Raw genomic sequence first — 72,089 nt, forward strand, 5'->3', positions numbered from 1 at the left:
GGTTAGCAAGATCCCCAACAAGAAAGTTGAGAAGTAACTAAGGATGGCAAAACCCATTACATCTCACTTATTATATATAGTAACTAGAATACTATGCCCGTGCGATGCACGGGGTCCAACATGATTAATCACCATATTTAGCCAATTTAATTATTTGAAGAGACTTAGTCAGAAATTTTTTTAAAATGATTTAGGATATATCCTAACTAATCATTGACTAAATGGTAGAAGTTTAAGTTAAAAAAATGGATGTAATATGGTAAATCACATAATTTTAATCCCTAAGTAAAATTCTAAAATTGCTAAATGAAAATATAAAATAATAATTTTTAAAAAGGTGAAGAAACAATAACCAGATAATTGCAAAAAAGAATAAAATAGGCAACAAAATGGAAAACTAAATATCAAAGCAAAGAGGAGCAATGAAAAAATTAGGAGGAGAAGCGATTAAGCGAAGAAGAAGCAATCCACAAATGAAACTCCTTAGTGAGTCTCCATAATTTGTTTCTTTTCCTCTTATTTTTCCCCTTAATTTCTCAATTGTTGTTAAAATTTGTCTTATCTTGGTTATGTCCATCTCTTTTTATATTTAGTAAGTTGAAAATTCAAATATCCTACATGTCAATTTTATTATATTATACACATATTTATTTTAGAACCACAAGATTCAAAAGTCTATTTTATTGTCTAGTCAAACTTAGACAAGTAAATTGAGACCGAGGGAGTATATGCCAAATGAAGGAAATGAAATTATATTATACACATTTTTAATTTAGAACCACAAGATTCAAAAGTCTATTTTTATTATCTAGTCAAACTTAGACACTTAAATTGAGACAGAGGGAGTATATGCCAAATGAATAAAATAAAAGGACAATTGAAACACTGCGGACACGTGGGAACCTAAAAAGTAAACACAGAAGAGGTAGAATTAATGTTAAATTTCTTAAATGTACACATGTTAATCCCTGCTTAGAGTACAATTTCATGTGCTTTCTATAATAGAGTAATAAAATGAAGGTAAAAGTGGAATACACGTGTATAAGTGGCAAACTAAATAGTAGTACTTGTTAAATGAAGTGGACCCACAACTAGGGAAAAAAGAAGAAAAGAAACCAAGTACAATTGAAATAAGTCCAAATTTAGTATACAACTCAGACAACTTTTGGTACAATTTGTTGTTGTTGTGTTCGTCCCTCTTTGACACTTATATATATTAGAAATTTTCTGCCGACTCTCTCTCTCTCTCTCTCTTTTTTTTTTCTTTTTTTTTTTTGTTTTGTTTTTGACTTTTTAAATTTAATTACTTCTTTGCTTTTGTTTTTTAGTTCATGAGGTAGTGTTTACTAAGTTTTTGTTTTTTGAGTATCTAAATATACATCTACAATGGATTCTAGCTCTAGTTTTCATTAGCTATTCTACATTGAGTCAGACGATAGTTATAGAATATGAAAATTCGTCGAGGAGAATTATAAATAAATAATACTCCATCCATCCCAAAAAGATTGTCTTACTTTCCTTATTAGTTTTTCCCAAAAAGATTGGCACATTTCTATATTTCAAAACAATTTAACTTTATGAGATGATTTACAGTCACACAAATATCTAAGGCTTATTTTGAACCACACATTTTAAAAGTCTTTCTTTATTTCTAAAACTCTGTGCCAAGTCAAACTAAGACAAATTTTATGGGACGGAAGGAGTATATTTTTTGTTGAGATAGTAATACTATTGAAGTTTTATGCTTTATTCAAAATTGTCATAACTATTAAATTATTTCGTTCAGTCGACTTATCTATATAAATCGAAATACGAATAACCCGAACCAAAGCTATAAAAGAATCAAGTCAAAGAACAAAACAGTGTGGTAATCGGTATATACAGAAAAAAATGAATAATCCGAAATCGAAAAAACAAATAATCCGAATCGAAGCTCAAAATAAATCAATACGAAGTCTAAAATAATGCGGCATCCGAAATCTTAAAATTCTGAATCCACCTCTGAATATGGAGTCATAATCATAGTTTGCGAGTATAAAGTACACTTTACCTTCAAAATCAAGTACATTATAAAAACATTTGGACAACTGGGCGTCCACCACATTTACGGTAATTAATGAGATAACAAGACTTTACGGTTTATCAAAGTAATAAGAGTCATTGACTCATTGTACTAACTATTTGAAATAGACCTCGTTTGAAGAAACAAAGCACCCAAATCGCAAGAAGTTAAAAGAGAGAACTTTTTCTTTTAAAACATAACTTGAATATCTTCTTTCTAATAATTCAATAAATTACACTTGTATGAATTGATTCTTTATGAGGTCTGAGATAAATGGCACGTCTCTTTTGTGTCACATAATGTAAGGAAGGGAATTCAAGTAGGGTAAAAGTTAGAAAAAAAATATAAACATTCTTAAGAAAAGCTATAATTAGTGTAATGACAAAAAGGGTTCTAAAATACTAGATGCCGCACTTTTACATTTTTCTTAATCCCATTGTTAGAAGTTTTGACTCGACAGTCATATCGTATAGGACAATAACAACAACAATAATGACTATGCTTCTATAATCTCAAACTAGTGTAGATCGGCTATATGAATCCTCATCGATCATGTTTCTTTATTTAAACTCATCTCACGTCATATCATACCAAATATAAGTGAAAGTGAAAAAACAAAAGTTAATAATATAGTAAATAAAATAATATTAAGCTCTCTATACTTTTACTGGCATAAGGGCTAGAATACTCCTAGAAATGCATTAGACCTAAATAAATGTCCTAACATGTCTAAAACATATCCCTAACTAATTACTAATATCATCAATATACGTCTTTTTCTTCTATGTACTATATATATTTAGCATACAAAGAACAAATATCTGTCAAAAAAGGACTAATATTTCTTGTATTACTAGTGATGGTTAAACATTGTTATAACCTCTTTTCTAGCTCACCCTCTTTCTGGGAAGGTGTTGGGAGCGTATTTTGTGTGGAGGACATGACATCCATATAACAAGTAAGAATAAGAAGTTGGAGTTATAAATTTCCAGCTTGGCCAAAATTGGAAAGAAGGAAAAGAGACGTTGGCTTTATTAATGTTGTATCCAATGCATCCAACTCCCTGTCTTGTCGAAGTAAATGATATTAGAATCGTGATGACAAAATCATTAGTCACCTTTTCCTTTATTTCTTTCCCTCTAAAATATGTCTCCTCTTTTATCTTTTTATTACTCCCTCCGTCCAATAATAGATAGGCGTTTGGCCATGCGATTTCATCTCATGAGATGAAATCAACTTTTGGACATGCAATTTCATCTCTGATTTCATCTCATGAGATGAAATCCCAAATCATCCAAAAGGGCATAATTTGAAATTTGAAATCATGATTTCAAAAAATATAAATGTAAAATTTGACCCATACGTTTATATTTTGTAAAAAAAAAGACCCATAAGTTGGTAGATATATTTACCAATCATGTTTACCAACCATTTGTATTAAATATTAATCTGCAAGTTGGTAAAATATATTTATCAATCATGTTTACCATGTGGGTGTTGTGAAAATATTGAATTTAATATCTCAAAAAGAAGTTTTTAATTTATTATTTTAGCATTTATTAATGAGTCATTATTTTACAATATTAATGTGTTTTATCCAAATTGATTATTGTGGTTGAATGATTTCATAATGGTCTAAACGTTATACAATGTCTCTTTGTCAAACTTTGTGTTGGTCAAAGTTATGTCTAAACGCATACTATTAATATCGTATTAATTGGTTTTTAATATATTACTTAATTAGCCATATTTGATTATTGAAAGGCACTCACAGTCATTGTCCGTTTGCTGATTTATGTTAAATGAGTATTATTCATTTATCAATTTAATACATTGAATGGCTATTATTATTATTATATTACCGTTACTTGGGAATCATCTTTGGGGAATTTATTTGGCTGCAACCATTTGAGTTCTTCTACGATATATATCAGTAGTCCTTTTCTTTAGTGTAGTAGATATAAAAAAAAAAAACATGTTCTTGCTATCTTATGTTATGCTGGGTTTTCTACTTTTGTAAAATCTTTGTTAGATTCTGGCTCCTAGTTTTGTACTGGAAGAGCTTGTTGAATCCTGGGGGATACACCCATACCGGGTGAAATATCATGGAACGTGCCATTGGCATGCCTCAAGCTACGAAGAATTCTCTACAATTGTTCGTGATCAAGCATTTTCCTCAAGTGTAAAAGAAGTTCCTACAAGTGTTCGTGATGAAGAAAAGTCCCTACACGTGTTCGTGATGAAGTATTTTCCGTAACATTTCCAATAATCTTAAGGATATTTTTATACTCTATTCTTACGGAGAATACGGTTTATAATATTTTTCGCATCTAGCGATAAATATTACTTGAACTACTTGGGGGACAATGGGATGCACTTGGTGGAATCGGTTGGTCCACGACAAGTTTGGTTGGGATGTCAAGTATGTTGCTGCTGGCCAGCCTCTTGCTGCTAAGTTCCTAAGGCAAGGGAAATGTCAGTAACCATGCACCCGTGTTTGGGAAGTACCAAGAAGAGGCTAAGAACTTTATATGTGCATGTCTTGGAAAGGCTAATAAGGTATGACAATATTTTATGTTTATGTTTGGAGAAAAGAAAACGTGGTTAGTTGACACAAAGACAATAAGAAAATCTTCTGTGAAAATAACTATAATTACATGTGTGGCAAACTAAGCCATTATATCTCTCAATGTAAAAGAAGATTCGGAGAAATGATAACCCCGCTAAGTAAAATAAGTGTGGCTAAGCGGATGATATAATTGTTGTGGTCATTTCTCAAGCGAATCTTGTGGCTAGTATGAGAGATTGGGTGTTAGACTTTGGTGCTACTAAGCATATTTGTGCTAAAATAATTTTGTGTTCTACACCCAAGTTGAAGAAAAAGAATGATTGATTTATGTTGGTGATTCTAGAACTACTCCAGTTCTTGGAATGGAAAATTCTCTTCTTGAACACATATTTGGAAAAACATTGACATTAACTGAGGTGGTACATGCATGTTCCTAAGATTTTTAAACCAATTTAGTTTCTATGAGATTATTAGGAAAAGTGGGGGTGAAAGTTTATTTTGAGCCGATAATTGTGTTAACCAAAAACAATATTTTTATTGGCAAAGAATTTTGTAATCATGATTTGTTTGTGCCTAATATCTTCAAGGTGAAAATGCTAGTACTTGTGTTTACATGATTATTTCATTTAGTTTATGGTAAGTTAGACTTGGATATATTAGTTTTTCTTATATAAGAAAATACAAGTTCAAGTTTCTCTTGTTGAAATAGATAAAGTTGATATTGTAGAGTTTTTGTCTAGATTTATTACTTTAATATTATATTAATGGAGCATTATTTTACAATTCAAATGTAGCTTTAAAAGCTTATCAAACCAGTTGAATGGTCTCTCTATTCAAATTGTGCAAAGTTATAACAGAATATTTAATATATTAAATCGCCTTGAATAATCTTTATGTGGTGTTAATGATGAGATCATTACTTGTTATATGCCTAATTGTATACGTTATTTGGATATTATATTAGTCTGCAATCATTTGAATGGTTTTTAAATGTAATAGTTGTGACAGTTTTACATTTGAATTTAAAGATAAGAATTTGATGGTCATCATCCGACTTCTTTTGTGTTGAATGATTAGTTTTATTGGCGTTAATGGCTCTTATTAAACATGAGAAAAAAGGTGACTGTTGAATTTTAGTTTGACAAATTAAATCACCATTTGATGAGTTTTTATGGTCTTCATTATATTCAAATATTACCAGACATTTTGAGATGATAAGATGTTCGCAAATTTTCAATCTATATATATTTATGTTTAGATGAAATATTTGAAAGTGTGGGGGTGTCTTATAATGTTATGCTCCTCGGTTTTGGAAAAATATATATTTGAGAGGTACTATAATTATGGTACTAAATATAGTGAATTTTTGAAGTTGGTTGGTGATGAGGCTAAATGTTGAAGAGACCTCTTAGTGAGTATTCCAAATGGAATAAAGCCAACATCTTTTGTGTCTATATATTGTGGTCGTCAAGCGACAATAGCGTAGTGAAATATAAATTTTTGATGGCAAAAATAGACATATGTATTTGAGACATAATGTGTTAAAGCAGTTGCTATGAAATGAAATTAATTATGTAAATTATGTGAAGTCGGAGGTGAATCTGATCAATTCACAGACTATAAGAAACATCGAGGGAATGGATTTTTAAGTCAATTTGAGAAGATCAACAATGATGGTAACCCAACCTATGTGATTGGAGATCCCATGAATTAGGTTCATATGGGTAATAACAAGTCATTAGTTGATCAAGTGTGCACTATAAAATTATATCCCTTCCTATGGTGTGTGAATATAGTGCAATTCTGCAAGGCAAAGTGGTGAGTTATAAACTCTTAATCCATTACCATATCCTTTATAGGTGGTATTATTTCACAGAGTACACTTGATGGGTGGACCTATGAGTGTGGAGTGGTGCCGCTTCTATGAAATTGTGAGAGATTTCTAGAGCACTCATGAATACCAGGACACGCGCATGGCCTCTTAGCGCAAAACCGCGATAACGACAAAGATTGTGCGAGTATAATGTGATAGAATAAGACCCTAGACTTACAAAAGAATTTTTGGTTCATAGAAGTTCTAAACTTCACCAATTATTCAGCCGTAAGTTTAATCTTATTTTATCTAGGTCTGGTTCATAGTCTACGAGACACCAGATTCGACGCATTGTACTCTTATGTGAAAACCCAAGAAACTTCTTATTTCTTTCTATTACTTAATATTCTTTTTGAGATATGTGGGGGATTGTTGTGAAAATATTGAATTTAATATCTCAAAAGAAGTTTTTAATTTATTATTTTAGCATTTATTAATGAGTCATTATTTTACAATATTAATGTGTTTTATCCAAATTGATTATTGTGGTTGAATGATTTCATAATGGTCTAAACGTTATACAATGTCTCTTTGTCAAACTTTGTGTTGGTCAAAGTTATGTCTAAACGCATACTATTAATATCGTATTAATTGGTTTTTAATATATTACTTAATTAGCCATATTTGATTATTGAAAGGCACTCACAGTCATTGTCCGTTTGCTGATTTATGTTAAATGAGTATTATTCATTTATCAATTTAATACATTGAATGGCTATTATTATTATTATATTACCGTTACTTGGGAATCATCTTTGGGGAATTTATTTGGCTGCAACCATTTGAGTTCTTCTACGATATATATCAGTAGTCCTTTTCTTTAGTGTAGTAGATATAAAAAAAAAAAACATGTTCTTGCTATCTTATGTTATGTTGGGTTTTCTACTTTTGTAAAATCTTTGTTAGATTCTGGCTCCTAGTTTTGTACTGGAAGAGCTTGTTGAATCCTGGGGGATACACCCATACCGGGTGAAATATCCTTAAGGACAGTGCCATTGGCATGCCTCAAGCTACGAAGAATTCTCTACAATTGTTCGTGATCAAGCATTTTCCTCAAGTGTAAAAGAAGTTCCTACAAGTGTTCGTGATGAAGAAAAGTCCCTACACGTGTTCGTGATGAAGTATTTTCCGTAACATTTCCAATAGTGGGAGGATTATATTAAAGAGTAGTTACATTACTATTCATGTTAAATTTTCCTTTTTATTGAACTAAAGTTTGATCAATTGATGTTATATTTTTTAGAAAGGCCTTCTAATAGCGTATTAATTTTATTATGAACTATGATACTCATTTGTTAAGCTTGTATAAGAATTGAGAAAAATTTGATGGTTTTCACAACTTGTGGGTTTTTATGTTTATAAAAAAAAAACTGCTACTTAAGAAATCTAAATTACATGTCTAAACATGATTTCATCTCATGATTTCATCTCATGAGATGCAATCATGTCCAAACGGCTCCTAAGTATCACCTTAGCCAAAAACACGCATATTAAGAAACCAATAATGCAATGTGAAGTTTACCAAATTACCCTTATATAATAAAAATAAATTACTTTTACCTCTTGATTGAAGCATGCACAAGAAGTAAACCTTTTGACATTGGGAATCCAACAATACCAAGTTACTGAGTTCGAAACTTTTTTAACCCAAAAAAATAACTTTTGGAACCAAACTAACCCTTTAAAAAAAAAAAAAATCAAACTAGGCTTCACGCACAGAATCTGTGGGTGAAAGGGCCAAAGTGTACATTGTCCTCTTTCCCCCGACCCCAACCTTTATTCTTTGGAAATCAAACTCAAAATTAAGCTTTTCTCCGTACTTTGACCGAAGACCAGTCACGTTTCAAAACACCGGAATATAAATATTTTATATAGAACTTAATATTTTTTTAGCGTAAAATACTGTCAGCTCATTACATCAAGTATACATATATGTTTGGATCGTCGTTTTAGGGGTTGTAAAGTGCCTCAAAGTAAGTTTGGAAACTTGTTATCTTTAAGTTTTTTTTTCGTACTTTGACTGAAGATTAGTCACGTTTCAAAACGTCGGAATACAAATATTTTATATAGAACTTAATATTTTTTTTAGCGTACAATAATATCGGCTCATTACATCAAGTATATATATATATTTGGATCGTCGTTTTAGGGGTTGTAAAGTGCTCCGAAATAAGTTTGAAAACTTGTTATATTTAGGTTTAAGTGTCATATTTTATAGGGTTTTGATTAATCTCTTTTGTTTTACTCCCAAAGCTATGAAAGTACTTTTCTGGTTCAATAAAGATAGAAAAGAAAAAATTAATCTGCTTTATATTAAGTTGTTTTTTTCTTTTATGTCTTTTTTATTTTGTTATTGTATTGTGTAATCTGCACCTTTTGAATGTGCAAAAATAAATATAATATTTAAAAATAATTCATCTAATACGAGAGGTTCATAATAATTGAAAAACATTTCATTCCATTAGCAACGAAATTCATCATTAAATTACAATATACTTAAAAAAAATCAAGTTCTAGACACTCTTCTAGTTCCAGATGTGCTGCAACCACGGGAGTTTTGCCCACATGAACGCTTATCATGCCCAAATTGCTTACATGTCGAGCACTTGCGAGAGTAATTCTTTTCTCTAAAATCCATTTGATTGGGATAATGGGTTAGCTTGTTTTTTCCCAATTTACGGATATGCTCCTTGTTCGCAACCATAGAAAACGGCGCGGCTGGCCAATAAGCTTGATTACCAAGGGGATGGAAGTGGCCGGAATATGCTTTAAGGTAATTTACGACCTTATATTCCCCCGCCACATAATCAGTTACATTTATGACCATTCTCTTAAAGCACTTGACTGCATGAGAACATGGCATGTGGTACGTTTGCCACTTACTACAAGTGCATGATCTTGTACGCTCAGTAACGATATGTTTGTTTCCTCCTTTACCATCGTAATAACCTGTTCTAACTTCATACACTCGTTGAACGACGTCATACTTGGTCATGCGGTGACGCTCTGCTTTTCTTCTATGGTGCTTCATCTTTTTGTAGGGCTTTGGCATCCATGTTCCATCCTCGGCTAATATGGCTCTGGCCTGCCTTGTCCTATCGGCAAACCGCTCCACGACCTACTTGAAAGTTAGTCTTACCATTGCGTCGACAGGTAGTCCCTAAGCAGATTTGAGAAGTCCATTGAAAGACTCCGAGTTGTTCGTTGTGAGCATACCCCATCTCTTTCCTCCATCAGCATAAAGCGTCCAATTTTCAACTTTTAATTTCATCAACCAAACATATGCCTCTTCACTCACTTCCCTTAGCAGCTCTATTTTTGCAGCCCATTTTCTTTGTTGATGTTGCATCGCAGCCCCCCACATCAATTTGTTTACAGTGCCATTTCCAAACTTTGTTTGCAAATTAGCCTTTAAGTGCCTTAAACAATATCGATGGTAAGCATGTGGAGGCTGCCACCCTTCCAGAGTACGCATATTGTGCAATATGCCTTTATGATGATCTGATAGGACACATATGCCGTGACGACCCCTAATAACATGAGTCTTCAGATGAGTCAAAAACACCCCCCGTGTCTCGTTGCTCTCGTTGGCGGCAATTGCGAAAGCAAGAGGGAATATTGACCCATTGGCCTCAATACCTAATGCAATTAGGAGCTTGATGTCATATCTGCCGTGTGCATGCGTCCCATCTATCGATATCACATTCCGGCAGTGAGCAAAACCATCAATACTTGGTTTGAATGCCCAAAAGACGAAGTCAAAAATTCTGCCTTCTAAAAGCCGCCACTGTACAATAGTGCTAGGATTAGCATATTGTAGAGCTGCCATATACCCCGGCAATGCCCGAAAAGAGGATTCTCAAGTTCCAAAGATCATCTCAAAAGTACGTCTACACCCGAGAAATCCCTTTCTCTTGCTTATGGTTTTACCATATTTGGAGTGGACCATGCTAATACAAGTTTTGATGGGCATCCTGCATAAGTTTAAAAAAACAACATTTAGCAATGATAGTTTAATGGCTATAAGATAGATAATGTACTAGGTCAAATAAGTTACTTTGGAGTTTCCTCAATGTATTTAAGTAACACATGAGCAATCAGGTTTATATCTAAATTAAAATGATCTGCTCGATTTTGTCTCATATCACAAGTGTGCTTTGGGTGGAATTTTGTGATTTCCCACAGACCATCAGGCTTAACAAATCCCCGAAGCAACCACCGACAGCCTTGAGTCTTTCGCTTACAAACCAGCCTCCATACCGATTTGTTTGAGTCATCAACCTTAAACTCCCTCACATCCTTTATACAATAAATTTTGAAACATCATTCCCTTTGCAAGGACGCATTCATCAGTCATGAGATTTTTTGGTTTAATCCACATTTTTTGGTGACTTTAATCATCATCTCTTGTGAAGACAAATGCATCCTCACGACCTTGTAGACTGTCAAGATATGGAATATAGTCAGAATGTCACTGCATTGGGCTGTCAGGAATAGGGTTTTCCGCCATCGGAGGTGGTACGTGGTGGTGAGTTGGTTCTGGTTGGTTCGGGAGACTAAAATGCGTATCTTCTTCATCTCCTTCACTATCTTCATCATCGGTTACCTCTGCATTATTAGTTGGTTCATCGTCATCACTCTCTAATGTATCCACATAACTTGGACAATCAGCGCCACCTTAGAAAGGCCTCCTCTTACACGATAAAAAGCATATGTTAAATTCCAAATTCAAATATGTATATTAATTATGTAACATCAAGGTGATAAACCTACACATATTGAGAATGAGCATGGTGTGGAGAATGATCAACTCCACCAAACTGAGAGGACTACCCAATATTCACAGTTGGTACCACTGGCGAGTTTTGATAATAATCAGCTGCACCGAACCGAGAATTATTATAATAATCGGCTCCATCGAACTGAGAGTTTTGATAATAATGAGCTGCTCCACTAAATTGAGATGATTGCCCAATATTACTCGTATCAGGTCTATAACCCCTACAAAAATTTAAAAATGATTGTTTACCAATACATACAATAAACACGTGCTACTACACAAAATAATAAAATAAGAATGCATATTTACCAAGTTTGATTAAATTGATGGGTTAGATTTTCCAGGGGCACCTGGCCACTCAAAATGCCCCGTAAAAACTAATATCCCCATAAGTGTTAACTTGACTGGGCTGTTCTTAAGGGAGCTCTCGGGGTATCTTTTCAACATACATCTCAAGAACATTAATGGAAACTAAATGTTTATATTCTTCTGGCGCATTCAAATAATTCCTCAAAGAATCATCATCATTGATAAAATGTATACCATAAAGCACTATACCATGGGAAACTGATTTTTCTGCCTGTTATAGAGATTTCATACTCATCTGGACTAATGTTCATTTTTTCATGTATGTAAGTGACTAGTGATTCATAAGACATTTCAAGTGGACATTTAACATGAACTTTTGGTCTTTTATTGTAACGAACTGTACTATTGTCATCAAGGATAATATCATCCCAATATAGTGAAACCCTAACTGATGGAATATCTTGAGCCATTTTTTGTATGAAGTTTGATTTTTTTAATTTTTTTTGAATGACTTAAGAGAGGTTTTTTTGAATGACTTAAGAGACCTAAACTTATGAAATTGATGAGTTTTTACTTCGTCCAACATTCTTCTTAAATAGATTCTTATTGACCCCTATTGCGCATTGAAATGTTGCGCAACAGTCACTATTTTCGTCATTTTATGCATTGTATTGTCAAATCGGCCCTTTATGTGTGATAAAAAAGCTGAAATTGACATGCATGACATGTGGTCAAATCAAGCATGGGGTATAAATACACTTGTATTGCGCATTGAAATATTGCGCAATATGAATTAATGTCTAATAAAACGGTCAAATAATGCATGATGTATTGCCAAATCAGTCCTTTATGTGTCATAAAAAAACTGAAATTGGCATGCATGATGTATTGTCAAATCGATCCTTTATGTGTCATTAAAAAGCTGAAATTGGCATGCATGATGTATTGTCAAATCGGTCCTTTATGTGAGATAAAAGAGCTGAAATTGGCATGCATGGTGTGTAGTCAAATCAAGCATGGGGTGTAAATACAAGTTTACAACCCCTAAAACTTAAAGACAACAAGTTTCCAAACTTACTTCGAGGCACTTTACAACCCCTAAAACGACGATCCAAACATATATGTATACTTGATGTAATGAGCCGACATTATTTTATGCTAAAAAAATATTAAGTTCTATATAAAATATTTATATTCCGGTATTTTGAAACGTGACTAATCTTCGGTCAAAGTACGGAAAAAAGCTTAATTTTGAGTTTGATTTCCAAAGAACAAAGGTTGGGGTCGGGGAAAAGAGGATTTCACGCACAGATTCTGTGCGTGAAAGGACCAAAGTGTAAATGTACACTTTAGCCCTTTCACGCACAGATTCTGTGCGTGAAGCCTAGTTTGGTTTTTTTTTTTAAAAGGGTTAGTTTGGTTCCAAACGTTATTTTTTGGTTTAAAAAAGTTCCGGGCTCCCAAGTTACTATGTGACTTTTACAATCATCATTTAGATGTTACTCTATTGTCCAAGGGTAGAATTGAAAAAAAAAACTAGCCAATTTATGTCTTAATTTTCTAAGGTAACACTTATTATGGGACAAATTTTTTTTGGCTAAGATGATGCTTATTACGGGACGGAGGGAGTATTGGTAATTTAAAGTCAACACTGCCTACACTAGTCACCGTGTATTTTTAGGTGATGAATGAGTCCAGTATTTTTTTTTTTTTTGATTGGTTGTCTACTATTTAATTATAGTTTAAGCCACAATCATCACTAATAAAGAAATGAACATCGGGTATAACTTAATCACAAAAGCTAGCTTAATAGGTAAGAATTGTCCAAGGCCATATAAAGAAGTCCAATTTCCTAGCTTTATCTCACCTGATATGGGACTCAACAACAAACACACTCCCCCCCACCCCACCCACGGCCACACACCCAGGAATGAACATTTAGACCGTGGACAATATAAAATGAGGGCCTGACATCGGGTAAATAATAAGTTGGGATGAGCCTGACTTTGATGTTATGTTAAAGAAATGAACATCAAGCCTAACTCAACCCCACAAGCTAGCTCAAGAGGTGAGGATTGACTGAGACCATATAAAGGAGCTCAATTTCCTCATCCCACCGAATGCGGACTCAACTGTAAGAATTTGTTACACTATTAGGTCACCCTCAAATGATATTTACAAACAACATATAAATCTCCTGAAAATGTGTGATTTAATTTGTGATATGATCTTGAATGTAATATAAATAATCTGCTATAATAAGTAAAGGTGGTATGACCTGATAATATGAAAACTTCTTATACTGACGCGTGTTTATTGTTGACACTGATATATCACTTAAATTGTTGTAATTATAACGACCTACCATTAGAAAAAGGTAGAGGAAGAAACCAATTAATGTCATTGAATCCACTTAACCCTATTTAAAAAGTATGAATGAGCCTAGAGACACACGCGCGCACAAGTTAATGGGGTTTCAGAGTGAATTGATTTTTCTGTGAATATTGTACTTGCGATAAAATGTATACTCTCTCATTTTCTTTTAGTTTAGAGAATAATATGTACTTTCCTGTAAGATGAAAGTTTTACAATATGTGCTATGATTTATGAACTAGTACAATTGTAGGTAATTTTTTTATGAGGTAGAACATAAATATTTATGAGTCCGTACCTTTTTCACCAAAATATTTTGGTAGATGAATACACACAAGTTAAATGGGTTTCGGAGGGGATTCCTTTTAATTTGCTGGTATGTCTGAGGATAAGTAAAAAATATTTTAGCTTGACAACTAGACATAAAGTTTTGAGTTTGGGGATAGGTTCAAAATGGTTTCTTAAATATACTACTGGACATATTTCATCCTTTAAGTTAGTTAAAAGTGAGCACTTTTAATCTTCATTGAATATTAACACACTTCGATTGTTGGATTTAACAAAATTAATCGTGAAAAAAAGATGTAACCAGAAATAATAGGAAAGTCCTATTAAATCACAGAAACCCCGACACCAAAATAGACAAAAAGTATAAATAAAAACTTGTTAAATCACCATACTTAAAATGTTGAAGCACCATACTTAAGTAGAAACTACAAAACTACCTCCAAATGTGAGTTCATATTAAATCCTTTCTTCACAGTTTTTGGTAAATCAAATGATCAAAGTTTATAAAATATTTGACGGAGACGACAAGTATTCGCTTTTGACAAATTTAAAAGACCAAAACTGCTCAGGAGTATGTTTAAGAGAACATTTTGAACGAATCCTCAAATATAAGCAACCATTTTTTCATTTTCTCACACCATTACTATTGGTTCAATTCTCACTGTTCCCCTTCTTTTCCTGCGTCTCTTCCACTATCTCATATGTGATGCATTTTCTTTAAAAGAAAGTCTTTTAAGGGGGAAAAAAAATTAATGATACTTAGATAAAATGCACTCTCATTTCTTTTTTGTGAGATAAAAGTTTTACAGTATACTTTAATTTATATCTGTACTAAAATTTACACCAAAGTCCAGGCCCCTTTGTTAAAAAGTACAATATGAACATTAAATGAGTCCATATCTTCATCCTCCCTTGAACATTCATACTGCAAACTGTCAAATGTGTCGAACGATAACTTTTGGTTTCTTCCTTTAGGTTGTACGTACCTATAGAGAGGACCAGAGGTGAAATTAATGACCCTAAATTTTTTAGTTTCTTTGGTGTAATTGGTGCACATTTTATTCAGTCCCTCAATAAATGATATTATGATTAATTCCAAACAGCCCCAAGGGACACTCTCTCCATTAGGTATCTTCTCCATCTTCAATTTCCCCCATCAAATTTTTCTCTATATATACCTATTAAAACCTCACTCTCCATACAGTTTAATCAGTTGAGTTTACCCCAAACCCCAAGAAAATAGAGGCAAAAAAAAAAAAATGTCACTTCTGAAAAGAGAAAAAATGACAAGACCAACAAGGTGGAGTCCAACTCCAGAACAACTTATGTTCTTGGAAGAAATGTATAGGAAAGGTTTAAGGAACCCAAAGGCTACACAAATACAAAGTATTACTGCCCATTTGTCTTCTTTTGGGAAAATTGAGGGGAAAAATGTGTTTTATTGGTTTCAAAACCACAAAGCTAGGGACAGGCAGAAGCTTAAGAAACACCTCCTTGCCCAAATGAACCAACAACAAATTTTAGCTCAATATCCCATTGATGCTTATAGCACTACTACTACTAATAATTCCAATAACACAAACACAAATGGCCTCTTTTACTGCCCTACTGATCAGTACTGTCAATATTCTTCATATGGTGTTAACCAAATATTCCCTTTTACATCTTCTGGGCTTCTTCAAGAGGTAGGGAAATACACAAAAATATTACTACTTTTAGTATTATAATTTTTTTGGGTTTCATTCTGCATGAGGAAACTATTTCAGAAGCTAGTCAACTTATCTACTTAGTTTTAGGACTGTATGCTTTTTATCTTTAGAAAGTGACCCAACATGGAGGAGCTAAAAATAAACACAAGAAAGCTTGCCCCCACCCCCACATACACAAAGAAAAAAGTAATACTACTCCCTCAGTCTCATATTACTTGGCCACTTTTCCTTTTGCATGCCCCTTAAGAAATCATAAATAAAATATGTATTTTACTACCTTACCCTATCTCTCTTCAATAAATACATTTGAATCAATATTGACTATTTTCAAGAACATTTAATACTAAGGGTAAGATGAGAAAGATTTAATTAATTTTATCTTGGTTTTGTAAGTGAAGAAGTAATTTGGGACATATAATTTTAGTAATGTGACCAAATAATATGGGACGGAGGGAATATTTGATTCTGTTAGGGAATACACTCGTCCCTCTTTGATTGTGTAAATTTTTAAACAGGGTTTATGATATCTTGGTCACTCTATTAATAAAGTGTTGAGATTTTAGGCTAGATGGTTAGATTCTTTCATAGGATATTAGAATCAAGTTTTGATAAACTCGTTTTCACAATCATTTCTCTATAGGATTCTATCGCTCTGTAGTTCTCTCTCTGTTAATTATCTCTATATTCAGCTTAGCGAGTCACTTACTAATCCACCTCATTGAGCTATTTACTTTGCCCTAGACTCACCATTAACTTGTTGAGCCTACTCTCTATATCTCTTTTCTTATGTTCCTATCTCACTCTTTAGCTTGTTGAGTCTGCTCGCTCCTTCTGCTCCAAGCCTTCTCTCTCTCTCTTTCCACTTCAAGTCCACTTCTCAATCTTTCAAAAAGAATGTTTCCAATCATGTGAACAATTATAATTGAGTTATACGTACGAGATGATGTTAGAAAGCATTTCAGTCTCTCATTGGTTATGAAAGGGTTTTCAAAGAGGTCATATGTATTGTCGTGGGTCTTTTCACTCATTGTTTTATTGTTTGGAATTATATACTCAGGTTCTTTTGTAAATTCTTAGAATCCTGCTCAAAATTTTTAAACAAATGAACATGAGGTTGCTTTGACTTAAAAACTGAAAACTCTAGCATTCCATCAAATAAAAAAGAGAGAGAGAAATTCTTGTATTATTTGCTACGAACCATGCAATATGTGACTTCCATAGTTACTTAGGTACTTCGGTGTATTTATACTTTCAAGCTCTTGGTTTTATATCTTATTTGTTCACTTTATTTATTTTCTTAATTAACACTCTTTTTTGTGTGTTATAGGGTAGCATCAAAGATGTATCATCTCAAGTAATGACTTACCTATATCCAATGGATCTCTCAAGACCAGCTGAGAATATGGAAAATTGCATGATAAGACCACATGGAAAAGATTGGATCGTGATGATGGACATTAGTCCTAATAATTTAGCTTCTTGTGTCAATAGATCCCTCAAGACCCTACCACTTTTTCCCATAACCAATGACCTCAAGGACCAGAATGCATCTCCCACTTTAAGTCTAGGAGTTTAAGTTTTATATATCGTCTGTGAAAATAGTTTTTTACACCATCAAGTCATTATATACAGAGATAACCTTCCTTATAATGTGAGATTTGAAAATTTGAAAATAAGATATGTTACGTTACCGGCTATAACAAGTAAAGATAACTTGATGGTGTAAAAAACAATCTAAACAGATGGTGTATATTACTTAAACTCGTAGTCTATACTAATAGTCACTTTGCATGATCTCCATGCGCGGTAGAATTGTCTTGTCTTTTAGAATTCTTTGCTTCTGAAAAAAAGTGGCGTAGAATAGTGCCTGTAGTTTAACTGTTTCAGTGTGTCCCTTGTAAAGAGCTAAAATAATATTGGAGTGTTACTTAATTGATGGTTTCTGTTAAACAGTCTGTAGACCAGTGATAGTGAAATATGTGAATTGTCTAATTCTGTTAACAGTCATTTGCATACTAGTCGTACTTGTCAAGGAAGATCTATGGACAAGACCACTAGCAGCATAAGACCATAAGTACTGGCTTTTCCTTTCTCTGGAACATTAGCGCGTAGAGTTTCTTTCCTCCATGTTGAGTAATACTCCCTGGTCCTTCGTTTTAATATATGTGAACCTATTTTATTTTAGCCCGTGTAAAAAAGAATGACCATTTTTCATAATTGAAAACAATTTATCTTAATGCAATGATTTATAGCCACCAAAATATGTATGCTTCCTTTTACACCATAAGTTCAAAAGTTTTTTTTTCTTAAACTCTGCACCCCAGTCAAATAGGTTCACATAAATTAAAACAGAGAAAGTAATATAATTAAATATTAAAAAATTAATTGCATGTAATTTAACCCTGAAGCTAATTTATGAGGTGAGATTATCCAAGACCGTGAGAAAATCCCATCCCTGATGAGCCGATGTGAGACTCAACATTAAATACAAAGTAACGTTTGATAGTTTAAGTTTTAATATGAGGTGCTTAAGTTATTCAATATAGTATGGCAGACAATACTTCGGTTCAAGTCTCACCGCCGCCTCCCAAAAAAACAAATTGTAATGTGTTTTGCCCAAAAAAAAAAAGAATCAAGCTTACAAGCAGATTTAATTTTGATGGGTTTAACCTCAGATATATTTAGGCTGAACACATTATATTTTTGAAATTATGAGTTCATCAGAATCTAATATCCTTTAAAATTTTAGTAATTTCTTACATGTTCCATGTCGAAAAACTGGGTTCATGAAAAGAGTACGTCTTGAAATATAATATAATTAAATAATTGAAAGTATTTTTTTTACAAAGTAATCCCTCTATTTTAATTTGTTTGTCTGGTTTTGACTTGACACATAGTTTAAGAAGGTAAAGAAGATTTATGAATTTTATAGTCTTAAACTAAAGATATGTAAAATGTACCAAAATGTCCTTTAATTTTGTGATCTTAAACATATCATATGAAAAATTGAAATTAAAGAGTTATCAAAAAAGAAAATATTTTTTTAAACGGATTGAAAAAAATAAGACAAATAAATTAGAATGGGGAGAATAATAGTTTAAACTTTTCGATCAAATCATCACACTCTTCAACACTCCCAAAAAAGGTGGCATAAAATAGTGCCTACAGTTTAACTGTTTTAAGTCATGTGAAGAGTTTGGAGGGACCGTTAGTTTATTGATAGATTCTGTTAACAGTCTGAGGACTAGTGAAATACTATCTGAATTGTCTAATTCTTGTTGTAAATGGTGAGTGGCGACTACTCACTCCTGCTGCTCTAACCCCAGTTACCCATTGTCCATTGTAAATTTGGAAAGGTTGTTTTATGCTTCATTATCGCATTATTTCGCTATTATTATTGTTCCTTTTTCTAAATGTTATGTAAGGATTTCTCTATTTTTTGCGAATTACTGTGTTATTTTTGTATTTTATTTTAAACTGTTTTGATATGTTCTACTTGAGTTGAGGATCTTTCGGAAACAATCTACCTCCACGGGGGTAGGGGCGCAAAGGTGGAGTCAGGATTTGACGTTTATGGGTTCCGGATTTTAATTTTTTAAAGTTACTGGGTTCTTAATTAATACTTAATTCGTATATGTTCAATAGATTTTAGCCACAAATATAAGGTTTGGACTAAAGCTACTGGGATCGGGCATTAATGAGCTTGCTCCGGCCCTGAGCAGGGATAAAATCTGCATACTCTATACCTCCCCAAACCGCACATATAGAATTACACTGAGTAGTAGTACATTGTTGCTGTGAAATTACCTGCTATTCTGTCTTTTTGTGTATGCAAAAAAAGCGACTGTTGCTATACGCGCGGCAACCGTACTCCTGCTTTGTAATCAATGTATGCAGATCATTACTATAATTGGAGTAATGGACGCTATGGGGGTGTGCGCATAAGAGAAAATATCAGCTCTAACATTTGATTCTTCAAGTGAATCCATGGACAATTGAAAATATTAGGCGGGCACTTAATAATATCATATATATAAATATATATATGGCAAAAAGAAAATGGAGGGAGAGACATTAATCTCACTTAGTATCATTAGCAAAATTCTCCGATCCTCTTACATAATTTCTTACAAAAGAGGTTTATATAGGTGTTAAAGGATAATTCTATACACAAAACTACTAAATAGTTTCACACGAACATATATACTATGAATTTCCACATCAAAATTATCAAATCCATGCACCTCGATTTCCTAATAGTCATATGGAAAACACCAATCATATGAACCTAGACATTTAAATATTTAAGTTTACTACTTCCTCCCTCCATTTTTACTTGTCATGTATTGACTTGACACACCCCTTGAGGAGCCATAAATAGAATGACAATTTTTTACTATATCACATCTAATTATTACTAAGTCATCTAATTATTGAAATCAATCAAACATACTCTAGAAGTTGTGCGGTCATTAATAATTTCTTGAAGTTTTGAACTCAATAATTAATAATAAGGGTAAAATAGGTATGAAATGGTAGATTATCTCTTGGTTTTTAAACTGGACAAATGAAAATAGACATCTTTTTTAGTATACGAGACAAGTAAAAATGGTGGAGGGAGTATTTTCAATAACCTCCTCTTAAATTTAAATCTCTTTTAGTATTCTTCAATTAATCTTGACAATTTCAGCTCGTTTTCAACATCCTCTTTGTACGTCCTCACGACTATAAGCAATTCATTCTCCATATATCATCTTCTAACTTTTGGCTATTGCAAATACAAACTCACGGAAGACTTCTCTTGTCTTCTTTCTTATCTAGTGAAGTCTTTCAAGACTTACACCTTCTCAAATGGGTTATTCTTTCTTCACAAATTCGGAGGGATCAGTTCTTTTCTTTGCGAATAGCTGGCTTCTCAATAGGTCCTCCAACCCAAAGACACTCCTCCAATGGAGATTGTCAAAGTCTTCACCTTTATACCTTTCAGGATCGAACCAAACTAATAGTTACGATAACTCAATCGAATTGAACTTAGCTTGGTTGAGCCGATCTTTACTCAAAACAATCTAAATGGAGTTAAGCTTAGTTAGAAACCAAATTGAGCTAAAACAAAGCCGATATATATGGCTAAGTGTAAAATGTCTCGCTCAATGTCTAAATGTAACCCCAGAATTACGGGACTTACTCCTGGCAAAATTTTAATTTCGCTCCTCAAATTACCCATGTCATGCGTTTTTATTACGCCGGAAAAGCCTTTTAAAACACTGATTTGGAATCATCTCTAAGAGAAAAAGAAAAAAACAAAGTGCGTTTTTATTACGCCGGAAAAGCCTTTTAAAACACTGATTTGGAATCATCTCTAAGAGAAAAAGAAAAAAACAAAGTAAAACATAATAGTACCTTGTAAAATAAAAAACACAACTTTTGGTGATATTATATGTCAGAAAGGATATGTTGATCTGAGTGGGCAGACGAGAGAATATATGGGATTAGTGAATTTGAGGAGTCTATGCCATGTTAGCCACTCGATCCTTGCAAGATGACCTCACTCTTACATTATTATAATTATAAATTTTTTGTCAAATTATAATGTTTATCAACATATCTTTGAATTCCTCTATCACCAGTTGTTCAAAATTAATGCTATCATTATATTAAATTACTAGTAAATTTAGCTGCGCTTCGCGCAGTCGTAATTAATAGCATAAATTCACGAAATGATCTTCTCATAAATTTAGCTGAATAGAAAAGATATTTAAAAATCTTCTATATATGCATATAATATTTAATTTTGTAAATTAATTAAACAACAAATATATATTTTCGATGAAATCTATTGATGTAATTTCAGCACACTTCAAGTGTCATACATGTTACAAGTTGTTTTTTGCTCTGACTATCAAGAACGGATACATTGCACTGCAGAACTTATTTCTTCTTTTTTCTTTCATTTCTGTAGCCCGTAAAAGTATTGCGAGTTATAACTTACATACATTCTTATTACTGGAATCAAATGATCATGCATGTCCATGTAACATTTGTATGTGCAGACTATTATCTTGGTGGGCATGAATTTTTTGTGCACATTTAACTTTCAAATTTATTTATGAAATTGAATTATAAAAGGCGAATCACTTCTTAACGAAGAAACAAACATTGAGGGGGAAGGACTTTGTCCGAGCCTCAGCACATGTTATTGGCTTATTGCCTTCGTTTTCGCAGCAACACAACCATATCTAAAGTAAAAAAAATTATGGAATTGTGATGCGACAAATAGATGGCAATGTATTGTAGTCACATGATTAGATAAAAAAATCACATTGATTCCATACTTTTAATTGGAATAATTGCATCATGGAGAAGGAATTGTGATTTTTAACTGATCTATGAAATCTGAAAGTGTATTTGCATAAGTTGAATTTCCAAAAAATATATGATTAATTGGCAACTTCAAAAACAAATAATTTGATAAAGAAAGTTCATCCGAACTGAAGTTAAACTCTGCCTGCATGCATTTATAGCCTCTAAAATATTTTGTATTTAAAGCGGCCGTGTGAATCTAATTTAGGCCAGAGCAAATATTGAACAAAAGAGCCTGTAGAATAATGCTAATTAATTGGGTTCCAACCTAGAAATCAAAGCATCAAAAAAAGGAAAGAATAGCACATTGCACCTGGCTTTGTGCTCCCACCCTTTTTTTTTTTTTTTTTTTTTTTTTTTTTATAGATAATCACGTCTTTCCTTGTTACACCTCGGCAATTTCATGTCGCTGCGTCGTGAATAGACTAACGTCAGTTAAGTTGGACGTGAGACCTTCACGACTACAAGAGGGCGATTGGCAGTCTTAATGTCTATGCAATGAGATTTTTAAGTTATGCGACTTGGCGGAATTAGGTTCACCAAGGGAAGCGAAGTATAAGCTATGCTTTCGAAGGATTTCACGGGTGTTGAACTAACGAATATTTAGTAAGGTCTTAAGGACGAGTTATAATGTCTGTTAGATCGTTAAGGAGGTGTTACACAAGTACCAAGAAGGTTCCAAAAGGATTCGAGTCAAACGAAGCGACGAGAACGAAATCGGAAAAAACTAGGGATTATATGGTCATATATACGGACCGTATATTTTATACGGACCGTATATTTTATACGGCCCGTATACCTGACCGTAGAACCCTTCCAGTGAAGGGTGGTTTTCTGGAGGAAACATACGGTCCAATGTACGGACCGTATAAATTATACGGTCCGTATAGTGGACCGTATATTTCGGGTTGGGTCCGAGTGCAATTTTTATATATGCACGGTTTCATCTTCTTTTTCTCACTTCTCACTCCTCTAACCTTCCAAAAACCTCTAGAACTCTCTTCATAACACATTAATACATATTCAAGAGAGGAAATCAAAGATCAAACATCAAAAGTTGGTAGAATTAAGAGTGTGAATGCTTCCTAAGGGTGGATAGAAGTTGAGAATCTCTTTGGTATTGAAGTGGAGTTCTTCTCAAGTGAAGTATTCTCATCCAAAGACCATCTCTACACAACCAAAGGTGAGTGTTACAATTATTTCATGTTAGTAAGGGTGTTGAGTATTTGAAGAACTTGTATTAGAAACAAGTATGGAATATGAGCTTAAGTGTGCAAATAATGGTATGTTGGCTTGAAAGGTAATTGAGTTAGGATTCATGGCATGATATAGGTATAATCTTATTATAAATGGTACTAGTGGTGTTGAGGAAGTATCATGTGAATGATATGCATGAGGTTATATCATAGTTGTGGTTATGGAGGATCTCGGGGGATGAATTTGAAAGTTGAATAATGTTTAACTTGAGGAAATTTGTTTATTATGATATTATGGATGTCGCTGTATTGTTTGGGAGCTGTTTTATTAGTTGAGGGAAAGTGGTTGAAACAAACGAAATGCTGCCCAATTTTCGTTAGCCTTATCCGCTTTAGTTTAGGCTTAAGCATACCTTCAACAATCTAACCTTCGTACGAACCCCTTTGTATGTAGAATTGTAAGCCGGAAGGAGAGCTTTTAGTTGACATCGTTAAGGAGATACAAAGGTATGTAAGGCTATCCCCTTTTTTTTCAAGGCATGATTCCTATGTTTTGTCCATAACCTTCTTACTCCTGGAAACGTCAGAAGTCCACAGTTTCTAAAGGATCTTACGATGACTCCAATCCTAGAGATTTTTAAGCCTAAGTTTCTAAATGATTTCATGACGTGACTGAGTGAGCTATAAAGCATATGGCCTCAGCTTATGTCTGAGTGAGCTATATAACATATGGCCTCAGTTCATGTCATGGACCATTCAAAGTGAGACCTAACAGTGATAATGACGCCATAATGTACTCGGAGGTTTACGACCTTACGTCACTCCGAGAGAGCGCACTTTTATTTGGGCTCTCATGCGTGCTACGTATACTATGTATGTATATAATATATATATATATATATATATATATATATATATATATATATATATATATATATATGGGGAAAGGTGAGGCGCTATAGACGCATAGCCACCTGATCAGCTGGTTTCTTATGATATCATCAAGGACGTGGGCTATATGGGTGATGGATCGGGCCGTACGTTCCACGGCAATATATTGATATATGATGATATATGGATCGGGCTGCACGTTCCGCAGCAATACATGATATGATATTTTACGCGTATGCATGCATGGCTCCGCCTTAAGAGGCAAGCAGTCGCCAGTTATCTTCTTATCTTTACTTTATCTTCTTGTTCTCTTGTTACTTTATGATGCATGCCTTACATACTCAGTACATTGTTCGTACTGACATCCTTTTTCTTTTTGGATGTTGTGCTCATGCCCACAGGTAGACAGGGAGACGACCCAGCTTCCTAGGAGCCAGATCAGCTTGCACCGGAGCACTTCCATAGACCGGAGGTGCCGTCTCTGATATATTCTTTTGTGTATATATTTGGATATGGTGGGGTCCTGTCCCATCTTCATGACTTCAGAGTTTCAGTTAGAGGCTCGTAGGTACTCGTATGTGGGTAGTAAATGTTACGTGCCCCTCGATGTATATTTTGCATATTATTCTTTTCTTTGCCGCGAGGGCTTATATACGTAGATATGTGTACATGTTTTATGGAGCATATATGCGTACAGGTTAAGACGATAGCAACATGATGTGTGGTGCTCGGTAGTCAGCTCCGGGTGCCCGTCATGGCCCACTAAGCGGGTCGTGACATTCCTCCTCTCCAACTTAGATCCTCTATAATTTGCTTCAAACAGTTCACTATCAGCCTCCCTGATCTGCAAAAAATAAGAAGGGATTTCTCCAGACTTCCAATGTTAAGCGTGTATGATACAAACTCAAAAAAAAAAAAAAAAAAACGTGTCTGATCGATACTCAGTTAATATAGATTACTACTACCTGTAGATAATGCTTAGCTCGGAAAACTAAAATTCCTTCACGGAAGGTGAAACCTTTACATAGGTGTGACTGTGTGGGTGAGACTGAGAGTTGATTTATCCAAGAAGTTTAGTAACGGAAAAACCACAATTAGTATTGATTCATTGTAATGTAATGGAAATATCACATTAGATGTATTTTGAACCGGTGTCTTTCCCTTTCCATATTCATTATGAAGCTGCAATTAAAATCTTAATTATTTGAATTTAATAGTAATAAAGTATTGTACGTATTAACATGAGATCGATAAGTAGAACAAATTACTTGGTGGAAAATTTGGAAATAAGGCAAAAAAAGGAGAAAAAAGATAAATAGGGAATGGAGAATACGTAGAGGGTCTTCACATCAACATACATTTGAAATTTTTATATTATATATAGATTTTTATGTGGAGAAATCAAGAGAATCGTTTCAGAAACTGAAATAATTTCGTTGAGCTTTTATAACGGGGAGTTGATGTTCTTAATTGACAAATCACTAGAATAATATTGTTCAAGGGAGACCGTGTGAAAAGAAAAAATATGGGGACGGAGAGGAAGCGCATGCAGAAATTTAAGTAGAGTTGTTAATGCAAAAACAATTATAGTACTTTGTTAATCTTTTGTGATAATAAAAGCGAACATGACATAAATATAAATATATTCGTTAAATTATTATATTATACATATAATATATCTATATATATGAAAAGATCCAAATTTGCACTTTCTGAAATGGCTCAACTTGCCCTTTAGTGTATGATCGACTCTACGTATTCAATATCTTCCGAAAAAGAATTCATTGTTATCCCTATCATATTTTGATTAAGATTTTAAATTATCTTCAAATTTGAACTCATTAGAGGTCAAGGCAAAAGCGAGACTTTAACTGCATTTACACATGAAGAATAAGACTTCCATGGGTATAGACAATGTACTACGCATGAAATATGTTTTTGTTGTTGTGGTAAATACGAAATATATTAAAACTTAAATAACGTTACAGATAGATCGGTTGCTACTTAACTAGAGCATAAAAGTCCCAAACTAGCCAGATAGTTATATCCATGAAAATATGCAGGACGAGGCAAATGAGAATATTGGGTTGAAATAAATAGTGTGAAAATGAATACTCCGTTTATTTGATAATAGCAACAAAATGAGATTCATTTCTAGGGACTATCAAGTGATTTAGATCACAATGTGTATAGAGATATATTAATTAATTTAATTAGGGAGCGCTTTATTCGATTAGTGGGTCTATAAAGCACGAATCTAAATTACGAGGCTAATAAAATACGAATATCGGATGACTACACAAAAAAAATTAATTTTCAGAAGAAAGTCCTTTTAATTTCCATTCCTGGTAAGATATGAAAAATAGTTTCAATAGCTTTAACAAGCATAACCAAAAAATGATTCTGCCAAAGACAACGTACCCACCTAATATCATAAGTTACCTTTAGACGAGAGAGAGAGATGATCTAATAATGTAAGAGCCCGTTTTGGATGATTATTATAAAAAGTGTTGTTTTAAGAACATATAAAATTTAAAAAAAATAAGTTGGGGTAGTCCAACTTATTTTTTTTTTTATATAAAACGTTTTCACTTATAAAGTTCGCTTTAGATAAACTAAGTTAAATGGGTCAATTATTTTTTTGAGCTTATTTTAAGACAAAAAATTTTTTTAAACTAAGCCGCCCAAACACTCAAAAAAAAAGAAAACGAACATAAAGCCCAACTTATAAGCCAATCCAAACGGGCTCTAAATAATCTCTAGGTAATATAGTTAAGCTTCCAGAAAAATCATAATCACCTATTTGTTTGTCCCAACCCCTAAGTGCAAAGGCCTCTCGGCCCTATATATATTAGGGAAAGGTACATGATGTGACCAATTGGGGGAAAAAAAAGGATCCAAAAAGGCTTCATTTTGAGCAAATGATCCGAGTTGGCCGTTCGGCCCAAATTAATGCCAAACGGTAGCCCAACAAAAAAAATCAGTTTTGTGGCGACCTTTGAGCGAAAAGTCGTCACTAAAAGTCCCCTACAAAAAGAACAGGACTATTTATCGCGACTTCAAAAGATCAAAACGCCGCCACTAAAGATCGACGAAAGAAATTCATTTTGAGCCTTTAAAAAATATCCCAAAACATGTATAATATGTATATTTTACATTTATTATAGACAAACTGTACAACAATTATATATTTTCTATACATATACTTTAGGGATACATATTCTATACGCTAATGATACACTTTCTATGAGTATGATACATTTTTTCTATACATATACAGTTGTGATACATATTCTATACTGCAATTTGATACATTTTCTATGCATATACAATAATGATACAGTTTCTATACATATACTGGAATTAGTTGAAAAATGGCTAGAAAATGGAATTATTTTGAAAAGACTAAAAAATGACTTTTAAGATTCTTGGGCCACCAGGTGTCAATAGTTTCACCCGGATGGCTATTTGTGTCCTTTTCCCTATATATCAATCCATCCAAAAATTGACAAATATCAAATCAACTAGATGACGGAAGCCCGTGCTACTGACCACATTTTTAGTAAAATTTTATTATAGAAAGGTAATTAATTCAAAATGTCATTAGCTTATTTTACTTAGTTTGTTTCTCCCTTATATTGAAAGTTTGGTTCTCCGATGAAAAGATTTGAAATATCTTCTCCTTGCACAGAATTTAAGAAAGGAACTAAGATTTTTGAAACTTGTGGTCTAAAATGAGCTATATATATTTGTATGACTGTCAATTATTTCATTAAAGATAAAATGGGTATTTAAGTTAACTTGTTACTAAATATAGAAAGCTATCATTCTTTTTAGGACTGACAAAAAAGAAAAGAGTGTCATATAAATTGGGACGGAGGGACTACTAATCATTTCGATAGTTCATATTACTATTATGGGCCTAATTCATTATATTTTTCACAAACTGTCGAATAAAAAAATGTCTAGCTTTCAGATCAGATACATATGTTGTATAGTTTATAAGGCTTTAGGTTTGCAAGCTATTTCACCGGGCCATTTAAAAGTGAATCGATTCCTCATTCGCTCTAGAAATTGATCATATTGATTTAAAAAATTCAAATTGTATTGATTTAAAACATTCAAATTGACTTAAATAAAATTTGATAAAAAATTATTTGAAATTGAAAAATTAATAAAGTGATCCTTATCAGCTTTTTCTTAAACCTCATTTGTTTACACTTAATGGAAGTCTGAATCTGAATAGTTCACACCTTCGGGCCATTAGTGCATTTATTTACATTAAGACTTGGGTCTGAATAAGTCTTAATTATTAAGATCTTGAACAAAGTCTTAATATTTTTAAGTCTTATATTTGAGATTCCATAGTGTGTAAGACAGTTTTCTCCAGTACTTTTGAGATTAGTAGTTAATTATATTTTAAAGTATTTTTAGGTTCATAAAATTTAATACTACCACAACGGAAAAGGCGTCTTGCCATTTATGGTACTTTAAACAAATGGAAAAAATTCACTAATAGAGGAGATAAATTAATTAATTTACACAGTTTAAATTAATCACATAGTTCATATATAATGGTAGAAAGAATTGCAGGTTAAGTACGGTTTCAACAGTTTATAGAAAATTTGCTTGTTAAATAAGCTCTAGTTGAAATATGCACAGGTGAGAAATGGTTTGATTAGGGCAGGGACCTGGGGGATTATAGATAAGCAAATGAAAGCTATTGGATTGGAAGAGTGTAGAGGAGTAATAGATAAGCAAAATGGTAAAGAAGACCAAAGGGCCCACACCATATCACCTTAACAAATACTAATATTAAAATTTACTTCGCATAACTTACATTATTATCTATTTATGGAACATAACTAAACTTTACAATAATTATATTTTGTAGCTAAAATATAACATATTTACTTCCTATAGCTATCACTTTTTTACCACTCATCTGATAACTTCCCACACACCTAAATTTAAGCCAAAAAAAAAAAAAAAAAACGCCTCTCTCTCCTACCCCCTAAATACACGCCATTATGCCCAATATCCCTTAATTTCCTCCAATTTCAAATCAGTTTTACGATAGCTCATCTTCCTTGTTTATCTCTAATTAACTACTCATTAATTTCACTCATAATCCAAATCTAATTCCCAAAAAAGGTAAGATTCTATACTGATTTTTACGTTTCACCGCGTATTTAACCTATATATTTATGTTGTATTTTCAGTATATTTAGTCCGTTTGTATTTTTTAGTTCAGTTATTACAGATCTGTGACTTAACCAGATCTATATTTTATGTGCATTTTAAGTATATTTTGTATTTGTTTATTTTTTTCACATGTTTCTTCAGTTAATTCGTGTTTATTGTTCTTCACCATAGCTGTAATTTTTTGTAGTATATTGAACCATTTAAATACAGTCGAAATATACAGCAAATATAACTTAGATATATTCCATAAGTCCACTTTTAATGTACAGTGTGTTACATAAGTTAAAATTTCATCTAAATACACTCCCAATATATGTAAAATATATATGAAATATAGTTAACAGTAAACCAAAATACGTAGTATCTAACAGATCAGTCAAAATGCAACTAAAATATGGCCAAAATATATATGAAATACAACTATTAAAACATAAATCCAAAACAAAAGGTCAAATCAGTTTATATAGAGTAGACTTTTCAAATCTTATTAAACCACCAATATAACATACCATCTTGTTAGCTGTTTGAATGAGATATGAGATCAGATATGGAATGGGAGGATATTTGCGTGAATTAGGGAACATTAAAAATTGATTTTAATTTAAATTGGAATAGATTTTGTTTCCATAAATATAGCACTTTCAGTTTTTTCAGCGTGTGTATTTTCATTATATTTATCCTATATTTAAGTAGACGCGTCTACTAGCTAAATATAGGGCCCTCCAACTACGAATTGTAAATGTAGAACATGTAGTTATAGGTTATTAGAAAAAACTAAAAGGTAATTGTTTGTGAAAATTTTACATGTACATACTAATACCCCACCTAAGATACAACCCAACTTAGTCCAAAAAAACCTCAGCCCACCCGACCCCTTTGCGGCCCAAACCCAAGGTCCAAGAAACTTCATAACCCAATGGCTTTACCACAAGTTTCCAGTACACGTGTCCCTTAATTCTCACATCCTAAGTACATTTTCACCGTACTGACACATAAGGGACCATGTCAAACGATCCGTATTCCAACCCACGCTTCTATATAGTCACTGGATGGCCTATGCCCGTGATACTTTGGATCATAGTATATCTATATGTATGTAGTTGTGTTTGGATAGTGATATATATATATACACTATGTTCAAAACACGATTAATATAACATTATAGTTTGTCTTTCCGTATCTAAAACTTTATTGTATTCGTGTTTGCTAGGAATATAAAGTCGGCAAAAATTTATTAATACTTTTTAATAGAGAAGACTTATTTAAAAGAAAACTATTTTTCTCTCTTTGAGATAAAATAATAGCAATATTTAAGCATCAATTGATACTTTCAATTTTAATTTGATTAATTTAAAGGTGTAAAATACTTAGTATTTTCTATCAAATTTTGATTTGGATAATTCTAATTCAAATTATTAAATTAATTTTACATGTTTAAAACGAAACAAAATAGAAATTGATTTTCTATTTAAACGAAGAAATACTATTTTTTAATTTTTGGTAAATATTCTCGGTTTAGCTCATTTTACTTGTCATGTTATCTTTTGCATGATTTTTTAAGGAAACGTGTATTAGAATTATAATTTGATTAATTTACCTTATTCATTATTTGATCTCCATTTGATATTAATCTTTTTTCACATTTATTAGAGTAAAAGAATAAAAATGAAAAAGTAATTAAATTCTATCTTATTTTAAAATATAAATATTTTAAGTATATTTATTTTATTAAACATAACAAATAAATGACATGACGGAATAGCAAATACGACGAATTAAATATCTAGATTAGATCTCGCGCTAATATAAGAAAAGAAAGGAAATTGTATGTATTTGCCTACTTAACCTTTTGAAGAAAAGAATAATATGGGGTCCATTTTTTTGTGCAATAATTTCATTAAGCCCCACTAATGAGTTAATACGCAAGATAATGAATCCACTATTATTGATTTAATGGGGATACTTTGGGAATTACATGAATATTGTTTGATTTTTTAATATATGGGGTCCACTTTTTTTTTTTTTTGGCATTGCTAGTTTTTTTAATATGGGGTCCATTTTTTTTTCATGAGTTTCGAGAGGGTGGGATTCACTTTTTTTCCATGAGTTTGAGAGGGTGGGGTCCACTTTTTGTCATTTTTTTTTAATATTGCTTGGCGTTTTTAGTATGGGGTCCACCTTTTTTTTTTTTTTTTTAAGTGGATCGACGACGAAGGGTAAACCGACGTTTCTATATAGTAGAAAAATAGAAATATAATAAAGTATTTCTATCTACTTTTTAGAAGAGTTGGTAATATAAAGTATAAAATGTCATTTTTTTGCCCTTAAATAAACACGATTAATATAACATTGTAGTTTGTGCTCCGTATCTAAAACTTTTTATTATATTAGTGTTTGCTACGAATACAAAGTTGGCAAAAAATTATTAATACTTTTTAAAAGAGAAGTCTTATTTAAAAGGAAACTATTTTCTTCTCTTTGAGTTAAACAATAGCAATATTTAAGCATCAGTTGATACTTTGAATTTTGATTCGATTAATTTAAAGGTGTAAAATATTTTATTGTTAATGTATGTAGATTGGGCCTAAACAATACCTAATATTTTTTATCAAATTTTGATTTGGATAATTCTAATTCAAATTATTATATTAATTTTTCATGTTTAAAATGAAACAAAGTAGAAATTTGATTTTCTATTTAAATGAAGAACTACTATTTTTTAATTTTTGGTAAATATTTTTGGTTTAACTCATTTTAGTCATGTTGTCTTTTACATGATTTTTTTAAGGAAATGTCAATTAGAATTATAATTTCACTAATTTACCTTATTAATTATTTGATCTCCATTTAATATTATTTTTTCTATTATGACATTAATCTCTTTTCACATTTATTAGAATAAGAAAAAAAATGAAAAAGTAATTAAATTCTATCTTATTTTAAAATATAAGTATTTTAAGTATATTTATTTTAGTAAAAATAACAAATAAATAACATCGCAGAATAGCAAATACAACAGTTCATTATCTAGATTACATCTCAGGCTAATATAAAAAAAAAATAAAAAAATTGTATGGTTTGGCTACTTAAACTTTTGAAGAAATGCAATAATACGGGGTCCGTGTTTTTTGCTGTACAATAATTTCATTTGCTCCCACTAATGGGTTGATACGCATGTGGCAATGAATCCATCATTATTGATTTAATGAGAAACTTTGGAAATTACATGAATATTGTTTGATTTTTTAATATGGGATGCACTTTTTTTTTTGACATTATTTGTTTTTTTAATATGGGATTCAATTTTTTTTTTTTGATATTGCTTGATTTTGTTAATATGGGGTCCATTTTTTTTTTCCCGTGAGTTTGGAGATGGTGGGTTCCACTTTTTTTTTTTTTTTTTAATATTGATTGGTGTTTAGTATGGGGCCCACACTTTTTTTTTTTAATGGACGGACGACGAAGCATGGGTCTAAAACCCATGCTTCTATATAGTTAATTACTAGATACCAGAGCCCGTGCTAACACGGGCCCAACATATATTTATAATTTTATTTTTATGCAATTATAAAAAGAATTGATATATTCTACAACATTTCTTAAAAGTCACGTATGTAAAGATAGAAATTTTGGGAGCATGGGTTCAATAATTTGTGCCATGATGTTATTTCTTTGTTTCAGTTTATATGACTTTATTTAAGAAAAAGGCTAATAGACACTTTTTAAACTACGCGTTAATCAAATTAGAACCAGAATTGCAAAACTTATTAAATTTTTAACTACTTCTAAATACGGAAACGTCATTTGAACTACCATTCCCCTATGCTAAAATGTGAAACTTTTTATACATATGGTGATTACGTATATTGTGTCATATAACATGGGCATAGATACGGTATAAGATTTCTATCCTTTTTTTTTACTTAACCTATCATAAGTATGTACTAATAAATTATTTTGGCTATTATGGTGCTCCGTATATAATTAGAAACTTAAGACATTGGAAAATGCCTTTTGAGAATGTAATACCCATCTTAGTTTCTTTTTAGGATATTAAACAGTGCTGCAATAAACATCCGAGTAATTTATTTTATCAGTTATAACAATATTCAATTAATTTGATTATAGAATTACAATTGGTGATGTAAGGTATCACCCATGGAACTACAAAATGTAATAAGTTGTAATAGTAACTTTTAAAAAATGAAGCTTGATAATAATATATTCAGAACTACTTTTGAAAAATTAATCACCATTATTGATTTAAATGGGGATACTTTGAGAATTACATGGATATTGCTTGATTTTTTAATATGGGGTCCACGTTTTTTTTTTCCAGTTATAACAATATTCAATTAATTTAATTATAGAATTACAGTTGGTGAGGTAAGATATCACCCATGGAACTACAAAATGTAATCAGTTGTAATAGTAACTTTTAAAAAATAAAGATTGATAATAATATATGCAGAACTACTTTTGAAAAATTAATCACCATTATTGACTTAATGTGGGATACTTTGAGAATTACATGGATATTGCTTGATTTTTTAATATGGGATCCACATTTTTTTTTTTTTTAATATTGCTTATTTTTCAATATGAGGTCTTTTTTTTTTCTTTTTTTTTTTTGGGAGGCGGACGATGAAACCACCTCCAACCCATGCTTATATACAGTAGTATAAAAACTGCAGTCTTGTTTTTCTCTCAGCCCCATAAGCGATCAATGCCTAGCCCAAAAGTGAACCCGTATTGTCATTGGCCAGATTTGTTGGGGGAAATAATTTGGCACTTACATACATGATACAACTATAGAGAGTAATTGAAAGCTATTTAGCCAATAATTGATATTGACACATGTAGCCTAAAAAATTGGTAACAGGTAACTCCTATAGTTTTGCTTCTCTTTCTTTACATTTTATTCAACCACCCTATATCTTTTCTCCAACAACCGCTCAATAACCCATAAAATTTTAAAGATAGTCCTCTGTAGTCCAAAAAAATGACAAGTCATCAGAAAGTTTCATTTCCGGCACATTGTTTGACATGTATATTACATTATAAAAAAAAAATAAAAACCCAAAGACACTGCCTCCCACTATACGCGGGGGTCGTGGGGAAGGGTATCCACACCCGTTTATCACATTGTTCCCTTACCTCGCATTTACTGCAAGTATTTGCGTTTCAGAGCTCGAACTCGTGACCTCCTGGTCACATGGTAGAAACTTTCTTACAAATACGAGCGCTCCCCTTCCTATATATTAGATTATATATCAGGTATATCACACACAAATTCTCAATTATATTCACAGTTATACATGATATGCAAAGCCGCATGTTGGGGATAGCTTATTGTTTGATATGAGACCACTTTGTACCGCAATGTGGTTGGCGCCTACAGTATGCCGCGCTTGCTAAGTCGGATTTTGCGTTTGCCGTTAATAGAGTTTGTCAATTTAAACTCTCTCCCTGCTGAATCAATGAGCCGCAGTCGAATGCATCCTTCATTATCTCTAGCATGCTCTTCACCTTTAATTTATTATTCCAACCTCGTTCACAGATTCTAACTTGGCCGGCTCTTTAGATGACAGGAAATGGACCGGTGGTTATGCCATTTTTCTTGGAAATACTCTTGTCTCTTGGTCATATAAGAAGCAACATATTGTTGCTCATTCTTCCATAGAATCTGAATATAAGGCTCTTGTTGATGCTGTTACTGAGCTCTCTTGATTTCCAACCCTTAGTGTTTGAACTGGTCGTTCCTCATCACTCTCCTCCAGTCTTATGGTGTGATAATCTTGGTGCAGCTTATCACTTTGTTCGAGATAAGGTGGCTAGAACCAGTTCTTGTCAACGAAGATCAACTAGTTGATGTCCTAACCAAGCCTCTCGATTCTTCCAGATTCCAATCTGAATGTTGTTGCTCTACCCTCAGCTTGCAAGGGGAGTATTAGACCAAGTCCTACTTCATGTAGCATTCCTAGTGAGAGTAATCTCCCACACGATTAGGGTTAGGCTTAGTTCAGTAGTTGTGTGTTAGATTGTAACTAGAACTCTACATCTCATGTCCTCTATTTTGTATGTAACACCCCCGTAACCTACCATGTAATGTGTGAAGGAAAATATACTTACGTATTCATAGCCAGGGGCGGAGCCAAGTAGGCCTAAGGGGGTCCATTCGACGGAAAATCACCCTGCTTATACATGGTTAAAATTATTTTTTATGTATATATAGTAGGTGTTGAACCCCCTTTGGCTTCTTCGTGTGTTTACTTATTCGTATTTTGAACCCCCTTAGTGAAAATCCTGGCTCTGCCACTGTATCATAGCCTCCATATCTACTCTATAGTACAAATTGTTCACCTCAAAGTATGTCGTATTTGTTTGTCTTTTATCTGATTGCAGCCAACATCAAATGGACTTCATGTCTTAGAGTAGCTTTAGGAAGTCTTGGCTAAGGCATAAGTAGTGTTGTTGTAAGATTAACATAGAATGAGCTTAGGTGACTATTAAGAATGAGAAGCATAACCCTTGGGCTATACTTTCAGAGGTTGAAAAATGGAGAAGGAACACCATAAAAAGACTAGCAAACATGTTGGTAGTATTTCATAGACAAATTCCAAGGCATGCATGAGAAAGTGCATGCCACATAGCACAATGTTTGAGAACTGTTGTAGCTATAACAAAGGGCCTCATTTCAACCGAAGAAGTAGGATTTGTTGAAGACATAAATATAATTAAGTAAATAAAAGTGTGCTATCCTTAACAACTTAAACTTTTAGAAGAGGTGACACACAATTCAACGTGGTATTAGACCAGGCATAAAGGTCCTGGATATGAGTCTCACTATCACCCATTATTAACAAGAATTTTCACGTGTTTACTTAATGACAAAGAATATAGCCGCATGTGAGGGCCTTGGCTGTGTAGGCACTCTCTGGCAACTAAAGCTTTAGATGGTCGCACAAACTTGTGAGATTGGGGAGAAATGAACCTTCTGACTATAGTATCACCTGATGCTTAGTGGAGGGATACATAAAGACTTGAGACTGAATGTAGATATTGAAGCAAATCAAAGTCCTCTATCAAACTTAACTTTTACAGCTAGCTAGTATACATTAATACAAGTTTACTGCAAATATACTAATATTGTACGTATTGAACTCTCAAGATGTGAAACCTCTACTCTAGAAGTTCTCTTTGTGGAAGTTGAAGCGGGTGGATGAATTTAAGCTAAATTCTTGACACAGCTTTCTGAGTGGTTTGGTAAGTGTGGGACTTCCACAGTAGAAAACACCTGCATTAATGTACCATAATCTTTCAAACAGCAGTAGACATACCTACTAAGAATGTTATAGTACGTAAAGTAGATTGAACAGTAAAATCACGAAACTATTTTTACAGAGTGAACAGTAAAGTTGTTCAGTGTCCATCCGTGAAATCAACCCTAATGTATTTCGATAGACTGGAATTAGATATTCAAAATCACTACTAAAATAACAAGAATTTGCGATGGACAAATCCTGTAGCGAAACAGCAAATCCGTCGCTATTCCTATTTAGCTACAGATTCAGCAAATCCGTCTATTCCAATTTAGCGATAGATTAACAAAAAAAATTGTTAGCTACGACCAATTAAGCGACACATTAGCGATGAAGTTCATGGATAATTTCAGTTTTTTGGTACTGAATTAAAGGAGCCTTACCAATGCGAGATGATGGATGGGAAGCTGCCAATTGAGTGAACACCCTTTTCCAATTTGGTCTAGCGAAATGTGTTCTTATCTGTCGGAAAGCAAGTGTTAAAACAACTTTAATAAAAAGTTGAAGCTAGTATATATATTTGAGTGGACATTAGATCTAAAGAGAATACCCGGCTTTCTGAGACAACATCAACTCCATTTTTAGCATGTTGCAGTGACTGCACCATTGCGATTAGTGCTGATCGAGCGTCTCCTTCTTCATAAACACTAGTTAAGTAGTTGTGCATTTCTATCACTTCCTGTAGAATATCAAAGACCCATGAACATGAAAATTGTATCAGTCCAAGTTTATGGTAATTGAGGAAATACTTATTGAGAATCTCAGAGTTCAGAACCAACATTTTCATCGTGTTCAGCAATGTCATCCATCACTCCCTTGAACCAGTCGAATGATCCTTGTTCTCGTGTCACCCAATAGAAATATGCTCTTTGAGGACCTTTCTTGCTGGATGATTCATCATCTTGCTGATTCTGCAGTTGTTGGATTAAGTTATATTTTCTTATTATTAACAAAATATTGCTATATGAACAAGCTCTTACATATCCAGATTGCTGGTTTAGTATGTCCTTTATAATGCTGATAAATGGGGTAGCTCCAATTCCTAAGCCAACTAGTAGAAGGATATCATACTTCTTGTAGTTCTGAGCTGGTGCACCATAAGGCCCTTTGATAATGATCTTTGGAAATCTGCTCCAAAATATAAGTTATAAGTTTCAAAGCTACATGAAGATGGAAAGTGTTAGCAATAAAACATTGTGGCATACTCGGCTTGAGATTGTTCTGCATCATTTGGGCTAAACGCTTTAGTTTCCATTCTAATAAGACTTCTCGTCCTTGATTGTGTAGCTTGACAAGCCTGCAAATGCGAGTTTTAGGATCCCAAGAGCAAAACAATAGGAATAAAAAGCATTAAGTTACTTATTCATTTATGCTAATTGTACATCTCGAGTTTACGAGCCATGAATTAGTAGACTGTCTCCTATTATCCCTTGCACAAGGACATTGCATGACGTACATGACAAAAATATGAACTGGCTACTATATATGTGATAGTTGAGTGTCAAACCATCAATGATATGGCTTGACTATGTTTTCCATATTTGTTGTGGAATTAGTTCATATCTTTCTTTACTCGGTCAAGTCTTGCACACCTCAGAAAATGAAGAGTAAAAGTTGTTTAAGGAAATGTGACGTAGTAACATAGTACATATACCTTTTGAAATCTGGTTCTAAGCTCTGTAGTCCAGTCTCCTAACGTACGTATATGAATACTTAAATAGTCGTCGTCTGGTGCGGAAGTGATTGAGAACGGATGCCTGTAAGATATGAATAGAGATTTCTTAGCATAAGGATATTGACAGTACTATTGAATCTGTTTGTTGACAAATTTGTGCTTCAATTACCATTCAAAGTTTGATATATTCGGACATTTAACGAACAGGTACATTCCGCTCTTGTACTTGAATCCTGGAGGTTTACTCATATATAGTGCTAGTACATTCCCCGTATATATAACAGCCTACATTTTTTGTGGTGAGACACAGAAATGAAGCTGAATTTAGCATTTTTGCAATTACCAAAGAGTTTTTTGTAAATTGATGTAAGTTTCTTGAAACTAAAACCTTTCGGATGTTCACATGGTAGCGGTTCTCATTGACGATAAGAACTCTTTCTGTAGCATATAGAAGTACCGGTGCTGCAAGATACATCCATGTCTGCATATCAGAGGTATTCTTGCTTGTTCAATCATGAATATTTTGGTAGAAATTTCTTTAACTATTTTGAAGAAACATTGATCAAGATGTCAAGAGTATAGAGGTTATATTCATGTTACATTGTTTTGAGCTTTTGCTCTTCCTCGGCATCCATGAAGCATTTGGACAACGATATGATTTAATGTGCATGCAGTTATCAAAGTAAACCTACTACTAGTTCTTCTTTCAATACTAGGTTAACAAGAGTTGATTCCTCAGACAGCTCACTCAACTATTTGGTAATTATCTCATAAAGTTGCTTTTCTTTGTTTTGTACAGAAAAGTCACTCGGGTGATGTTTTCGGTAGATATTAATGACGTGAGACTTTTTTTAAGCCAAACTTTAAAAAACAAAAAAAAAACTATCCATTGTAAGCAGTAAATTGACCCGTTCCATTGTGATAAGGTTATCAAAATGCAAGTGGACATACCGTCTTTTTGTACCATTCTTTGGTAAGGAATATGAAGTATCCGTGGAGGATCAAGAGCACGTAAACGAGTACCAGCAGATGATGCGCGTACCAAAATGCATTAAATCCTGCCAAATGATGAAATGACCATGGCAGTTTGATGACATTCCTTCGGAACGAATGTGTTGCCAGTGTGAAGGAGAAAAGCATGAAAAGGGTCATTAGTATCCCCGTTACGCCTGGAACAGATGCTACCAGATCCATGTAAGTTGGTTGATGGTAGTCAAAATTGCTTCCGAGAACTGTCATAAATTTACTTTGTGGGCAGTTCACTAACTTCACAAAGTTGCAACTTGTGTGAAACAAGACATGAATAAAGGTCCCTACAGTAATTCCTAAGGCAATCATTTTGTGGAAATTGATGTTATCATCAAAAGGTATAATAGAACCAAGGAAAGATTCTCTGAGTTGAGTAAGAGTTCTTCTGCATACTGGAAGGAGAATAAGAGCCATATTGAACTTAAGAGTCTCCCCTGCAGCTTTAGCTATGCAAACACAATATCCCATAATCTTGAAGGCTGCTCTCCCCTTAAATTGTTGAATCTTCCATATGAATAATATCAGGTTAATGGACAACCACAACGTTACGAGCCAAATTCTTTTCCAGTTATCGTGTATCTTCTCTAAGGTTTTGGTTAAAAATTTGCTCACTGGAGTTCTATATCGTCTAGGGATCATGGTTTTTGCTAGTGTTTGTGATCTCTTCAAGTTCTTCTTCTCATCTTTTGATCCAACCATTCCTCTTAGTAGAGATTCAAGTTGCCATATCTGTTTGAAATTTGAAGATGATAAAATATAAAGAAGAGTTGTAATATAAGATTGCAACTTTAAGTGGAATTTTACCTCAATATATCCTAAATGGTCAGGGTCAAACTCTTCCATGATTAAAGATGCATATGTTGGTGCATGTTTCTTGAAGTTTGTCAATTTGTTGGCTGCAGCGCTCATCACTAGAACCTTTCACCAAAAAATATCAAGTAGATTGACTCCCAAAATAAGAATAAAGATATGGACTTGTATGTTTTTCTCACCTCCTTGACCTCTTCTTCTGATAGTTTCCCATCACCATTCTTGTCGCACCTGCAAAATATAGGGGGATGGATTTTTTAAACAACGCGTTCAACTGAACTTAATGTTTCAGACAAGGAATATAAATACATAAGTGAAAAACCACTGAAATTCAACAAATATTAAATTATGAATCCATAAAAGTGCAACGAGTTCAATCCTAAGTACATTACAGGTTGAACCTATCAAGTTTAAATCCTGAAATTCATTAGTGCTTCAAAATAGACATGTTTAGTCCCTCCACCATTTCCTCTTAGTTTTTCTTCCCTCCTTAACGCCTCCAGCCGAGGGGTTAAGTATAACCCCACTAACCTTGATTCAAACCTTATATTTGTGTTTAAAAATTCACTTAATGTGTGTAAATAATCTATCAAGAACCCAGTAAGCTGCATTTTCTAAAATTCATAACCCATAAACTTAAAATCATAGCTCCGCTTTTGCGATCAGTCACAAAAAATAAAATAAACAATTTTCTTACATGTCAAAGAAAATATGAAGCCTTGTATCAGGGCACTGAGTTGATACATCTTCCCAAAATTCTCTAAGTTCTTCAATTGTGATCCCTTTTTCTGCATTGATCTTCTTTCTCCTTGCCATTGTATCAAATAATTCCTCAGCAAATTCCTTGCTTTCCATACCTTTCATTTCAAAAAAAAAAATAACAATGTCACATTCTATATACATAACATTTACTAACATGTTAATCAATTGGTCAAAAATACCTATAGAGGGTCCAAATTTGTCTCTAAAAAGAATGCCATTAACAGCATTTTGATGGAATCTTTTCTCTACACTTTTCCAAGCATCACCTTCCTTGCATTTTGTAGTATCAAGAAAATGTAGGCTCTTGAAACCTCTTGCTGCCCCTGATTCTATTCTTACCATTCTTTTTCTTCCTGTTGCTGCATTTTCTTCAGCCATTATAATATAAAATCTAAAATATTTTTTCAAGAATGTGTTAAAGTTTTGATAATTGTTAAGGATGATCTGCACATAATATGTTGCAGATTTAATAAGATTGAATCGGAGGTTTGGAAGAAGAAGAGATGGAATTTTATACAGGTGGCATAAAGGCCTAAAGATGCAAAGTTCGTTAAAGTAGTTGTCTTAAATTAAGACTTCTATTTTTACATAATTAATTAGTGGGAAATATTTTTATAAAAGTATAATTTATAAATCACGTGAGTACTCCTTCCGTCCCAATTTATGTGATATAGTTTGACTAGGCACGGAGTTTATGAAAGAAAGAAAGACTTTTGAAACTTGTGGTCTAAACAAGTCATAGATATTTGTGTGACTCTAAATCATTTCATTAAGAGTAAAAAGAGTTAAATTATATCTGATTATAGATTTGTATCATTCTTTTTGGAACAGACTAAAAAAGAAAGTTTATCAAATAAATTGAGACTGAGGAAGTAATATTTAGCAACCTGCAAGTGGTTGTATTATGTGTGAATACTAAAGATAAAATTCTTAATTTGTAAGTGTGAGCTGGACTTGTAACATGATATTAAAAAGTTAATAAAGTAATAAAGAAAATTGCCTGCATCCAAATTTACTGCGTCCAAAAGTTATGAAATTTATTTTCTCCCTTTTGGTGAAAAGCGTGTTCCTTGAATGATATTTTATGGTAATGAAAACATCAGAAAACGATTTCATTCATATAAAACAATCTCGAAAAATGGCTTCTATACCATACACACTTTTATTCTTCTCTTATTCTTATGCTTCTGAAAAAATTATTAGAGTTGACAGAGTTAAGTAGTTAACCTATCTAATTTTCATTATAAATTTAGACATTGTTTCTTATTTTTTAAAGTAAATGTTACAAAAATTTGAAAACTACAATGATAGAATTAAATTATGTGAATTCACAATTCTTTAAAGATTAAAATACTTAGAAATATTTCTAACTACCAAACTTTAATGGTGCAATCTTTTTTTAGACAGATGTAATACTATATATTTTCTTTATTTATTTGAGCTCATTTTTTTAAAGTTTACTGCAATTTACTGGCTGAATCATGGAGGATATTACAGCTAACTTATACTGATGCTTCTGGAAAAAACTATTAAAGTTGACAATAGAGTTAATCTATCTAATTTTCATTATGAGTTCTTATTTTTAAAAGCAAATGTTACAAAAATTTAAAAATTACGGTACATAAAATTAAATGTTGTAAATTACAATTCTTTAAAGATTAAAAAACTTAGAAATATTTCTAATTACCAAACTTTAATGGTGCAGTCTTTTTCTAGACAGATGTAGTACTATATATTTTCTTTATTCATTTGAGCTTATTTTTTTAAGTTTACTTCAATTCACTAGCTGAATAATGAATGATATTACAGCTGACTTATTTTATGCTTCTGAAAAAACTTTTAGAGTTGACAATAGAGTTAACCTATCTAATTTCTAAGCAACTGTTACAAAAATTTAAAACTACAGTACATTAAATTAAATGCTGTGAATTCCCAAGTCTTTAAAGATTAAGAAACTTAAAAATATTTCAAACTACCAAACTTTAATGGTGCAATCTTTTTAAGACTGATGTAGTAGTAGTACTATATAGTATTTTAATTTCTTTATTCATTTGAGCTCATTGTTTAAGTTCACTTCAATTCATTAGCTGAATCACGGAGTATACTACAGCTAAGTTATTCCCCCATAATGTGAATACAACTGTAGTAATTACTTGATTTTAGGGCATTTTTTAGAGAAAGATCATATGATTAGATTCGTTCCATCAAAGTTTGATCACTCCCTTTTCTTTTTCTTTTTTTCTTTTGTCGTTTTTTCTATGTCCTAACAACAAAAGAAGGGACAGAAAATTCCGTGTTGAATGCATTTTGGATAAAAAATTCTTGAAGCTAATTATTTTATTGGTAGGTGGTAGACATTTTTTTCTGCATAACGTGTTTCTCATAGTTGTAGGCATGTTATGCTCCACTACTTTTTTTCCTTTGTTCTTTCCTCTGTTTTATTTTATCAAATTTTGTTTTATAATATCAATCACATAAAAAGATAATTATGTTAGAAATTGTGTGTTTATGGTGAAAAATATGGATATGCTCCAAGCCGTATATCTTACTTGGTTCACTTTTCAAAGAAAATTATTTGTCCATTACAAATACTCTTCGGGGATAAAATAAAGCAAAGCTAAAAAATAATGAAACAAGTCTCTGAACACGCAAGAATTAATGTTGCAGTCATTAAACTTATGCAGTTTTTCTTAAGGAAGAATGTTGATACTTGATATATTTCTTAGGATAGAAATATTCACGGGATGTTCCTCTATAAATAGAGGATGCCTTCAATCCTTTAACCTGAAACGACGCAGCCTTTATGAAAGAGATGCATTGTTTTAGTAATTTTTCACTTTTTTTTTTGGCCTATTCCTTTTATTTACTTTTGAAAATTCCAACAAATTATAAATAACTGTTTATAATGAGTCAAATTTACTCATTTGAGATATATTTAACTTCTTATTCTTATAACGAATTAAATTTAAATAACTAGTCTTACGCTATCAATATAATATATATCGAAAAAAATTCTTTTGTATTCTTAAACTTCAACAAACAGAAGTTTTTTGGCGATGTACACTAGACGAACTTAGAGTTGAAGCAATGGACACTCTTTCAACGTTAAACACAAATTGTTTATGAATAATAAATTGCATTCTTTTCGCACTTTCTGACTAATTTATTGGTTTTTCAAGAGAAAAAAAATAAAAAAATGGGACAGCGGAGAGCATACAAAGCTTTTCCAATTGCACTAACATCAATCTTTAAAACTTTAACCTATGTGACATCACTGGTTAAAGTACCATCATCAAAGACACTGTTACGCGGCGCCTTCCTGAGAATTCTTGGAAGGGCGACGTAAGGCTAAGCAATCGATGATTCCAAGGTTACTGTCCGCCAACCGGGTCCCCTCCGCACGCTAGACGAGACTGTCAGTGTCGTGCGGGAAAACCAATGTCAAGAGCAATTGAGAGAACAAAAAAGTGAATTGAGAATGAGAAAGAAAGAGAGCTTGTTTGCAATAATCAAGTAATCAAAACTTTCAAGCAAGCAATCAATTCTCTGTACTGGTATCTCTCCCCCTCGACACCGCTTGCTCTCATTGTAGTTGCGTAATTTAATGGAATTGAAGACAGACTTCTGAAAAAATCATTTCAATAATATCGTGTATACAATGAAAACGGGCAATTTGCAGGATTGCCCTTCGCTGGGGTGGTCTTTAATTTTTATCCCTCAAAATGGCGGTCTTTAAATTTTATCCTTAAGACAAAAATTCTGTCTGTGCCCATGCAAATTCTGCCTTAAGGAGAATTTGCATTGTTAGATCTGCCTCGCAAAATTCTGCCTCACAATTTTTTTTTTACTGAGCTGGGGTTTGAACCCACAACCTCGGGGTATTAGGCAAAGGGCAAAACTTAAAGACCACCAATTTGAAGGACAAAAATTAAAGACCACCCCAAATGAAGGACAATCCGCGCAAAAAAAAAAGGGGGGGGAAAACTACGTATATATACATGTTAAGGAGAAATATTTACAAAACGTGACGATAGTTTTTCTTATTTACAAAACATAACGATATATTACGAAACATGACGGATTTTCATATATGTTTAGTTTTTCTTTTCCAGAATTTTTTTATTTAAAAAAAAAAAAAATTCTAAAAAAATTATTTTAATTGTTTTAAAAAAAAATTATATATATATATTTTTTTCTCAAAGGTTTAAAAAATTACCTCAAATTTTTGTGTATGAAAGCTGTATGAAAAATGTATGAAATGTGTATGTGTGGGCGAAATTCTTAATATAATTTTCATACACAAAATTGTAAGCGAAAACTTTAAGCCTTGAATATTGTACGAAAGTCGTTACAATGTTGTTGTAGTTGTATCAATTTTCTAGAAACCTAATATGAACTTTATATACGAAAAATGTGAATAAAATTCTAAGTCTTGAGCGAGATATACACATTTCATATCATTCTCATGCATAAAATTTTAAGCGTAATGATTAAACCTTGAGATATACGCATTTCATACACAAAATTTGAGCGAACTTTTTAAGCCTTGAGCAAGATATACACATTTCATACAAAAAATTTGAGCGATTATTTTAAGTCTTGAATGTTGTATCAAAGTTGTATACAATATTGTTGTAGTTGTATTAATTTTACAGAAATCTAACATGAACTTTATACACGAAAATGTGAGCGAAATTTTAAGACTTGAGCGAGATACAAATTTCATATTGTTTTCATACACACAATTTTGAGCGGATTTTTTAAGCCTTAAACGAGATATATACATTTCATACATGTTTCATACCGTTTTCATACACTAAATTTTGAGCGAAATTTTTAAGCCTTGAACGATATATACACATTTCTTACAACTTTCATACATAAATTTTTGAGCGAAATTTTTTTTAAAAAAAAAAAAAAATTAGAAATAATTTTTTTTTTTAAAAAAAATATATATTTTTTAAAAAGCATATTTTGTATAGGGTTTGTAATGTTGTGTTTTGTAAATATAAAATTATCATCACGTTTCGTAAATATTTCTCCTTAAGATATATATATACGGAGTTGTCCCAAAAAAACAAAAAAGATGAAAAACTAGAATGGCAGGATATATTTGGGCTTGGAGAGTGGATCGATACGGGACTGGTATAATAAGCAGCAATAGGGCCAATTTTCTACTTTCATTCTTGTAACAGCCCAATGACTGTAGTTCCCAGTACTTTCATTTAATTATAGGGATTTTTAATGGTTAGTGCACATATATCCATTTGGAGGATATGGTATTTGGGGCATAGCCAAAAATTACAAACTATTTACTCCCTCTGCTCCAAAATAATTAAGGATTTAGCCTCTAAAAGTTAGTCCAAAATAATTGAGGTTTTTATTCTATCAAGCAGGCATTTCATTTTTTTTTTCAAATTCACCCTTGACACATTCTTAATTCAATGAACAAATTTAATGTTGGAAAAATTTCTGTAATGTACAATTTAGCACACAAAATTACATTTGGGTAGCCATATTTTTAAATTACAAACCTATGACCCAACAAATTATGGCCGCAGCTTGTATATACAGCATTATACAACAATGTACAACTTTATACAATAATATACAACTTTATATACCTAATATAGACAATGAATAAACCTTGTATAAAAATGTATAATAACGTATAAGAGGTGTTTATACACACTTCTACAGTGTTATGCGGTATTATACAGTGTTATACAGTGTTAAAAGTGTAACACAGTGTATGTGTTTTATATACACTTTACCCTTAAAAAAACACCAACATTAGAAAGAGATTTGGAAGGAAAAAATATCATCTTGGAGTTTGATATGGGGGGGAAGGGGGGATGGCTATCTCGGGTAATAACCTTTTTTAAAAAATGGGATGAAGGCTTAAAAATGTAAGAAAAAAAACTATGGCCATTTCGGGTAAATACTTTACCCAAAATGCCATAGAGTGTTATTTTCCCTTTAATGTTTGTTATAGTTTCAAAACCCCTCTTAATTAAGGATATTTCAGTCAATACACCTCTTAATTTTTAAGAGTAAGTGAATCCTTAATTCATGTGCCCAAGTCTAAAACCTTAATTATTTTGGACCGGAGGAAGTAATATTTGGCGCTTCTGAATCAACTAAAATTTGGTCTTGAAGTTATAAGCTTTAGATATATTAGTTTGAAGTTGGATTGGTCAAAGCCTAGCTTCAGACTTATTTGTTTCAAGTTGGCATATTGCTTATGCAGTTCAAACTCCAAACATCTTCAAATTCGTACATCACAAGTTTGAACTACCAAGCCTAACTTCAAACTCAAAATGTCTGAAGTTGATTCACATATTTTTGGAGATAGTTTACCAATCAAGATTAAGACAAAGAAGCCTTTGCGGGCCTGTTAGCCTATTAAATTTTTCCTGCTTCTGGTCCTAGGATCTCTATTCTTTGATTAAGAGAGAACTACGTCAAATTTACCTATGAATTTTTAGCAAAGAAAATATATGAAGTGGATAAAAGAAGTGAGAATACCTTTCTAGTAGCGTATTAACGTTATAAACTATGGTTTGCTCATTTGGTAAGATTGTATAAGCATAGGGGAAGTTTTGATAGTTTTTACAACCTGTGAGGTTTTCATGTTAATGAGAAAAATACAACTTAAGAAATCTAAATTGCATGTCAAATAAAACTTTAACTTCAAATCAATCTAATTACATATCACTGATTTCAAATCATATCCAAATGGGGCCTAAAACTGCCAGTGAATTTCTTGCTTTATACATTTACTGACATTTTGTTGTTAATAAACCTACTGGCCCTTTCCTCCCAACAGGGATCAAAATCGAATTTCGAACTTCATCTCTTTGTGATCTTTGATATAAGTAAATGTTATATAAAAGTATTACATAAAATGTCAATATTATTACTTTGATTTACTTATATTTATAGTAGTTAAAAACTTTAACTTATTTTGTTCTAAAAAAAAAAACTTTATCAAAGTCTTTCTTATAATAAATAGTCACAACCAAACTTTAACTTATTTTGTTCGAAATTTTTTTTTGTCGAAGTCTTTCTTGTAATAAATAGTCACAACTAGGGGTGTACATGGACCAGGTTGCTTTGGGTTCTGTAAAGACCAAACCAAATCAATTACATCGGGTTTTTAAATCTATAAATCAAACCAAACCAACAAAAGTCAGGTTTTTTAACCTCAGGTTTTCTCGATTTTTTCCCAGTAAAGTCTTCATACAAAACATATAACTTGTACTTTAAATATTTCTTTAGTCCTAGTAAGATACGACTATCTAATTAAGATATTTATTAAGAAAATAACACAAAATGTGAGATGAGAGATGACATTGTACTAAAATATTCAACAACAAAAAAGTAATGAAATTGCATAAAATAAAATGATCATAATCTAAAAGTACTAAGTCATGCTATAATAAATACGGCTAATTTATAAGGCATATAAAAAATGGTCATAATCTAAAAGTATTAAGTCATACTAAAATAAGTACGGCTAATACGTATTAATTACATGACTAGATATTAAAGAAAAAAAAAATTAAGTTATGTATTTGAACTTTCTAAACCAATATTAAACTAAAGAATAGATATCCAACATTATTATCATTTCTAGTGTTAGAATTGAATTTCTTTTGTTAGCATTAGTATTGATCTGATTTTTGTTGAGTTTTATTTGAGTTACTATCTATGGGTTATAAAACTTATTGGACTATTCAAAATTCTAATTCCAAACTTGAAATAATATGTTAAAGGACAAAAAGCTATGAAAAAGTTTTAAGAAACATTTATTGGACTATTCAAAATTCTAATTCGAAACTTGAAATAATATGTTAAAAGACAAAAAACTATGAAAAGTTTAAGAAACATTTATAAATTACATTATAAATACATACTTTTATGTATAAAATATTTTTGAAATTTTAAAAATGTAATGTCGGGTTGGTTTGGTTCGGTTTGACTTTTTTTAGTTAAAACCAAACCAAACTAATAATGTTTGGGTTTTTCTTTTTAAAACCAAACTACGTCAAACCAAACCACTAATTGGATTTTTTTTTCCGGTTTGATTCGAATTATCAGTTTGGTATGGTTTATCGATTTCCTTTGTACACCCCTAGTCGCAACCACTTATCAATTTATGTGATACTACTTATTACTGTATAAAGTGAATCGGCATGTCTGTTTCGTACATACTTGACAGTTAAATTTATACTTTTTAGAAAAACTGGGCAAATAACGATTTCTCTAATAATAAGAATGTTTCTCAAATAGATTGCCCAAACACAAAATGATACTCTTACTACTTATTTTCTTAAAGTATTTTTATGAAATCTATTTTGATAAAACTAATTTTTAAGTAAGCACTCTTGAAAGTTTGGTCAAGCTGTAAATTAGACTTTAGTTAAAAAAAAAATAAAAAAAAATCAGGTATTGAATGGAAATATGAACCACTAGAGTAGGAAAATGAAAAAAACTTGAAATAGAGTAATGGCATGTCATAATTAGTTAAGTTACCCTGATAATATAATATATAAAAATACATGCACAAATATTATACACATTTTATACATTTACAGTGTAAATTTTCTCTTTTAACAATTAGTGTTTATTATAAAAATGTATAATAATCGTATGTGTAACATAATTATGTAAATATTTTGTTACATCGTCAATAGATAAAACTCAAACTCTATATTAGGCGTGTTCATGGTTCATTATCTGGTCGGTTTTTGGTTAAAACTGAAATAAAATCAATTTAGTTAAATTTTTAACTATTAAGATCAAACCAAACCAAATCAACATCACAAATGTATCGGTTTGATTATTGTTGGTTTGGATAAGTTTGACAGTTTTTTTAACTTTTTTTTACTCACTTTAAATTTTCAAATTTAGTATATAATGAATAACCAATTCGATATTTAGTATAATATGTATCATAGCCCAGTTTTCTAACAAAATATTCGGAGGCATTTTCATCCGTAAACAATACACTAGTTGTTATTGCATTATGCACGTAAAATAGTACGTACAAAAGAAGTGTAGCTAGTAAGCTACTAAAATTATACATGATCACAATTTTCTTTTATTTCTGCTAACTATGAAGTATTTTGAATAGGCTGAATAGAAAAAGAGAAATGAGAATTTATTTAGGTTAGATTATCAATGACGTTTTTCTTGCTTCTTTTACTAAGGCCTCATTTGCTTGTACTGAGGTCTGAATCTGAATGATTCAGACGTTAAATCATTAAGTGCATTTGCTTACATTAAGATCTAAGCACTTATTTAGTTTGAATAGGTCTTAATCATTAAGATCTTGAACATAGTCTTTGTTACACTTCGTACTTTTGTAGATCGAGCGTCGTCAGATGTTAGTTGTCCCGGTCTTGGGAAGCGGGACTATCTTCGAGGTTATACGAGCTTAGACATTATCCTAAGTATATAAGAGTTTGAGACCATGATTGATAGGTATTGGAAGGTTCCGGGGCAAGCGAATCGAAGAAATTAAGTTTGTTAAAAATCGGGAAAAACTTGGCAGAATTTTGGACAGGATTTTGGTCCAACTTTAGGAAGGTGTATCTTCTTGTATACGAGGAGTTATGGAATTCAAAAACCTATGTAAATTCAAGTTCAGAGAGTTCTCTTTCCAATGCAACAGACAGTTCGCAAATCTGAGAAGTACGGTGTCATGTACGGCCCGTACAAAAATGTAGGTCTCATACCTCATTGTCCAAAAGTTGGCAGAATGTTGGAAAAATACACGTCCAGGTACGTGATCCAAGTACGGGACGTGCATGGAAGTACGCCCCGTACATGGAGGGCGTACATAGGAGGCGGTGGCCAACCTTTCTTGTTTTAAAAAGAGTTGGAAGGTTCATTTTTCATCATTTCTCATCCAAACTTCGACCCTAAGCTCTCCTAAGACCCTATGATCATCTCATCAAGGTTCAACAGTAAATCCATAAGCAATCAATTCAAATCCAAAGAGAAAAGGGTGAAGACCACAAGAAAGCCATCTTTATGATGCTTTGTTGCTATTGATGGTTGTTGTAAGCAAGGTATAGCTTAGAGTTCGACTTGAAGCTGTTGCGGAAGGTAAGTATATTGTGTTCTTGCTTGTGCTTAAGTTTATATAGATATTGGCTAAGCTAAAGGTATGGATTATACATGAACTAGTGCATAAAGTTGCTAATTGAGGATAGTTGGATTCATGAACTGTTTTCTTGATATATATGTATGATTTAAGGCTGGATTTGCTAGTGAATGACTTTGTCATCATGTTGAGGATATTTTTAAGTTAAAGTAACAAGTTGATAAAGGGTGATATGGGATATACGGGTTCCAATCCGAGCTTGCCGCTCGTCTTGAAGTGGTAATGACTTATGGTTGTGGATGGCATCTTGTTATTGGCATTTATGTTTGCTGGATTTCTATGGTTTTTGTGGTTGACATATGATTTTGGAAGAGGACCTTGTTATAAGGGAGATATTGTCCTAATTTACGTAAATGAGCTACTAGCTTAAGTTACGGACTTAGATTTTACTTAAGCATTGATTGTCGATCTCCTTGTATTGTAGATTGAATTGAAATTGTTTGGAGGATTACTTGTGAGGTATTGACGACTCAGCGGAATAAGGTATGTTACGGCTATTCTTACTTCTTTTGGCATCACCAGAATGAAACGAAACGTAAACGAACGATATCCATAACGGCTCTATTCTTAGAAATATTAGAAGCTTATGTTTCTTGACCTCTATATGATGATATTGATCTTGTCTTATGGATTATTGATCCTTAGAAGTAAGTCATATGGATGATGTTAGTTCCATAATGTTTATCGGAGGTGCAACGACCTTACGTCACTCCAATAGATTCAGATTGTCTTCTTATCATTCATGCATTATGTGTATATATGTATATACCATGACCATATGTGTTATATACGCGTATACTGTATGATATCAATATGGGCTATGGGAAAGGTTATGGCGTTATATACGCATCACTGCCTAATCAGCTGGCATATGATGATGATTGTGCCCACGGAGGCCGATAGGATGCCCACAGAGGCTTAATGGCGTTATATACGCATACACACACACACACACACACACACACACACACACATATATATATATATATATATATATGTATGACCAGGCGTTATATACGCATATGTACGATACTTATGCATATCATGGCCCTCAGAGGCATTTAGATACACAGGTGGACTCCTCCTGATCTCATGTTATTCTTATGCCTTTTTCATGTTTGTTCATGCCTTACATACTCGGTACTTTATTCGTACTGACGTCCCTTTGCCGGGGAACGCTGTGTTTTATGCCCGCAGGTCTTGATAGACAGGTTAACGGCCCTCTCGGTAGAATACCAGCTCAGCAGACAGTGTTATCACACTCCACTTATTCCGGAGTTGCCTTGTGAGTCAGTATGGATATGTATGCATATTTATGGGTATGGCGAGGCCCTATCCCGACCTTATGATGTTATGTATTCCTTAGAGGCTTGTAGACAAATGTCATGTATATAGATGTTTGTAAGACCTTGTCAGTCTATAGTTTGAAATACGAATGTCCATGTTGGCCTTATAGGCCCGTATATCATATGTATACCATGTTAGGGTCGTTCTTTGTCGAGCATCCTTTATACTTTGTTCAAATTGTCTCATGGCGGCCCTCCTGGCCCACTTATGTACGCATGTATGTTTACGAATGTGTGTCATGATGGTACCTGGCAAGTAAGGCCCGGGTATCCGTTGCGGTCCCCCGGTTCGGGTCATTGTTGACACCTAATTTTTGACCTCCCATAATTTATTTTAATTACCCAGAGTCCTTAAATATTAAACGGAGTAAAATGTGTATTTTTTTACAAGTCAAAATGATTTTATAAAATTATCTAGATAATATTTTGCCACTTTCATTTGGCAAAATAACTTCCATAATATTATAAATCATTTAGAAATTAATTTACACATTTTTATAATTAATATGGAACATTTGCTAAATTTATGCAGGAAGGTAATTATTTATTTAATTATTAAAATTATTAGAAAAATTAATTAGCAAGCATTTTTCTCCATTTAATTAATTAAATGAATTACTCATCTTACCCCTCAATTCTTAATTGTGCATATCCAAGGTGCGTTTATACAATTTATTAGAATTAATCATAATTAATCAAGTGTTTAATTATGGTTAATTCCATAATTTTTTTATTATGTGGCTAATTATGGCTTCAATTGAAATAATTAATTGTTGGCCAATTTTGGCCTTAATTGAAGTAGGCTAATTTTCATGGTTTAAGTCAATTAAGGTCATTATTGCAAAATTAGCCTTTGATTGCCTGATAGTTTAATCCTGGCCTTAATTGAAATAGCCAATTGAGGTCATCATTGCAAAACTAGTCTTTAATGGATGGATTAGGCTAATTATGGTCATAATTGAAATGATCAATTTCATGGTTTAAAATCAATTGAGGCTATATTTGCAATTTAAGTCCCTTCGCATATTAACCATGTTCATTAGTTTGGTTAATTAGTTAATTAACTCGTATTTGGCTATAAATTGAAGGATTTAAGTCATTACCTGTCTTAGTTATGGCCATAAACACATGTATACATGTATACACATGTATATCATGTATATGAGTATGTATGTGTGTGTGTATATATATATATATATATATATATATATATATGACTGCCCCCTATCCTTTTGATTCAGCCGGGCCTAGTCCATTAAAGGACTGACCTGGCCCACTTCATGATTAAAGGGGTGAAAACAGTCTCCCTTTTTCATTTTTTGTTCAAACCAAACGCACCCCTTAGCTGTTCCTCTCTCAGAAGAGAGAGGAAACCCTAGCCGCGCCTCCCCCACCCTCTCTCTCCTCATCATCAGCCTGAAATGGCAAAGGTTGAGTTGTTTTTTGCTTTATGCAGTGGATGCTCGATTAAATGGGGTAAAGCATTAAATGCTTTACCCTCTTTCCATCGTAGAACAACCAAACATGGTAAAATCACCACCCTTTTCTTTGTTTTCAGCAAATCAAACGGTTATTGACTGAATTTCTTTAATGATTTTTGTTGTTACTCGAATTTGAACCCTTAATTGCCATTGGTTCATGAGGAAACCCACGGATTGACCGGATTCGAGTCAAATCCGACCCTTTATTTACTTGGTTACTTAAATGTGGTATTGAGAGATGCAATTCTCAGCAAAACTCCCACATCGAGTCTGAGTTAGGGTTTTTGAGAAATTGGGGTTCTATATAAAGAACCCCCAAATCACTTTATTTCAGACCGAGCAAAATCGAATATCACCTACATATTCAAAAACACTCTAATTACCTAGGGTTTAGCAATTTTGCTGAAACCTTTACTTATTAGAGTGAGTTTAAGTTTTTTTTAAAAACTTTCTTCTTTGTGTTTGTGTGTGGCTGAGTCTTGAGGTTAAGGAGCAAAGGAATCTCCAAAGGTCCGATCTCAATCAGAGGCTGCACTCAAAAAAGGTAATTCCCATTCCTTTAGTTAATTTCTAGCAATTTTTAGTAATTAATTGAGTGCTTTAAATTGCTTATATGATTTGTTGATTAGTTATGCTTTAGTTCCTGTTTATAGTTGTTTTAGTGGTATTATGCATGTTTAAACTTAGATTACTCTTCTTTTTAGTTTAATTCTGTAATTGTTTTAGCTTTGTATGCAATTTAGGTTCATCATGTGCTTTAGGTCTACATTTTTTTACTTATGTGTCATTTGACTGGTCACATATCTAGTCTAGATTAGGTAGTTTGTTAATCATGTTTATGTGCACTAGCTTTCCTATGATTAGTCAGCCTGAACTAGTCTTATTAGGGTTCTGTTTTGATTAATCATATATCTATGGTTGTTTAAGTATGGTATGTATGCTCAATAATGATTGACTACACATATCTTAGGTCTATAACTTGCTTAGCTATGTCACATATGTTCCTTTTGGCTAAGTTACGTATCAATTAACTTGCAATTCACTTAATTATGACTCTGAAGGATAACCACTTATCAGTTTAGGCCTATTATGTTCCACATGCCCGTTTATTTGAGGTCTTGTTATCATTCAAGTTGAATACAATTATGCATGCTTATTTAAATGCCTTCTAGTCAAGATTTTGTTTGAAATGTCAGTTTTGTATAACCATGTATGCAGTTTCTATTTAAACCCTTTTCCTTATAGTCTAGTATGAGTATATTTTTATGTCTTTGTTTTGGTTGAGGAATTGTTGTTGGTATCAGTTCGACATGAGCCTTATCACCCATTTAAGTCATGATAACTTGACATAAATATAAGGTATGAGTATACTGTTTAAAGAAAATGAGTTTGGCATGTTAAGATTGGGCATATAATCTTGTCTTCTGTTTTCCCCCTTCTTGCAACTAAACTATCAGCCTTGTCTGTATTACCTGAACCCTCTGGGCATGAGTTCACATCCAAATATAGCTTGTTTGATTAAAATGGCATGACTAATGACTTTTAAGTGATAATGTTTGTCCATTCTACCCTGATATGATTTCCATAAGGTCCCTGTTTGACTTATGAGTTAATTTTGACAAAATGTTGGCATTAGTCTGAACTTTCCTGATCCACTTGAATAAATTAAGTTCAAATGGCTTCCTAACAAGACCAAATAGGGTTAATAAGGGCCTGAATTTAGTTGCAATCACCTAAAAGCATATAGAAACCTTAAGTAGGTGCCTTCTTTGCTCTGTTATGTCATAACCAGTTTAAGTTAAGGTTCATTCAAAAATTGTGTTATTCTAGTATAGGATAAAAACACACCTGTAATACACATATATGTCTATCTGAGTTAAGTGGTTTGACCTAGATTGAGTTTACTACTTACATGTCTTAAATTTTGCATATTGCCCTTTAGTTTTAAATCAAATACTTGACTTCCATGCTGCATAATGTGAATATTTGTATTTTTAATCAGTGTGTTCAATACATGCCCCCTCTTGTCAATTTGTGGTGAGAACTATTGCATGAATAAGGGTCTAAAAGTGACATATTAAGTCTGATATACACATGTTTCAAGGTTCTAGGTTACTGATCTAAGGCCAAGTGTCTAGTTGTGTGCAAATCTTTCTCTTTTTCTCTTATTTGAGCATGACCCCTTTCCTGAGTGGTATGAACCTCAAATGCACCACATGAACTGGCAGTGTACTATTTTCTTTTTGGAATCTAGCCCGGACTTGAAAAATGTCGACATCCTGCTTGCCTGTTGATCATTTGTGTTGAAATTCCTATCTACACTTAGTTGGTTCTGTCAAATACTTTTGCCCTCATGATTAAATGCTTGTATGATGCTTCTTTGTGAACCTGTTAGTAACTGAGCATGATTATCATCCCATTTGAGTAGGTTAAGGACCTATATGATGCACATTTGATTTATAAAGTGATATTGTAATAAGAGGTTGTCATTGGGGTTTGATTGACCATAGGTGTGACTAATCTAGGGCCAGGAGGAAAGGGGATAGGGCTTGGAGTTTCTAGCCAAACTTAGCCTAGTCCTCTTCATTCTAGGCTGCTGGGATTCCTCTATGTGAAACTCATGGGAACCTCTATGATTAAAATAGGCAGAGTCATATATAGCATACATGTTAAGACACCTTTGAAGTGCATAGGATGATATAGAATGTTTCAGTTTTGACACATTATTGAATTTGGAGTTATTAGGCATATCATGTCTACTACACTCTCTTGTATTCCCTTTTTGAATCTGCCTTTGCTCCTTTAAAAAAAGTCTTGAAACATCAAGTGGGACAAGATTGTCTCCCTCTGAGTCCAAATATTGACTTATGTTTGTTTAAGTTGTAGTATACAAAGGATACACCAAAATATACAAAGGATATATAGTCTTTGTATACCTCTGGTATATATGAACTCGTATATATTTGGTATAGTCTGCAGCATATCACCCATATGTAGGCTCAGAACTGTTAAGTTTTTGCCTTATAAAGAATGTTTTGATTTGGGCTTGTCTCTTTACTTTTGCTATATTGGGTTTTCATTTCATCTGATTGACTCTACTTGGGCCGTGTCTTTGGCCATCAGTTACTTCAACTGGGCTTGTTTTGTTTAAGCTTTCCTTTGTGTCAGTGATTCTGAATTGGGCCTTTTATATTCCATGTGTAAATTTTTTGAACGTGTATCAACATGTGTGCTATTTGTATAATTATGATTAGTATATGTTAAGTGGATGCTCTCTAACCCAATACCTTCTTTTTCCCTTTTTTGTGTTGCATGTGAAACAATGTTGAGGCCACTTGGGCCATTTCTGTCCATTTGAAACCTGTTGGACCTAAGGCCCAATCCCTTATTTTTTAATCGAGTCCATGAGGAATGAACGAAAAGGAGGCTAATATTGATTGAAGGCCCAACTATGGGTGAAATAGTTAACTGGTGGGCTTAGGTAGGCCCACCAGCCTAACCCTTTCTTCATATATTCTATGAATTTATTTGTAATATAGTTGTATATGTAAACAACACTTGCAAATATTGAAACCCTCATGAATGCTTAGAATTTAGGAAAACGCTAGTGTTATTAGGAAGTAGCTCAAATGATTTTCTAAACTCGGTTAATTCTTAAATACAAGCATGAAATCGGTATTTTAACTTTTGTAAGTGTTCCTCAAGTTTAGAATCGGTTTGTTAAGTATGGATTAAGGCAATTGGATTTGATTGATACTAAGTTATATATTTTGGGGGCCTTTCCCTTTTCGTGGAAATCTGAAAATGAACTGACAAGGGAAAAATCAGCTTTTGGGCCTTAAGCCCATTTACAAACTGTTTTCAAACAAACTACATGACTGTTTTGCCCTTTGGGCTTTAGTATTGAATTGGACTAAAATTTGGACCACAAGAATGATTTGGGCCTAAGATTTATTTGTAGATTTGAGATGGGTAATTTGGAGTATAACTTAGAACTAAATTTCAGATTTTACCAAGTAAAAGGGATCTTGTAGCAATTTGTTTGAACCTAAAAATGATTTTAAGAAAAAGAAAAAGCTTTTGGGGCCAAAAAGCCGAAAACTTAAAGGGACAAAGCCAAAAGAGATATACTTAGACCAAATTTGAGAACAAGATGGCTTTGATGTAGAATACGACTTGGCCTATTTTTGAGCTTCATTGGGACTTAAAAATGGACTTAATAAACTTTCCTTTTTATACTCATATTATAAAAGGGAGATATACTCCACCTATTTTTCTTATATATATATATATATAGGTAATAAAAAAACCTATAATAACTAAACTCATATCATTAGGACCAAAATAGTAGTGACTCTACTTGGGAGAAATCCCGAGTGTGTCTTGGTCCGGAAATGAAGTGAGTTGAACACTTATACGGATTTTGAAACCAAAACCCCCTTTCCTAAGGGGACATTTTGCCGAAATTTTGAATTTATGATAAAGAATGACATTTTTGCGATCAAGTAAACATTTTTAAGGAAATAATTACAATAATCACACATTGAAGCTCGTAGGTCAACCGTATTCTACGGATCCTTAATACTAGGATGCTTAAAACCTTTCCTAGGGGATTACCAGAACCCTTACCTCGAACTCTGATTCTAAAAGGATTTTTCTCTTGCTTGATAAACCCATTTAGCCCGGTTTTCCTAATTTCCCTTAAATAAATTAGGTGGCGACTCTAAAATACTAAAATTCATTTAGAGCACCAACAACCTCTTAGTAGCTTTTATGCACCCGCACAAAAGTGAATCGTAATAGTTATGACAAACTTGCTATCAGAGTAGTTCTGTCCTAGGATTGTCTACAAGCTGTATCCAGTAGAGTCTTGTTTATGGGTGTGTTGCGCACCATGCTTATAAACAGGAGGCTGCAGGGCATTTAGGATGGTTATCTTTCCTTCTTGTTCTAGATCATGCTATAGAGCCGAGTCATAGGGTGTAACTATTATATTATTAACCCTGACCTTTGTTTGCTTTATAGTTGAAAGATGATTCATTCGAGAAGGACTACAGATGACTCAAGGGCTGAAATGACAACAGGAGTGAGAGTGAGTTACTGTATAGAGGAGGACCCATCTGAGGTTACGCCTACTATTGAGATCGACCCGTCTGAGATATAGGAGGGGCTGTCATCCAGGGTGGTTTTGACCCCGGTGAGGTTAGATCAGCAAGGAAGAGCTTCAATATTACTAGCTCCACTGGTGGCCCCAGTTGAGCAGGAGATAAGAGGCCTCTGAGGAATTGAGAAGCACGCAGTCTTGGGCTTCCGTTAATCAGACTTGCCTGTACTTACAGAATGTGACCTAGGTGAAGATGATGGCCCGAGTAGAGGACCTAGGATAACAGGTACTTATATGGGATTCTTGGATGACAGTAGGTCGCAGGTAGGGAGGCAACTGACCAGACCACTTGCCTAACTTATCCCAAATTAGGGCTCACAAGTAGGGCTGTGGCAAGATCTATGCATATCAGAGTACCAGAACCGGAAAGATACAGGTCAAGTAGGACCCCTTTGTAATCTGTGCGGCCGGGCATATGCCGGACCTTGTCGTATGAGTGATGGGGGTTGCTTTTGGTGTGGGAGTCAGTGGCACCAGATTCGGACCTGTCCTAGCTTGAACCGAAGGGATCATAATAAGGGCAAAAAGAGAGTCTAGGACGCTGATACTACGATAGGTAAACTTTTTGTTTTGATAAAATTTTCACATACCTTTGGGACTGCTATTGATATGTTATACACTTTATTCAAAAAAAAGGGATGACTTTTTGAGTATTGTTAATATGGCTAAAAAGGAATGGGGTAAGAACTTGAAGGAAAATTTCGATGGGATTTCAAGTCGGAAGATAGTAAACGACTGTGTTTATGATGTGAGTGGTAACAGTCTTGGAGGTGCTCGAATAATAAGACAATAGTATGACTAGATAGAGTTGCGTTCTGTTTTTAGGGGGAGGTACGGTAAGGATACGTATATGCTTTAATATGACACTTGAATATAGTTATTCAAATGATTTACGAGTAGAAAAGTAAAACACGAATGATGGATTAGGAGAAGAGTATAGATTATTAGGGTTATAAAATTTAACGTCTAAAGGTGATATGGGACAGAATGTAAGATTCGCCGAGGATAGTTATTGTTTTGAGCATTAAAGGGGTTATAAATGATCAGAAAAGGCGAAAGAACGGCATACGCTACTCAATGAGTTAGATATCGATGAGAGCTTTCTTGTCCATAGATTATATCAGAAAAGAGGTTATGCAGGGACATGAGTATAAGAGTATAAGAATCGTGAATTGTCTCGAAGGAACTTATAACACAAAAAGTAGGACCAAGGTAAAAAAAATTAGCCTCCAAAAAGTTTTACGACGACGGGATTATCAAGTTAGTAATGCAGGGCTAAATAGTAATGGAGTAAGAAAGAGATATTTCAAGAAGATCATCTAGAATAAGAGTAAGAAGCGAAGGATCAAGAAAAATAGGAACATAATCCAGGAAGGATGGAAAGTGAATAAGTTCAAGGTTGCAAGTAATATAAGTTACGTTTTTCTTTAGCGATAAATTAGTAATACGAAAAGGGCCTACCAGAAGGTCGACCGCTTAGGTAACAGAGAGATGTTAACAATCAGGATGGACTTTTGAGGAGAAGCTTGTGTTAGTTATCACTATAGTGATTGGATGAGTGGGTGAATAGAAAGAGAAAGATGATTAATGAAAAGAGGACCGGGGAAATCATAAGGATCTCTTCAATAAAAGTTTAAGCTGTCCAGGACCAATACGTCCATAAAGGTATGTGCCCCTATATATATATATATATATATGCACTTGGGTAGATAGCCTCAGAAGACGAACAACTACTTTCAATATTAATTGCGAAATTGCCAGGAATATGTACTTACAGGAAATGGGAAGATAAGTGGGATATTAAACGTAAAGTATTAAACCACTACCCTAAGAGGGAAGACGAAACGATAAGTATTGGGTCAGAAGTATGCTTTGTCAAACAATGAAAAGATGGAGAGATGGTGACAGAAAGGATTTAGAAACCACTTGAAAAGATGACGCACAAGTAGAACGATAAGGTACGGGGATGATTTGACGATAGACACAGTCAGACAGTCATATACACGAACAAGCAGAAGGAGGCAGAACTCCAGAGAAGAATCTACTCGAAATTATAAGATGAAGGTGCAATGAAAAGTTCATTAATGAAGAAATAAAGAAGGATTGATCATGATGGCACTCAGGGTTAAAGATGGATTAAGATAAAATATAAGTGATGTAGCTACCTTGAATTATTCATACCGATACAAAGTCAAAATATCAAAGGATGGTTAGGAAGGAAGCAACGATAAAAGAAGTATAAGGAAAGCTTAAAGGGCGAAACCATTCGAGTCAGGAACTAGTAATGTCAATATTGAGACTAAGATATGGGCTTGACAATAGAAAAATGACGGAAGAAGAATGAGCCAAGATAAAGTAAGCGAGGACTTGACGAGAAATTCTCTACATCCAAAACAACCTACGATGAGTATGATAAACACGCATGAAGGCAGGAAGCGGAAACCCATTGATGGTATCAGAATTTCAGGTACTAGAGATTCAGAACGTAAGGGAACTAGAGCCGAGTTGCAAGCGAAGATAATCCTAAATAAGGAACTGGATGCTAGTAACGGTAGTAAAAAAGACGAGGAGAGGTAAGTTCGCATATTTGGGTTGGTTGTAATAGAGTGAATAAAGATAGGACTAGCACCGTAACAGATATGTTTATTCATAAAGTCGCAAGTCATTAACCAGCAAGCAAACTAAGGATTGTGAGAAAAGTCACTAGGTGATATAAAATTATGTGTCGCAGGATAGCATAAATATATGAAGGTTCTACTAGATAATTATGGTATACGTCGGGAACCTAGGGAGCAAACTAGAGCGTGTTATGTCTTTATAGCCGAGGTGAAAGGAGAAATGGCATGAGGATCCCATTTAGGGAAAACAAAAAGGGTACTTAGGAAAAGAATAACTCAGTATTCAAAGTTGATGGATAGGAGATTCTAAGATATTAGGATCGATTATGTGTTTCAAATGTAGCAGGGTTGTAAGGCAAGATCATGACTAAAGTTCACTATTCTCGTTATCCTATCTATTCAGGGGTAACAAAGATATATCATGACCTCAGGGAGCGGTATTGGTGAAAGAAGTATTGTAGAATTTATGGTTCGTTAATAGGTGAAGATTAAGCACCAGAAGCCTGGTAGACTATTATAGCATATGGAGATGCCGATATCGAAAGGAGAAATAATCAATATGGAATTCGTAATAGCAAGGAATCATGTAAGCTATATATCATAGAGATTGCTTGGTTGCGTGGCATTCCTATTCTATTTTATTCGACTAGGGTGCCCAGTTCATGACTAACGCTTGAAGATTCTTATAGAGAAATCTAGAAACGCAGGTTACCCCCAGCACTGCCCTTCATAAATAGATAGATGGGCAAGCAAAGCACACTTTCCGGACGCTCGATGATATGTTACGAGCTTGTATGCTAGATTTTAAAAGAAGTTGGAATGACCAGTTATCGTTGATTGAGTTGACATATAATAATAGCTATTATGTCAGCTTTAAGATGGCCCCTTATAAAGCGTTATATGGAAGAAGATGTAGATCTCCTATAGGATGGTTCGAGATTGGAGAGCCCGAACTATTCGGACTAGATTTGGTGCATCAGACCATAAAGAAAGTGAAAGTTATTCGGGATCGTCTGTCAGTCGCCCAGAGTCATCAGAAGTCATATGCTGATGTTCCACAAAAGAATCGAAAGTTTCATGAAGATTTCGCCAATTCGGTAAGCTTAGCCCAGATACATTGGCCCTTATAGGGTTTTGCACAGAATAGGCCAGATGGCCTATGAGGTAGATCTACCTTCAGACTTGGAGTATGTACATCCGGTTTTTCATGTATCCATGCTCCGTAAGTGCATTAAAGATCCTTCCAAAGTCGTACCAGTAGATGATGTTTAGGTTACAGGACAGTTATCACATTAGGGGGTTCTGTTTCCATCCTAGGCTGACAGATTCATAGATTGAAAACCAAATATATGGCTTTGGATGTTGGAAAAATGACTTGGGGAGCTAAGGAAGATATGAAGTGCTCAGATATCCTTACCTGCTTTGAATCTCAGAGGAGGTCCAGACCAATACATCACCACCCTCAGGTGCATAACTCTTGTTACTATTATTGGTCGCGTGGGACCATTGTTGTTATTGATTATATAGCCCTGTATGTCTTTGTATTATTTAGTTAGCTGCATGGCATGTTGGTAGTAGTACAGTTACAGAGGAAACTATGGCAAGATTTTTATAATTATCTGAGAGAGTTTAGCCTTCGAGGATGAATGATTCTAAGGGGGGGAAGGATGTTACACCCGGTACTTTTGTACATCGAGCTTCGTCAAATATTAGTTGTCCCAATCTTAGGAAGCAGGACTATCTTCGAGGCTATACGAGCTTAGACATTTCTATCCTAATTATATAAGAGTTTGAGACCAATATTGATAGGTATTAGAAGGTTCCGGGAGCAAGCGAATCGAAGAAATTAAGTTTGTTAAAAATCGGGAAAAACTTAGCATAATTCTGGACAGGATTTTGGTCCAACTTTAGGAAGGTGTATCTTCTTGTATATTAGGATTTATGGAATGAAAAAACCATTTAAATTCAAGTTCAGAGACTTCTCTTTCCAATGGAATAAGCAGTTCGCAAATCTGACAAGTACGGTGTCATGTAAGGCCCATACAAAAATGTATGTCCCGTACCTCATTGTCCAAAAGTTGGTAGAATGTTGGAAAAATACAGGTCCAGGTACTTGATCCAAGTACAGGACGTACATGGAAGTATACCCAGTACATGGAGTGCGTACATGGGAGGCGGTGGCTGACCTTTCTTGTTATAAAAAGAGTCGGAAGGTTCATTTTTCATCATTTCTCATCCAAACATCGAACCTAAACTCTCCTAAGACCCTATGATCAGTTCATCAAGGTTCAAGAGTAAATCCATAAGCAATCAATTCAAATCCAAAGGGAAAAAGGTGAAGATCACAAGAAAGCCATCTTTATGATGTTGTGTTGCTATTGAGGGTTGTTGTAAGCAAGGTTTGGCTTGGAGTTCGAGTTGAAGCTGTTGTGGAAGGTAAGTATATTGTGTTCTTGCTTGTGCTTAAGGTTATATAGATATTGGCTAAGCTAAAGGGATGGATTATACATGAACTAGTGCATGAAGTTGCTAATTGAGGATAGTTGGATTCATGAATAGTTTTCTTGATATATATGTATGATTTAAGGATGGATTTGCTAGTGAATGACTTTGTTATCATGTTTAGGATATTGTTAAGTTAAAATAACAAGTTGATAAAAGGTGATATAGGATATACGGGTTCCAATCCGAGCTTCCTGCTCGTGAAGTGGTAACTAATTTTGGCTGTTGAATGGCATCTTGTTATTAACATTTATGTTTGTTGGATTTCTATGGTTGTTGTTGTTGACATATGATTTTGGAGGAGGCCTTTGTTATAGGGAGAGGTTGTCCCAATTTACGTGAATGAGCTACTAGCTTAAGTTACGGATTTAGTTTTTACTTAAGCATTGATTGTGTCACGACCCAACCGGAGGGCCATGACGGACTCCCGGTGGTAACCTACTGAGAACGTCTTAACATGCTTCTCATTATCATTCTAGGTGGACCATGAAAGATAACTTTTAAATATTATAATCTATAAGGGCATGAATCAACAAAAATAATAGCTCATCTATATGATCATCATCAACTATGCCCATATATATATATATATATATATACACACACAAGCCGGCAAGGCTTGCCAAAATGATGTACAAAATATAAACCGGTAAGGTTATGGAACATCTAACTATATACATCTATCTACGAGCCTCTACAAGGAGTGCCTAACATCATAAAGATGGGACGGGACCCTATCGTGCCCAAATATGTACACAAAAGAATAATACCACTAGAATGTAGCTCCGAAGCAAATGGAGCGTTCCTGTGTAACCACTGATGAAGCACCTAGGGATCTGATCCGTCTCCCTGCGGCCATGAACGCAATGTCCACAAGCAAAAGGATGTCAGTACGAATAATGTACTGAGTATGTAAGGCATGAATAACAACATAATAAAGATATGGAAAGTAACATGAGATAAGAGAGATAACCTATACATCTGGGTGCCTCTTAAGGCGTATGTCCTGCATGCTTAGCTTTTAAAAAAAACATTTTTGCATACATATATATATATATATATTGCTGCAAAAAGTGCAGCCAGATCCATATATCATTTCATCCCGTGTTCGGGGTATCATCAAAACGTACCCACTACAGTGGTGTGCACATCTACGTGCTATACCCGGCCGACTATAGTGCGGCTCGGTGTGAGAAAATAGCTACATATATATAAAGCATGCATGAGAGCTCAAATAAAACGTTACTATTCTATCAGAGTGACGTAAGGTCGGTAAACCTTCGATTTTTATTATGGAATCATCATCATCGCTATATCTCACCTTGAAAGAACAACTACCATAAGGTGAGATCAACAACAATGAATAAAATCAGTAATCATAGAACAAGCTCAATAATATCATGAGAACATCAAGAATTTTAAGCTTTGGTATCTCTAGAAATAAAATCATTATCATCATCATCATTATCATCATCAACGTAGAGAATATTTGTCACAATATCATGAGAACCTTGAGAATTATGAGCTTCTAGCATTTGTAGGAAATAGGACATTATGGATATCATGTATGGGTTCACAATAAGGGTATCATGCCTTTAGAAAGAAAGGGTTAGCCTTAACATACCTTTACGTCTCCTTAACTACTTAACACTCTTCTTCCAAGCTCTCAAATATACATTCAAGAGGATTCATACTAACGTTAAGTCTTGAAAACACCCATAAATTCACACTAGAGTAACGAAGGAGCTAACGGAATTTGGGCAGCACTTCCCCTATATTGTCTACTTCTACCAATTACCAAAACAACTCCCAAATGACCATAACGACATCCACAATATCATAATCAAATAATTATATTCAATTCAATCTCAAATTAATCCAAAATTCCCTTTCAAATTCACTTCATAGTCATCAACTTCAATTCAACACTTTATGACTTCCCCACTTTAATTCTTTTCCATTCCAAGAGTTACTAAACCTTTAAATCAACTCAATCATATAAATAAGATGAAGAACATACCTTATAATAGAAGAACTTCACCTCACTCAACTCCCCCCAAGATCAAGTTTATCACAACATTGGAGAGAAGCAAGAGCAACCATCGTCATTGGATTACTTTGAAGTTTTGATGTTTGATCTTCTCTTTTAATGGTGTGCAAGGTTTTGGAATGTTGAAGAACTCTCAAGAGCTCTCTAGAAATATGGGGAAAGAAGTGTGGAAAGTTAATGTGAAAAATGGGGTCTTTTGGGATTTAAAAAGGGTTAAAAACCGACATTTCGCTCCAACTTACGGTGGAGATGCAGCTCAGTATATTAGATATGTGGTCGCATCTCCCCTCCTCTCCTTATATTGGATATGCGGTCGTATCTCCCCTCCTCTCCTTAGGGAGAAGGTTGGACAGTGAGGCCAGCAGATTTGGTGAGTTTGCGGCCAATATGCTTGTTATAACCCATTTTAACCGGGTTAAATTAGAGTACAACATATTGGATATTCCTATTTTTTGCTTATTTTAAGGAGTCGCCACCTAATTGATTTTAAAGTGAATTAGGACACCTAATTATTAACTAAGGTAAAGCTAACTAAACCTCCGTTAATAGTCTGATTAATCAGTGTAATTCTAGGTAAGGGTTCTATATTATCCTAAAGGGAAGGGGTTAGGCATCCTATAGGATCCGTTAACTACGGTTATCCGGCCAAACTTAGGTTAATTAATCAAGGTTAAATATAGTGTTTAAATTTTAAGGGAAAAAAACGGCTAAGAAATATTGCTAAGATTTGAAAGAAAATGTAATAATGTTGTTTTGCAGAAAATAATGAATTTGCATAAAAGATGATCTAAAATAAGACTTATAAATGTTATCAAGACTTTAAATGAAAATATATGATAATGCTATAACTTATATAAAAGGGAGGTTTTAAAATACTATTTAAAATAAGCTAATAAGTGTTACTAATGCTTCAAAGGAAAGTATAATAATGCTATTCAAAATAAAACCTGCGAAATATGATAATTTGCATATAAGCAAAAGAAAATGCGAGTTTATGCAGTGTCTTAATAAATATTTGAAACGACTCAAATGAGGAGATATTAATTGATTTTTGCAATTTAAGAGTATAAACAAAATATAAAAAAAAAACAGCTAATATGAGCTTTCCTCATCCTTTTATTAACTATAGTTTAAAAATACGCATAATTGACTCAAAACTTAAAGAATTATTTATGAAATATACTTGAGTTCGTGTGCCGTTTTGAAATGTCTATGATAGTAAGGATGTGATTCCCCTTTACTTAAAATATATAGTCATGCCATTTTGCAAATCAATTATTCCCAATAAAATAAATATTAGACATTATAAATAATTTTAACATGAAAAGAAGGGAATAAAACTTAAGGAATTAAATTTTTTAGTCTTCCTTAACCTAACTACCCACTACTGAAATTAAACCTACTAATTCATTAGGGTTCATCTAAACTAAGAAAAACAAAACAAACAAAGAGTTAGTTGTATGATACAAATTAAATGCAAAATGATAAAATATAGGAGCAAGTAAGTTTAATGGGCTCAGCCATTTTCAAGACGGCGGCAATACGGCCGTCGTTGACTTTGGCCCAATAATAATTTTATATCTTTGTTGCGGATGAACCGATGAGGAATGACTCGAGAAGATTGCATTGGGCTTTAGCCCAACACCGAATGCGGGAGAAGAATGAGTCCCTCGGCCTCGTAGGCGTGATCATGCATAAAATGAAAGGAAAAGGATTAGTGTGTGATCAAGATAGTTACTAATGCAAAATTCATAACTCAAAGAAAGAAACTTCAAATACCATCACATAACAATAAGAAAATTAAATTTAATTGGGCTGTCCATACACAAGCATATCCATACACGAAATCAGATTTACACATGTTTCATGTTTTGGACAAAATGAAATCACAACAGGTCCAGCAAAGAAACAAAGCCAAGTAACAACATTCAAATTAGAAACCTTACACTAGTGGAAGAAACAATGTAAACCCACCGCTTTAGGGAACATATTGCGACAGTCCCTTAATTATTTAATAACTTAGTCAGATTCTAGTTCAGGCTAACAAAGTGATTCCGGAAACATACAGTTGTAGACAAACATAAAGCTACGCCAATAATAGTCTATTCCCTTTTTACTTAAAAAATCATGGAGCTATCTCCATTTTTTAGCTACATAAAACCCAACCTATGGGAGTTATCAATCATGTGCGTACTTAGAATTAAACCCCAAACATGCAGAAACAATCAAACATGCAGAAACAAATCATTACTGGTGGATTAAAAACACACATGGAGTCCATCAGGGGATGTGTTACTACTAACACTATATTCTCAATCATAATAGAGATTGAATCATTAAGCACCTAATAGAGAGGTAAAGCTAAACATGATTTAAACTAAGAACACGCTAAACAGAAGCTGAAATAGGCATAACATCGATCGAACAGATCACTCAACATACTGAATTTCGGCTAAACAGGACCCCAGCTACCTAATAAGCAGGAATTAAATATTTTTAGCATGATTAAACTTAGCAAATGAGAAGAACACAACTAAACATAACCAACCTTAACATATGCAATCCTAGTTTAAATTACAGAATAACATAATTATACTAACAGACTTCAACATGCCAAATCAAACACCTGACGATACTTACTCCTTAACTAATACTGCAACCGAAACAAATACATGTCGACATAGAAAGCTAACTCATACAAACATCACATCGAAAATAAAAATGAAACTTCAAAGAAGGGGAAATTGCTGACCTTTTGCAAGTGCAGCGAAATGGGATACGGGGCTTCAGATCTACCTCGAAGGCTACTAAATCCGAGCTTGCGATGCTCGGATTCACAGCAATAACAAGGCAACTGAATACAAAATTGGATCTAGTATTTTGACCCGATATTAAATAAGATTACCACTGCTAAAGGAACTGATTTTTAAGGAGATTTTCATGCAGCTCCCGAACTCCCCCAAACACGAACTTAAAACCCGTATTTATAGGGGTAGGAATCACTAGGGTTTTTGGGGTTCGAAAATTGAAAAATTGGGCGGGCTTCTAGGTCAACTCTGTTCAAATAACGTTATGGTTCTGCTGTTGATCAGAACAACCGAGATAAAGAGACAAAATCAATTAAGATTTCTACCCGAAAAGAGATGGAGCTGATTAAAAAAAATTGATTTGAATACACAACCAGACAAAACTCGTCAAAGCCAATTCAGATGTGAGCAGAAAAGCAAGAGGAAGAAAACAAGATTTACCCCTTTTCAAACTGTTGAATCCGGATGGTGGTACAAAGCTTTAATTTCCCTTCCCCAAATCGACCATGCACGATCTGGGGAAGGCGAAATAGATCTGCGATTTTGCGATTTTTGGTCGAAGAAGAAGAGAGAGAGAGGGGGTGGTGCGGCGTTGAGGGAAAGGTAAGGGAAACCCTACTCGTTTCATTAAGTAACGAGATGGTCCGGGGCGGGTCGGACGGGTAATGGGTGTGGGCCGATTTTTTTAAAGATTTCTTATGGGCTGGTCCAAAAATAGTATGGGTTGATTGGGTCCGGATTTGGGTTAGATGAATTAAAATATGGGCTGAATAACTTGGCTCCTGAATTTAAATAAAAGACCCATTTTAATTAATTATATGCTAACGTGTGTTAAACTATTACTTCATATAAAACATATGTAATTATCAATCCCCGGATAAAATAAGATTATAAAACGCCGTAATAACCGTGTGATAATATTTTAAAAGTTCAACAGTAAATAAAACGCTATTATTTGATTGCGCGAAAATAAATGCGATGCGTGTGCATAATTTCGGTAAAAATCTTCGAAATGCGAATTATAATAATACTCGGTCACAATAATAACAAATTATAATAATAATAATAATAATAATAATAATAATAATAATAATAATAATAATAATAATACTAGTAGTAGTAGTAGTAGTAGTAGTAACGGTATTAAAATAAAAGATAATAACAATTGTGACTGCAATAGAATAATGAAATGCCGGTATTAATAAAAACTAATAATTATAGTAAAATACAAATAATTATTTTAAAGTTGCCAAAATATCAGAAGCGTAACTAAATATTTTGGGGAAGACGGGACAAAATTGGGTGTCAACAATGCTGCACATCAAACTTAGTTTGCGGCTGCATATTGGTCCACAAACTCCAGTTTTCGTGAAAACGCGTTCTTTTCAATTTGTTTGACCTCCAATCCTTATAGAAAATTCTTGGAACTTATATAAAACTTTATTAACCATCTAAGGGGAACTATAGATACCCCTCAAGGTAATTCTAAGAAATGTATAACTCAAATGATACGAAATCTTCTGAAAACATGACTCAAATTCCAATTTCTTCAACGAACTTACTTCCGCCGATTCATTTGACTCCAAAACCTTAGGGTAAATACTTAAAGTTATCAAATACCCTCCTTAACCTTATAAGGGCTTCATGTGCACTTTAGGTTGAGTTATTTTACTCATAATGCAAACGACATGAAATTTCCAAAGTGTAACAGATTGTGATTCTCCTTGTATTGTAGATTGAGTTGAAATTGTTTGGAGGATTACTTGTGAGGTATTGACGACTCAGCGGAATAAGGTATGCTAAGGATATTCTTCCTTCTTTTGGCATCACCAGAATGAAACTAAACGTAAACGAACGATATCCATAACGGCTATATTCTTAGAAATATTAGAAGCTTATGTTTCTTGACCTCTATATGATGATATTGATCTTGTCTTATGGATTATTGATCCTTAGAAGTAAGTTATTTGGATGATGTTAGTTCCATAATGTTAATTGGAGGTACAACAACCTTACATCACTTCGATAGATTCAGATTGTCTTCTAATCATTTATGCATTATGTATATATATGTATATACCATGACCACAAGCATTATATACGCGTATACTAAATGATATCCATATGGGTTATGGGAAATTTTATGGCGTTATATACGCACCACCACCTGATCAGCTGGCATATGATGATGATTGTGCCCATAGAGGCCGATATGATACGATGTGATGCCCACAGAGGCTTGATGGCATTATATACGCATATATATGTATGACCAGGCATTATATACACACATGTGCAATACTTATGCATATCATGACTCTCAGAGGCATTCAGATACATAGGTTGACTCCTCCTTGTCTCATGTTATTCTTATGTCTATTTCATGTTATGTTTATGCCTTACATACTCGGTACTATATTTGTACTGACGTCCCTTTGCCTGGGGATGCTGTGTTTCATGCCGGTAGGTCTTGATATACAGGTTGACGGCCCTATCAGTAGGATACCAGCTCAACAAATAGTGTTGTCGCACTCCACTTGTTCCGGACTTGCCTTGTGAGTCAGTATTGAAAAGTATGCATATTTATAGGTGTGGCGGGGCCCAGTCCCGACCTTATGATGTTATGTATTCCTTAGAGGCTTGTTAACAAATGTCACATATATAAATATTTTGTAAGACCTGGTCGGTCTATAGTTTGAAATACGAATGTCCATGTCGGCCTTATAGGCCCGTA

At 33.5% G+C, this 72,089-nt stretch overlaps 3 protein-coding genes across 4 annotated transcripts; 1 reads left to right on the plus strand and 2 right to left on the minus strand.

Annotated features, from left to right (window-relative positions):
* Positions 1 to 9,010: 9,010 nt before the first annotated feature.
* LOC132062342 (uncharacterized) lies at positions 9,011 to 9,535 on the minus strand. The gene has a single exon (XM_059454927.1). The coding sequence runs from the start codon at positions 9,533 to 9,535 to the stop codon at positions 9,011 to 9,013; it is 525 nt and encodes a 174-aa protein (XP_059310910.1).
* A 5,974-nt stretch (positions 9,536 to 15,509) lies between these two features.
* Positions 15,510 to 17,889, plus strand: LOC132062992 (WUSCHEL-related homeobox 3-like). The gene is made up of 2 exons (XM_059455443.1): positions 15,510 to 15,939; positions 17,291 to 17,889. The coding sequence occupies exons 1-2, from the start codon at positions 15,514 to 15,516 to the stop codon at positions 17,537 to 17,539; spliced, it is 675 nt and encodes a 224-aa protein (XP_059311426.1). The 5' UTR covers positions 15,510 to 15,513; the 3' UTR covers positions 17,540 to 17,889.
* An 18,733-nt stretch (positions 17,890 to 36,622) lies between these two features.
* Positions 36,623 to 41,708, minus strand: LOC132062993 (putative respiratory burst oxidase homolog protein H). 2 transcript variants are annotated; one of them, XM_059455445.1, is made up of 14 exons: positions 41,393 to 41,708; positions 41,149 to 41,308; positions 40,634 to 40,682; positions 40,446 to 40,559; positions 39,564 to 40,370; positions 39,001 to 39,093; positions 38,782 to 38,897; positions 38,592 to 38,694; positions 38,143 to 38,234; positions 37,918 to 38,065; positions 37,717 to 37,848; positions 37,488 to 37,616; positions 37,321 to 37,399; positions 36,623 to 36,912 (listed from the first exon to the last, which is right to left on the minus strand). In XM_059455445.1, the coding sequence occupies exons 1-14, from the start codon at positions 41,589 to 41,591 to the stop codon at positions 36,803 to 36,805; spliced, it is 2,331 nt and encodes a 776-aa protein (XP_059311428.1). In that variant the 5' UTR covers positions 41,592 to 41,708; the 3' UTR covers positions 36,623 to 36,802. The 2 variants fall into 2 exon arrangements, with proteins under 2 accessions (XP_059311428.1, XP_059311427.1); XM_059455444.1 differs by having other exon boundaries at positions 37,717 to 38,065.
* Between the last annotated feature and the right edge of the window lie 30,381 nt (positions 41,709 to 72,089).

This window comes from Lycium ferocissimum, chromosome 7 (genome assembly GCF_029784015.1).
Source record: "Lycium ferocissimum isolate CSIRO_LF1 chromosome 7, AGI_CSIRO_Lferr_CH_V1, whole genome shotgun sequence".
Lineage (NCBI taxonomy): Eukaryota > Viridiplantae > Streptophyta > Magnoliopsida > Solanales > Solanaceae > Lycium > Lycium ferocissimum.

Coding starts and splice junctions, on each gene's coding strand:
- LOC132062342 (XM_059454927.1), bottom strand. CDS start 9,535: ATGAAGCACCATAGAAGAAAAGCAGAGCGTCACCGCATGACCAAGTAT.
- LOC132062992 (XM_059455443.1), top strand. CDS start 15,514: ATGTCACTTCTGAAAAGAGAAAAAATGACAAGACCAACAAGGTGGAGT. Junction 15,940..17,290: donor CTTCTGGGCTTCTTCAAGAG/GTAGGGAAATAC, acceptor TGTGTGTTATAG/GGTAGCATCAAAGATGTATC.
- LOC132062993 (XM_059455444.1), bottom strand. CDS start 41,591: ATGGCTGAAGAAAATGCAGCAACAGGAAGAAAAAGAATGGTAAGAATA. Junction 40,683..41,148: donor CTTCATATTTTCTTTGACAT/GTAAGAAAATTG, acceptor TATATTTTGCAG/GTGCGACAAGAATGGTGATG. Junction 38,695..38,781: donor AATATATCAAACTTTGAATG/GTAATTGAAGCA, acceptor CATATCTTACAG/GCATCCGTTCTCAATCACTT.